We start from the raw sequence: 72,089 nt of genomic DNA on the forward strand, positions 1-72,089 counted from the left end.
CTTGATAAGGGGCTATGTGTCATAGTATAAGGTGAGGTTGCAGGGGTATGTGTACATGTGAATGCACGTGGATGACAAATTTGTGCATATATGATGTGAAGCTATGTGTGGATGTAGAATGTGTGCAATGTGCGTGTGGATATGTGAGTGTGTATCCATAGCATGTGTGGGTAGGTGTGAATGTGTGTGTGATTCTATGTATGTGTTGGCGGGCATGGTGGTGGGTGGGGTACATTAAACAGGTGGAGGTTGGTGGGGGGAGGGGGGGGGGCTCATGAGCAGCGGGAGGGGGGCGACTAATGAGAGAGAGAGAGAGAGAGAGAGAGAGAGAGAGAGAGAGAGAGAGAGAGAGAGAGAGAGAGAGAGAGAGAGAGAGAGAGAACTTGCGATAAGCTTCCCCTGGAAAAAGTGTTTTGAGGCAATAATACATTTTGTTTTCCCTTTAATTTTTGAGTTCATCTTTCCATGAAAAAGAAAAGAGCTTTTATGGTGCTTTTTTTAAACGTGACATGGAACCGTTGGACTGTCTTTTCATCAAATTGTGTCTTGAATATTGACTCGTGGTGCCAAACATTGGCACTTCGAGCTTCAACCTTGAATGTATTATGTGCAATGGGTCTTGAGCATTCAAACTTCCAATCTCAAATGTGGCTTTTGTAAGAGGATTGCCCCATATGCCATGTTAGCTGGATGGCCCTTTTACAAAACGAGGGACCCTCTTGTAATTAAGGAATGTGCACATAGCCTCTACAATAGCAAATTTATAGAGACTCAACACATATGATTTGTGTCAGTTGATAGTTGTAGTGTAGTTTGTGTTGAGACTGTACTTGTAGCAAACCGACAATAGGCAATGAAAATGTGAATCTTCTGTGTGAAAGGTGGTTGTAGCATCTCACAACAAAGCTCTAATAGAAATCATTTGACTCATCATCTCTAAAGTGCATCAACATATAGTGCAACTGTTTTGTTTTCAAGGGCCCTCCATAAATGTATCTAGCAAGCCTAGGAGGGAGCCGCCTAAAGGCGTTTTTGAGGGGCCTTCTATGAGCACACCAGAGTTGTGTACACCCTCTTGCAGCTTATGAAGTGCTTTGGTATGCCTATTCACTGTGGGGCACGTCAACCACCCCCCAAATTGCTTCTAGTGCCTGCTAAACTGGCAAGAACAAGTTTCCCAATCGATCAATGCTTTTTTAAGCTTTAAGACTCTACACTTTTCACGTGTTGGGCACATAGGAATGAGTAGAGTGAAACAAAGACCTGATATAGTGCCGCCATTGTATTATAGAAGAGCCTCGAAAATTTAGAGGCTTCCCAAAAATCTTATAGATTGGGGGTGCTCCCTCATACATGAGCGACGAGCAAGAATCGATCCGGATCCCGTTTATAGTGCATATGAATTTATTTCGAGTTCAAAATGAGTTGAACCGTTGAATGGTTCTCCATGGCGTCTCTCGCTCGAGCTCGTTCACGATTTCGCGCGATCTCTCAACTTTTGGTGAGACAAGAACTCCCTAGCTCCATAGCAAGCATTTTCTGTTCCTGCATTGTCATGTCAGAGATCGCAGACTTTTGCAAGCGCTCAAAGTTTTCATCTGTTGATCGTGCAGCACATTCCCACTAGCTTAGTCAGAACCAAGCTTCGATTCAACTTGATTTATTTCAAACAAAAGCATGAGCATGAGTCGTGTAAACAAATGCAGCTTTCGCCCTGCACTTGGGTTGCAACATCTGAGTACTCATAGGCCCCTTCTCGCCTGATTGTTTTTTGTAGGATCATAACTACTCTGGTCACCCTTACATCTACCTGGAGCATTCTGAAGTCATTGGAGTTCATTCTCTTTTAAGGCAGAGCTCAACTATCTGTCATGCCCACCCATGTCTTTATACATCGCGAAGGGGTTTGCATATGACAGGCGAACAGTTGCATCCTGAGAGTATTGTGTATTCAGAGAAGCAATTACAGACATTCCGATTGCCAAAGGCATCGGCTATTCTGAAAGCAGGAATCTTTGCAAGAGGAGTGCACAAATTGTGGCATAGGCTGATACAAACTGGTTCACAAAGTACATGGGATCATCCTTGGTCACGGGATAAGTTGGCTGAACGCATGGCAAATCTTAGGCAGAAGCGAATTGATACAAAACGCTTGAAAGAGAGGAGGAGGAGGTTAGCTGCTACACAATATTCATCCATGCCAGAGATGCCTCTCCCAAGTCAGCCATTGGAAGGTGTGCTACAACCAAGAACTGAAAATGAGGTAAGTTGATTCAGCAAAACTTATTTTATTGTTATTGGATCTCATATTAGGTTAAGTCTTTTGTGCCCTACTTCTTTGTCCTTATCACATGACATTGGATGAAACACATTAGTTCTTATCCCGTTTGTTTATTAGAAATTGTGAAAATCTTTTCCAATTGCTTCTCAGTAGCTGGAAGAAAAACTTGTTGGCACATAGCAACTCTCAACAATATGTTAGACACTTTGTATTGGTCATCTTTTTAAGAGACTGATGTGTTTCATGCTTTTAGTGCCACAAATTGATTGGTTAATTGGATGTGTGGTTAGTATTTGAGTGAAACAATAGATATACATAGATTATCAGGACAAACCAAGACTGCAATTGCTTAGCCATTTAATAGTTCAGACTTGTCTTTTAACTCTTCAAGAGACTAGATTTTTCATTTGCTTTTTTTTTCACACGTGGTAATTTTGAGCTAGTTTTGACTTAGAAAATTTAAAGTCGTCAATTTGAAAAGGTCTGCCGAAATATAGGCTCATAAAGAGTGTGATCAATGGCACTAATATATGTGTCATTCAATGCAAAACTTGCTCCACAGAGAGATAATTTTATGTTGGATGTTGATCATAAACCTATATGCTTTGAGAATAAGAAATGTGATTTGGTTATTGATCTTAGTCTCACCATGATATTGTGGAAGAAAATTAAGTTGTGTGGAAAAATTCTTCAATAACGCTCTACAAAGAAGAGATGTAAACAATTATCATGAACAAAGTCAATAGACTTAGGTAGACCATGCAGAGGAAATCGAGGAGCTTCTAACATTGGCGCATGAGTACACAATTTTAGTCCATTCATCTGCTAACAAGCACTCAAATGCAGAGAGATCGTGAAAGTTGCAATGAACGTAGGATATTTAACGACTACTTTTTGCCACAAAAATGCAATGAAGTCAACTGGCAGTCATTCTTTTGAGGCCCCCTTGAGCCAGCTCTGGTGATAATGGTCCTTTGGAAATTGTTTTTCAAATTTCAGGCTTTACAAGAGTTCTCAATAAAAAATACACATCCTTTGTGATATTAACTCGCAAGATGATGGTCGGGGACTAGCTTTTTTCTTTTTTTCTTTTTTTTGAATAGTTTGTAAGATATGTTGGAATCACCCTGAAGATTCTTCATTCAACGTGCAGATTTTTATTTATTTCTGATCAAACATTCTTCCGGTCATTACGTGTTCCTAAAGTTGAAATTTATTGAAGGCATTAAGATGCTTAATCAGTTACTTTGTTATGTCATCACATGTACTTGATTTTGATACTCCGTAAGATATTTTTAATAGAAGTGAATGCAGCCTCATTTAAGTTCATTTTTGTATGCAGGAAAGAGTTGCTCCTTTATTTGCACGCAGTGACTTGATTGTTACTCGAAACATCGAGTGGGCCAATGTTTTGGTTGGTTTTGAACAGGTCAGGCATGTTTTTGGTTGGTATTGTGGTTTGATTTTTAAGGCATGTGTGTGACAAGCAATGGAAACAAGTTGCTACAAGGATGAGGTTTTGGCCAAGAAACTTTTAATTGTTTGTTAAGTTTGTTTGCATGAGAACTTAAAAGTTCATGTACATGTGGCAAGTTCCCTTTTTTACTGTTGCTGCAAATCTCTCCCTTATCACCATTGGCGTGATAGTCTTTTTTCTTGAGAACTCATTTTCCTCCTGCTTAGTTGAGACTCCCTCTAAATTAGCTAAAAACATTGGCATGCTCGCCCGCTTACTTGCCATGCTACAAGCAGCGTTGCAAGGAGGCCGTTGCTATAGTGGTCTTTTAACTAACAATTGTTGTACTGTCCTCTAAATGTGAGTGCGTGAGCGAGGAAGCGTGTTTCAGAGTTTCCTACGCTCAAGATGCATGGTCCTACATTCAATGATAGGTCTTCTCCATATTTTTGAGTGAGAGAAGCATGCTTGGGTAAAACTCTAAAACACACAATGCACCCACAAACAAAAGAGAAAAAGAATCTTAACGATTAGATGATTAGTGCGATAACAAAGCTCTGATATTATGTCAGGTGTAGCAGCATAAGAGGAGGTAGAATTGAGCAATCACACCAATCACAATCCCTTGTGGTAACTATGCATTAATGAATGTAACTAACTGTATATCAATGTGGTAAACAGATGGAGGAGAGAGGTGGTATTGATAGACAGACAGATAGATAGATGTGGTATTTGCTTTAGATTAGTGTAAATGGAATCTGCATAGATGCAATACCTCAATGTACCTCAAGGGGTAGATCTGGGGCTTTTTTGCACACCCGATGTGAGAGGAATTGAGTGTTGAACGCTGGCTGCAAAAACACACATCTGGACATGGAGATGAGGCTGGAAAAACAATGGAGAATTCAATGAAAAGATGGCTGAATCATGGAGCCAATGAGCCTTGAGAGCTGCACACGGGCCTGAGAACTATGGGAGCTGCACACAAGCCTGAGAACTATGGTCCTGCATTGTAATTGCGGCAGATGGGGTGCTTACTATGGATTGGAAATGCAGGTGCTATTGGCTGCGGACGAGATAACGAGCAGGCTAATGGAAATGCGAGAGTGAATGACAGGCAATCTCTTCACCAAATAGATGGCCTTGAAAATGTGGGAGAGTGAGAGGAGGAGAGCTCTTTATATAGGGGTAATGTGGCCAAGATCTGCAAGTCATATGCCACCTAGTAAGTAAGCTACCGTCTAGTAAGTGCAATGTGCACATGTGAGTTTCTGGCACTATTTCAGCCACATCTCACTCATTGGTGATGCATTTGCAAGGTTAACTGAGCGGACATGTTCTCCTAGCCCTAAAGTACTTGCTTTGTTTGTTGGATGGCTGTCGAAGTGTAACAACAACCATCAAATGCCTTCATAAACCATTTATACAAGACGGTTTCAAATTGGAGAAACCTATCGAATGGACTTGTTCGGACATGTAGGTTTGCAAACAGGCTCACATAGTTGTCGATACAAAATCCATAGAAACATGGTACGGGGAACATGGTTGGAACGACAAAAGTTAGGGAACGGGGTTGGGGCCTGGAACGACATTTATCAAAGCTATATGTATGTACCATAGTGCTAAGAACACTCTGAGCATTGAATTGCACCAAAAAAGGCAAGAAACATAACTCATAATAGCAAAGTACTCGAATAGTATCAAAGCACCCCAATAAAACACCGATGCCGTTATGGCGAATACAGGTAGATAAGTACATGCCTCAAGGGCTTAAAATGGCAAGTGATAAAGAGGCAAAAAAAGCTAACTACAACGAAACACTCCCCAGACATCTCGTCTGCGTCGTTTTGAGGTTTTCAAGCATACAACGAAACGCTCCCCAAACATCCCGTTTGTGTTGTTTTGAGGTTTAGACAATACCAAAACAATATTTCTCACTACTCCACCCGGGAGTAAAATCACCAAGCATTGAAATTAGTATTAAACCAGAGTCAAAACAATTCAAATGGGCAGCAAGACAGGTTAAAAACAGATACCATTCTTTTCAAACAAATTCCAAACAGGGTCACTAAACAAGTTCTCAAATAGAAGTCAGAAAACTGCCAATTTAAACTGAAAATCCATTCTCGACATTAGTCGAGCTCGAAAGTCGCCGAGGCTTCGGTCCTGAAACTTGCACCAAAATTAGGGTTAGATTTCTTCCATAAGGTTGTAGCAAACCGCAACATGGTCCATAAGCTCTTGCATAGTCGAAACAATCCTCGACAGACAGTGGTGATAGTAGCCCAAAGCTATAGCAATCACACTGGGCCTCCAAGGTTATGAGCTCGAGAAGAGATACCTGTTATGAGATGTCAAAAATTTCAAGTTGTAATCTACTAGGGTTTGGGTGGCAAGCATTTCAGGATACCCCACTCTACTAGAAGCCGCACTCTGAAGGAAGATGTCAGAAACCATATAACTTCGGGCAAGATTTTTCTTGAAAGCTTGCCAAGTCCTTAGAGTGTGCGGCTCGGTAGCTATAGACATCCACCACTGCATGGCATTGCTTCTGAGAAAACAATGGCTCGAAATTGTTTTTGATCCTTCTCGTGCAAGTGATCTTTAATTCCTAATGGCTTATGCCCTATAAGATAGAGCGATCAAGATGGGAGCGCACCCGATGCGCGATGGAGTAAGGGTGGGAGTGCCTAATAAGCTCGGGTTGTTTAATAAAGTTTCATGTAAATCTTGGAAGCGCCATCTTGCTTTGTCTGTTGTTTGGAAGGACTGGTGTGCTTTCAGAAAAGCACACGCCTGAAGCTTTGATACCATGTAAGAGGAACGGGCACCATGTGCCAAAGGAAAAGAATAGACTGAACAACTTTAAGCACTTCAAATAACAACTGATGTCACAAACTGCTGACGTGTCAAAGCCCTAAAGAAGAGAGCCAACTTGCAAATGCCGGCCAAGGGGCCTAAACCCTAAGAAGAACAAGTAACAGAAGAAGAAGTCCTACCAACTTATGGGGACCCCGTTTGCCAAGTGACATAAAGGAAATAAAGCACGACTCACACACACACACAAGAACTTGCAAAGCAGGCTGATGACGTGGCCGATTTTCGAAAATCACGTTGGCTGATGATGTGGCAGAATTGTACGGATTTCCGCTTTTCACGCTGGTGGTGTGGACGTGGCAGGACTGTACGGATTTCCGTAAATTGCGCTGGCAACTTTTTGGCTTTGCTTTTGGACCAGATGCTTTTGAGTTTGAAGGCTTTTCAGTGTAATTGCTTTTTAGGCCAAGGGCCTTTAAATATGAGGTTAGGGCTCAATTCTCTGGCATGCTTCCTGGAGAAGGTGTAGAGTCTGGAGTATCGGCTTCATCACTATGTCCTGGATACCCTTACGGCATAATCTCCTCATCATGAACAAAGATTGGCATCGGATACACGAAGATCCAAATCTTGAGTACAAGAATTTGCTTGCCTCCTATGCGGATATGGAATGAATTGGGGAGTGGATGAGCCACATGGACAAGGTATTGCCATAGGTCAACATCAATTTTAGTCGGCTTAGGATCTAGTGTGGCACCTTGTGAGTGTTTAGAAGGCTGTGCATGATGAGACAGATCATAGTTGCATACCCTCACTTGCACAATACAGTCACTTCAAGCATATAGGGAAATGAATAGTCACTTAAGTCATTTATTAATAATGACTTTGACATAACATTTATAAAAAGTAGGTAGGGCGAATGGCAAGAAGATTCACTTGGCCTTCGGTTGTTAGGACATCAAAACCTAGTAGCCGTAGGGACATCCAGTGCCCACAAGACCTCATCACCTAGCGTTTCCATTGCCAGCACCCCCAGCATCATCGTGGAGACCGTGTCCGTGGTCTCGTGTGCAAGAGCTGTTGGCAGTTGTGTCCACATCGAGTCTATCCAGTTGCCATGTCAGTTCTATGCCGGACCACCCTTGGTCACTTGTATGAGAAAATTGTTATTAGCATGGAGAGCCTTTCCCAGATCTCTCTCTCTCTCTCTCTCATTCTCACATGTCCGGTCTCTCTCTACCTCAGTGATCTCTCTGCTCCACAGGTATGCCTTGTTGATGTTTTTGGCATTGCAGGTATTCTAGATCGGAGTCGAGGTACCCGCCGGATCACAAGCCAGTTCTTGTCTTCATTGCATCTGCCGCCGCTGCCACCTTTGACATGGTATTAGAGTCTTAGGTGTCACAACCACCTTGGAGGTTCAAATTTGGCTGATCCGGTACCATTTTGGACATGATTGAGAGAGAAGAAGCTTGCTGTTTTTTCCTGGTTTTCTCCAAGTTTGGGGCAGATTTGGGTATATGGAGGCTATTGATCCTCGTCTATGACTTCCCTATCTTTACCCTTGTTTACTGCGGCCCCCAACCTCTCTTTACCAAGGGGAACTTGATGGAGGTTTCAGGATGTGTAGCAGTGCTGGATTGCTTTGGTTTTCCCAGATGGAGTCATATTGCCATGCCTTCCCGCAAGGGGAGCAAGCATGCAGTTGCTGGATCCAGAGGGGGAGCTATTCTTTTCCAGCTTCTTCTTCAGAGAGAAGTTTTTGGACAACAATAAGATCTTCTTCAATAGTCGTGGAGCACGTTTCTATGACCATGTTTTCTTTGAGGAGATGGACTGGCAAATTTGTTGTGCCTTTTGCAAATGCACGTCTCTCTTGAATTGTCCACAGAGCCACCTATCTAATGAGTAGCAGGTTGATGATTCGATTGCACTTTTGTACTAGATTGTGGATTATGGATGACCAACGGGGATCTCTTCCCTTCTTGAAGCAAAGGATGTTATTTGATTTCCCATTGTCCATCTAACGATGGAAGTTCCAGTCTCGGTATGCAGCAGTTCAGGTGCATGTTTCAGTGCATGTGTTGGATTTGGCTTTGACAAGCGAGGGGGATACTTCTATCTCCAAAATCACTTCTTGTTTGATCATCCGACTCCCTTGGATGAGGTTTAGAGGTGGAGCATGTCGTGCCAAACCCTTAGCCAACAATGCCAACAGTTGGAGGTGTTTTTTGATGGAGTGTGGACTTCTCCTTTCTCCATGTTCTCTCCTTCCCGGGTGGTAGTTGGCCCTACAGATTTTGTTATTCCTTTGCCCTTTTGTGAGCTTGTCAGTATCAGTTGTAGGACAGTTTAGGATCCTTGTGAGCTAGTCATCACCAGTTTTGGGACAGGTTTGCAACCTATAATGGGCAATTTTACTTGATGTCCGACAAGAGATTTTTCGAGATCCTTTGGGGATGATAGATTTTTACGTAGTGTCGACACTTGGTGGGAACATCTAGTTCCTACTCCCCTAGTCAACAACATTTGGATGCTCCTTCCGTACATCCCTTTGAAGAGCTCCAACCTTGGGGGCAATCCTTCGAGTGTTGATCTGGCCACGGTTGGCTAGTATAGTAGATTCTTCCCTTGCAGTTTTTTGCCCAGCTTTCTGGGCAGAAACCCCAACGTTCTTTACGGGCTTGTTCCCCGAGCCGGTTCCTTTACTCTTTCTTTGAGTATTGGTATCAAGTTGTGTATTGGATATTGATTGCACATCTGAGTTGTGGGTATATTCTTCTCAGCACAAGTACAAAGGACAATTTTGTTGCAGATTTTAAGGAGGCAAGTGACAACAATGGTAGTATAGGTGCTCTTCCAAGTATGTATGTAGTTTGGCATACAGGGTTGTACCTACAGGGTTTATCTTGGCAGATACAGAGAAGTGGCGCACATTTGGTTTGATTTTAGGGAGTTTTTCTTGAGTAGCTAGGTTCTTGTTGGACCCCGATAGCTACTTTGGCAAACATGATTGTAAAAAACCAAACTGCTGACGTGTCAAAGCCCTGAAGAATGGAGTCAACTTGCAGATGCCGGTAGAGGGGCCTAAACCCTAAGAAGAGCAAGTAACAAAAGAAGAATTCCTACCAAGTTATGGGGACCCCGTCCGATGGGGCCCCAAGTGACATAAAAGGAAATAAAGCAGGACCCACACACACACACAAAAGAAATTGCGTAGCTGTTGATGACGTGGCAGGTTGTACGGATTTTCGAAAATTGCGTCGACTGATGATGTGGCAGGCTATACGGATTTCTGTAAATTACGCTGGCAGCTTTTTGGCATTGCTTTTGGACCAAAAGCTTTTGAGTTTGAAGGCTTTCCATGTAAAACTGCTTCTGGGGCCTAGGGCCTTTAAATATGAGGCTAGGGCTCATTCCCTGGCATGCTTCCTGGAGAAGGTGCAGAGTCTGGAGTACCGGCTTGTACTGTGATGATGCAATAAAAAGAAATACCGAAAGGGGCGCCAAGGTTTGGGGCCAATACTCTCTGGGGTGGAATTCCGCCACTCCGTGTCGCGTGTCGTCTCTCTCTCTCTCTCTCTTAGTTTAGTTTCTATTGAAGTGCTAAAAGTTTGTTTAGTCTGTTCTTTTCTATTGGCACGTGGTGCCCGTCTTGTGACAGTGGTATCAGAGCATCAGGCGTGTGCTTTTCTAAAAGCATACCGGTCCTACAAAAGAGCAAACAGAGCTATTGGAATTTTATTCAAGGTATCTTCGGCATTTGACCCCGGACTTATTAGCCACTCCCACCCTTACTTCATCGCGCATCGGGCGTGCTCCCGTCTTCACCGCTCATGTCTTACAGGGTATAAGCCATAAAGATCACTTACAAGAGAAGGATCCAAGATTTGTTTCGAGCTGCTGTTTTTCTCAGAGGCAGTGCCATGCAGATGTTGATAGCTACCAAGCAGCATACTCCAAGTACTTGGCAAGCTTTCAATAAATTTTTTTGCCCGAAGTTATATGGTTTCTGACATCTTCCTTGGGAGTGCAACTTCTCGCAGAGTGGGGTATTCTGAAATGCTTGCCATGGAAACCCTAGCAGATTATAACTTTAAATTTCTTTACATCTCTCAGCAGGTGCCTCTTGTTGATAACCTTGGAGGTCCGGTGTGACTGCTATGACTTGGGACTACCATCGCCGCTAGAGGAACATTGTCTGTTCAAGAGTTGATGGACCATGCTGTGCTCGGCTACGACCTTATGGAATGAACCTAACCCTAATTTTTTTTGGTGCAGGTTTCTGGATGGAAAGTCGGTTGACTTTTCGAGCTCGATTGATGTTGAGATTGCTTTTTAAGTTTGAATTTTGTTTGAGTTCTGTTTGAGAACTTGTTTGGTGATCCTGTTTGAAATTTGTTTGAAATGGATGGTATCTGTTTTGAACCTATCTTGGTACCGATTTGAACTGTTTGACTCTGGTTTTAATACTGGTTTCATTGATTGGTGATTGTACTCCCGGGTGGAGAAGTGAGAAATATTGTTTGAACCACGGAACGACGCAGGCCGATGCCTGGGAAGCGTTCTGTTGTATGCTAGAAAACCTCCGAACGACGCAGGCCGATGCCTGGGGAGGGTTTGGTTGTATGCTTGAACCTCCAAGCGACACAGATTGCGGTCTGGGGAGCGTTTGGTTGTACAATCCTCTAAGCTCATGGCCCGGACCTTTTTAGGGGGAGAGTGACGAGGTAGTCGTTGAGTAGTTTCATACCGCAGACCGTTTGTCTCAGAGGAGTGCTCAGCGGCGCTGTTTGTTGTGTCTTGTAACATGCATATGTAAGCATTTGTGTTGCATTGTGATGTGCGAATTACTGAATATTCCTATTTGGATGAGATTGCTTGGGTATAAAATTTTAGTGCATCAAGACACCTGTGGAAGATCAGCACGGTCTGGGTGTGATGGCTAATTTTACTACGCTGGGATATCAAGAGTTCCGATTTGGACGAAAGGAGAAGCTAACTCCTTGATCAAAAGAGCCGAAAGGAGAAGCTAACTCCTTAACAAAAAGAGCAAATTGATTGTCTCTCCGAATGTCCCTTGGAAATTTTTGAGCTAACTTGAGTTGTTTTGCAGATATGTTGTAATCGCGGACGATTACTCTTTTTCAAGAAGGTGAGATGTAACAAACTGCTGACGTGTCAAAGCCCTGAAGAATGGAGTCAACTTGCAGATGCCGGTCGAGGGGCCTAAACCCTAAGAAGAACAAGTAACAAAAGAAGAAGTCCTACCAACTTATGGGGACCTCGTCCGATGGGGCCCCAAGTGATATAAAAGGAAATAAAGCAGGATCCACACACACACACACACACACACACACACACACACACACACACACACACAAAAGAAATCGCGTAGCTGTTGATGACGTGGCAGGCTCTATAGATTTTCGTAAATTACACTGACAACTTTTTGGCATTGCTTTTGGACCAGAAGCTTTTGAGTTTGAAGGCTTTTTATGTAAAACTGCTTTTGGGGCCTAGGGCCTTTAAATATGAGGCTAGGGCTCATTCTCTGGCATGCTTCCTGGAGAAGGTACAAAGTTTGGAGTATCGGCTTGTATTGTGTTGATGCAATATAAAGAACCTTTAAATATGAGGCTAGGGCTCATTCTCTGGCATGCTTCCTGGAGAAGGCGCAAAGTCTGGAGTATCGGCTTGTACTGTGTTGATGCAATATAAAGAAATACCGAAAGGGGCGCCAAGGTTTGGGGCCAATACTCTCTGGGGTGGAATTCCGCCACACGGAATTCCACTCCGTGTCGCGTGTCGTCTCTCTCTCTTTCTCTCTCTCTCTCTCTCTCTCTCTCTCTCTCTCTCTCTCTCTCTCTCTCTCTGCCCCTGCTCGCTGTTGCCTCTCCTCGCCCTGCTCGCTGCCCTGCGCGCTCCCGCTCCCTACCCCTGCTTGCTGCCCTGCGCGCTCCCGCTCCCTACCCCTGCTAGTTGCTCGCTGCCCTGTCCCTGCCTCGCCCCGCCTGCAGCCCCGCCACGCTTTCCTCCCCTCTCTGCGTTGCTATGCCCGCCCCTCCCTCGCCCTGCTGCTCCCTGCGTAAGGTGTCCCCGGACCTCTTCTACGTGTAGGATGTCCCTCCCCCCTTTCTCTACGCGTAGGTTGTCCCTCCCCCCCTCTTTTTACGCGTAGGGTGTCCCCCCCTTCTTCTACGCATAGGTTGTCCCAAAATTTTAAATTTTAATTAATAATAATAATAATAATAATTATTTTTAACACTCGCTATGGTGTATCAGCTCTCTCGTTTGCACTCTATCGCTCCCCCTCCCTTGCCGTACCGCCCCATGCTCCCCCGCCCGCCCAGCTACCGCGCCCGCTGCTAGTGTGGGTACACACGTACGTTTAGGGACCCCTTGGCGAACGGCGATCAAGCATGAGGAAGCTGAACAATAGAGCCGACCCCCTAGAGGATGCCATTCAAAAGTGCAAAGAGGAAATGACGGAGATCACTACCAAGATGAACCGCAAGCTCTGGGGCACAATAAACATGCTCGAAGAACGCGTGCTGATCCAAGAGAGCAAGATAAGTACGTTGGAAGACCGAGTGACGACTCAAGAGGTAGATTGCGTCGCTCAAGAAAGATCTCGCCGAAGCGCGATCAAGAAGCACACTGGAAGAGGGCGAACTGCAACCCTCAGTAATCGAAGAAATCAACACAATCAAGGAGCAAGTATGGGCCATCAAATTGGGAGAAGAGCAACACAAAGAAATGACGACTTCCTGGGTGGATGTTCTTACCAAGACTCAACAGAAGGCGGACGAAGCCGAGAAATGGATCAAGGTGGCCAAGAAAGGAAAAGGCAAGGAGATAACGCACACGTCCACACCCACTATCATTAATTAGACACTAGAGGAGGAGCAAAGGAGACGGGTGCGCTCTTTGCATGTGAGAATTTGCGGCCTTAAAGACAAAGGCAATGTTGACGAAGACGTAAAAGAACTCACAGCCTTGATGGGCGTTCATGAGCCAACACACACAAGGGCATGGAGAGTGGGCAACATAAAGAAAAATGGAAGCAGTGGAGAAACCTCAAAAGAAAGAACACTCATCCTCCGTTTTCCCTCCATGGAAGCGAAGAAGTCCTTCTTGAAGAAAAGACCAACTCTTAAAGAGACTGGCATCTTTCTCGGGGATGATCTCACCCTCTCGCAGATCGCTCATATGCAGGAAGTAATGCCGAAGATTAGAGCAGCAAGGGGAAAAGGCAAGATTGCCTTCTACTGAGACGGAAAAGTGGTAATACTAGAGCGACGCTCCACATGACGGTGCGAGACTTATGGGACCACACTCAAAGTGGCTGCTTGGAACTGTAATGGATCTATGCGTCTTAATGTAGGTGCTTTTGAGGATAGCTTTACTGGAAGAGACATCATCTTTTACTCTGAGACACACTAGGCCCCTAGGCAATCCATGCCTCACATCAGTGGATACAGGTGGGAGACAACTTACAGATAGGAGACACGCTCAGAACGCAGAGGGCGGGCCTCGGGGAGAGTGGCAGTGTTATTTAGAGAGGATCTGCAGCCACTGATACATATAGCCCGCAGGGATGAGCAGGCTAGGTACATGTGGGTGAGATTGAAAGCAGAGACAGGCAGATATCTCTACCTAGCTATTTGCTACTTTCCCCTGAGTACATCAGTTTATGCATCACCCAGAGGACAGTCCCCTTTCTCTATTCTGGATGATGACATATGGGAGTTCTCTAGGGATGGTGACATTATCATCCTAGGGGACTTCAATGCTAGGACTGCCCATCACCAGGCAGTTTTTTATGATACTTCAGAAGAGATGCTAAGAGAGCTCGATGTTGTGGAGACGGGCCTGTCCAGACTATCACACGATGTGGAATATACCGAGTATGGGCGACACCTGATAGACATGGGCACTGCACATGGTTTGGCCATCTTGAACGGCCTACAGAGATTTCCTGCTGCGGGAGGTTTTACATGTTTCCCTCACAGGCATGGAGCCAGCACAGTGGACTATGTCATGGCACAACCGAATCTCATCTCTAGTATCGAGGATCTCACAGTTGGGCCCAGACCGGTCGGGGTAGCAGTAGATCATGCTCTGGTGTTGATGACCATCTCTTTCCAGTTCAGTGTAGCACACAGGCCACGGGTAGCAGCCCCTACTCGCTACACATTCACACGGGAGACGGATTCTGTATACATGGACGGGATCTACAGACGCCTATGCACTGAGGACCCGGGGCGACCTCTGGAGGAGCTAACTACTATACTGACATAGACATTACATGAGGCAGCAGGAGAAGCATACCCACACACCCAGCCTGAGTAGAGCCGCCGATCAGGGATCATGCCTCAAAACAGCTCGTATGATGAGGAGTGCCGCCAGACTAGAGCCAGACTTCAGAGGGAGGTGCTTTTGGGGGACGTCACTCATAGGCAGTCACAGATTGACTTCCGATGCCTGGTACGGCGGAAGAAGAGGGCTTTTTTGGCTCGACTCGAACGGGATCTATATTAGCTATTCTTGAGTCAGGACTCGCGTGAAGCGTGGTGGCTCTTTCATGAGCCGTTCCCCCCCCCCCCCCGCTATTTCCTCCACAGACCCCTGGGGTCAGTACGCATCATCTTTGTACACAATACCTAGACAGCCGCCCCTCCCCAACCCCCCCGACCCATGTCCACACACATGTACTTTTTTCACCGTTGAGATGGTGAAGGAAGCTATTGATAGGATGAGGACTGAGAGAGCATATGATCATGATGGCTTAGTCGCTGAGCATTTCATGCATGCCAAAGATCTACTGGCAGAGCTTCTAGCAGTTATGTTTAACCGTGCTATGTGTGAGGGCCTACCGGACACTTGGAGCCTATCTACGATAGTACCTATCTTCAAGTCAGGAGACCCCATGGAGCCTGGGAATTATCGCACTATTATGATTGGGCGCACACTGGCACGATTGTATGCATCCATTCTTGAGCAATAGTTGAGTAGATGGGCAGAGAGGGAAGGAATGCGTGCAACTGGGCAGGCAGGGTTCAGGAGAGGCTTCTCTACTCTTGACCACATCTTGACACTCAGGGCCATCATTGAGGAAGGCAGATCTCATAGGAGACGGATCTATTGTAGCTTTGTGGACTTCCGCAAAGTTTTTGACACAGTACCCAGAGCTAGATTGATGCGCAGATTACAGGAAATGGGAGAACCCACAGAGCTCATTTGGGGGATCATGGCATTATACAGATCAGTAGTAGGGCATGTACGCATCCCGGAGGGACTCTCAATACCGCTTCACTCCACTATTGGGGTGAAGCAAGGATGCCCGCTCTCTCCTACTCTTTTCGGTATGTATGTGGATGAGGTTTCTGACTACATTGACAGGGATGGGGATAAAGGTGCACAGTTGGCAGGGACATGGATTCCACTTTCGTTATATGCGGACGATATTGTGTTGATCTCCGAATCCCCAGAGGGAATGCAACGCCAATTGGCTGCTTTGCATACGTTTGCCCACGAAAGTGGTTTGTTTGTCAACCTTGGTAAAACCAAGGTTATGGTGTTTAATACCACCCCACAGTGGATCAAGAGATCAACACCTACATTCACATACGGCCAGGAGATTGTGGAGTACACAGACGCTTACACTTACCTTGGACTAGTTTTTACTGGACCCACATTCTCACTCAGAAGAGCAGCAGAGACCAGACTGACTAGAGCCCACGCAGCATTGGGTAGATTGGAGAGGATGTGTTCACCTTGGTGGCCTCAGCATTGCTCTATGGGGCTGAGATATGGGGACCTTCATTGGATCACCACGAGAGGTCGGGTCGCACGGACGGATGGGGGAACATGGAGAAACCTCTCGTCTCTATGATCTCGCGGCTCATTAGAGCCAAGACATCAGTACCACGGGCCATTATCCGAGCAGAGCTAGCGGCCCCCCCACTAGTGGTAGAGGCGCTCACCAGATTAGTCTCCTTCATAAACCGCACATGGGAACTTCCCAGAGACAGATATACTCGCATAGCACTTGAGTCCTCTCGACAGTTAGCCATACAAGGAGATACAACATGCTGGTATGGGGAGATGACATCATGGTTCCAGGCGCATGGGTTCAGCATAGACAGGCTGCCACCATTCCAGTACTCATTGGATGCACCATATCTCATTCTTACACAGTCGGAGATCACCAAGCTCATCTGCCAAGACCTGACCCAGCTAGACACCAGGAGGACATGGATACAACCAGCACAAGAACTGGGCACGAAGATGGCTTTCTACAGAGACCACCTTCTCCAGCTTACGGAAGATGGTTTTGTGACGAGACCCAGATACATGGATACCCACTTGTCTCATGGGATACGATGTGCTATTGGCCAGTTACGCACATCGTCTCACCAGCTGCGGATTGAAACTGGGAGATACAACGGAGTACCAGCAGAGGCCAGGACATGCCCCTTGTGTGGCATGGAACCTGCGACAGAGGTGCATTATACATGCCAGTGCCCCGTCTACTACGAGATACGAGGCCGCTTCCATTGCTTGTTCAGAGAGGGTTTTGGACCACTCTCAAGAGTAATGGGATACGAAGATCAAAGATGCCTGGGTTTGTTCTTGCTCGAGCTACGCAGACACAAAGAGAGCCTGATGAATGGCGAGGCTAACCAGTCTCAAAGACGGATTACAGACTTCTTCAGAGCAGACACGGGACAGCCGCAAGAGCCACTCCCACAGCAGAGCTCCCCCTCGTCTCACGCCAGAGGCACACTGATCGACCGAGCGATTGAACTGGGGAAATCCAGGCGCCCACGACTGCAAAGGACTACACGGCATCGACAGAGGCTACGTCAAAAGATTCAGAGCACGCTGGCCAGGCATGCACGACGCCCGGTCAAACTACTAACCATGGAGGAAATTGATGAGATTCGCCAACGATCGATGCTAGATCTTTTGTGATTCAGCTATCCCAACTAGCCGCCCATTTTTGCTTAGTTTTCGGCTTAGCTCACATCGACCAATCTAGAATCCCATTATATATATATCTTTGTTTTGTACTGTTGTTAGGTTATTTTGTTACTCTGACTTTGTATCAGATCCACCACCTTGTAACTTTCTGGTCTCATAGGTCACTATGGCCTTTTGAAGACGTTAATATAACATTTCATTTCATTTTCATTTCTCTCTCTCTCTCTCTCTCTCTCTCTCTCTCTCTCTCTCTCTCTCTCTCTCTCTCTCAGTTCTGTTTCTATTGAAGTGCTAAAACTCTGTTCAGTTTGTTCTTTTCTATTGGCACGTGGTGCCCGTCTTGTGACAATGATCCTCAGGTGATGACCTTTCATGTCCTGCTATTCTTAACAGTCCGAGTTTACTGGTGGTGTGATTCTCTTTGAGTCTCGAGTTCCATGAGATTCAGGTTTTGCTATTCAGTTACAGAGGAAGCAATTTTACTCCAGGTTGTCTCAAATTTCTTTCTGGTGGTACTTATTCTCTTTTCCTAGGATTGAGCGGGAAGGGGGAGCTTCGACCTTGGGAGGTGTCCTCGGCCTCAGCTCTCGAGCTTTCAGTGACAGTATTTGCTCTATTCCGATGTGTGGTTGAGTGAGTTGTTACCACATAGCGTATTCTTTAGGATACTTCTCCTTCAGAGGGCGCTTCCAGGTTATTATCTTCAGTCGACTACCGGTGCCCCATTCAGCGGAGTACCATGCAGGTGTCTTCTAGTCCTTGGTTTCCTTGCCCGTTTCTCGCGGCTTTGGATGGTGTGTTTTTAACCCACAATGCATTTGTATCTTGGCGGATGTTCTTTTGTAGCGAATTTGGTGGTTGCCTCGTCTATTGGATTCGTGGTGTGAGAGTTGCTCTTCCGAGTGCATCCATGCAGTAGTTCCTATGCCTTGTCTTCTAGATTGATCCGTGGAGACTGTACCATTTAGGACACACTTACTTCCCTTATCCCTCGTATTCGTGAGGCCAGAGGCTGGAGCACTCTTACTGTTAATTGTTGAGTTTAAATTTGTTAAAACTTAAGACTAATGCTGTCAACTTGCTGAGTTTTGTTCCTTTCAACGAATGGCCTGCCCTATCCAGTCCCTATTTGCCCTCAAGGTATAGAAATTTGAACTGCACTAATTAGGATATTTTGCTTCCCCTTAGATTTTACATTAATTTTCAAATTTTGTCAAAGTAGTTTCTTTATGACATAACTTTGCTCATGAGGTTTTAAAACTGACATTCTGTTATCATCTGTTACAGGAAAACAAATATGTTATCATGGATCCTCGACAGTCATTAACTGTAAATTAGTTCTAGAGATATTACATTATAATCTGCTTTAGTTAAAATGCATGTAGTGTTTGAGGACCTACTCTGCAATGTGGTGTTGCAGGTTGTTGGCTACATAGCTGAATCTAGCAACTTTTTATCTCGTCAGGCAAAGATACCTCTCAGACCCATTTCGCTTAAATTTGTGGGTCTGTGGAGTTGTTCCAAGCTAATGCTTGAGAATGCTGTTGCTTTCTAAACAGTTTCTCCGGTCCCGACGGCCATTTGAAGCTGCCATCATGGATGCAGCTGGCTCTCTGTTGTTTAAGGTTTATGAGCTTTTCTAAAATATAAAGCATAGTCAGGAGCATTGACATCTACTCCTATGAAGCATCCTTGTAATGTCTTTCTTCATTCTGTCTTTACAGGTGAGGAGGCCAATCTGGTTTATTAACAGCACCATTTATGCTGAAGTGGGTGACGAGGTACATTTCAGTCGTTTTGAACATACACATCAAAGTTTCAGGATTTTGCCTGGACTTTGGGCGTATCTTATGAGAGATTAATTTTTGAACAATTGTATTGGTGTAGACACTACGTCCAGGCATTTAGACATAGTAATAAAGATCACTTACACATGATAGCAGTTAGTCAATATGGAATTGTGTGTCTATTTCTATGGCTCTGTGGGCAAGTGTGTGCGTGTATTCCTTTTCGCTCTCTGTGGACTAGGTGTTTCCCATATTCAGTGCATCTCATGGTCTTGCAGCATAACTTTTGAGTTTTATTTTCCACACGATGGGACTGAAAGGAGTTTTTTATTCTAGGTTGTGGGTTTTGCAAAAAGGAGATGGCATTTGTGGAGGCGGATTTATGATGTTTATTTAGGGTAAACGTTCAACCCTTATTTCTTTACGAGGAATGTTTTGTACTAAAATATTTCTTCCGCTGGGGCTCTTTCATGCTATGCTTTTTGTTACTTAGTTGACAAGTGCTGTTTTGGTTGGCAGAAAGAGACAATTTGCTGTTGTTGAGAACCCTGGGCTTTGGAATTGGACTTTCACCCTCAAAGATGAGGATGGAAATCCATTGGCTGAGATCGATCGGCATTTCCGTGGATTTGGTTATGAGGTGCTCTCTCTTCATGGGATTGTGCTGGTTGTTGGATTGCCTGTATTATGTTCTTTCTTCTAACTGAAAAACAAACAACGTCCGCTTGGTACAATCAAATGAAAGCAACTCAAGTGCATGTGCTTGGTACAATTAAATGAAGCAACTCAAGTCCATTGGCTGTTGCTGGGAGAAAGACCTCATATGACTGTTTTTTTCCTACTCTCTTGCAATGGCAATCTTTTACTTCTGTGATCTATATGTGTCTCATGTATGGAGTTGTGTATTGTGCACTCTTTGACCAAGAACGAATGGTGCTTCTTGTGTAGATGCTTACGGATGCTGGCCAGTATGCAATACGATTTGGGGAGGTTGCTTCAAACTATCATCCTGCAACGAAGCAACACACTTTGACTGCACACTCATCTGAACTGCAGGGGATCAGTGTTAATCCTGGAGTCGAGGCATTGCTTTTGTACTAATTTTTTTTTGGCAATTCAATGAGACCCTCAGGCAAGTAACAGATGTCAATGGTGGATTGTCATGCAGGGTGAAACATTTATACCTGCACGCCCCCTAAATCTTATGGAACGCACAGTAACACTGGCTTTAGCAATCTCTCTTGATAACGATTATTTCTCGAGGAGTCGTGGGTAAGTCTCAGATCTATTTGTTCCATTCATTTGCACAGAAGCATTCTAAGCATGGGCCCAAGAGAATTTTGTTAAAGTAAAAAGGGTGATGGTCCCCTCATTTGATGATAAAGATATCCTGCACTGATGCCCTTTCTTGTAATGCTAACAGTGGGTGTCATGGCCGCAGGTTTTTCATGTTCCCGTTCTTCTCTGAGGAGCCGTAGCTCTGCAGACTTTTGTTGTATGACTTAGCCTGAAATAGCACGTTTTATCCCGAGGAAGTGAAGAGGCTTCATTAGTTCTTCCATCATAGAGATTGTGGTTTAGTGTTGTTTCTTCGTGTGTACAGATTTGGCTTTGGACGCTATGCCAGAAGATAAGAACAAGGGCATGATATGAATGGTTACATAACCTTTTGCAAATACCAGTATAGTCGATGTGTGGACACCACCCGAGCAGTTACTTTGTCTCAAATTGTTTTAAGCAAGGAATAGCCTGGCTTCTGGAGACTCTTGTCAATTACATCTCACAAAGCGTTTTGGGGTGGCACTGTCCATGAGATGAGATCCATAGTTGGTGTACTTAGAATCCAAATTGATGTGCTTGGACTTTCTTGTCTAAAGAATTTCGACAGGGAACTGCGTGATTCTCCTCTCTCCTTGTTCCAAAAGTGGTTTTTTGCTGCGTAATGTTGACTATTTTGAGATTTTGAAAGCATTTTACACCCTAAATATATTCAAAGATCTGTCTGTCAGTGTTCGCAAAAAAACCAGGGATTAGTGTATTCATAACTCTCCAACAGTAAGGCTTTGGCCTCTCACCCTACGGGTCGTGGGTTCGAATCCCCCGTTGTGTCATCTCTAGAGGGACACCTTGTGCTCACCTGGCGTTCACGTTGCTAGGGCTCTTGCCCTTGGACACTCGAGTGCATCCTCCTCCTGGGGTGGGTCACCCGAGGAGGAGGTTCCTAGCTGGTTGCTACGATTTCTCTCCGTTGTTCCGAGCACGTGGTGCATCAATTAGGTGGCCATGGTGATGCCTATGCGTGGCTCTTGCCCGATGGTACGCGGCCCTTGCATGACCATGTTTTTGGAAAGGATAAGCGCCTCCTCGTGTGGGCCCTCTGGTGCTGTGAAAGATTTTTTTATTTTTATTTTTGCAAAATTCCGACTAGGTTCCCAGCTTGCCTTAAAGAAAGTGAGCAAAATTTGTGTAAATACTGGCAAATGCTTCAAATTTTGACCTAAAAGCTAGAAGAGTTTTTAAAGGAGCCCTTATTTTCTTCTGTTAGGCAAAATGTTTTTAGCATGACCTTCTTTAAATCATATTGAGTGGTTGTTCACATATGTTGAGAACTTAATGAAGTATCGGGGTGGCATGGTGGTGCTGGGATTTACTGTTTTCCATCGAAGATAATTGGTTGGGAAAGCCTTGTTTATATGGAGGTGTTAAAGAGTAAATATGGTGCTGAATGTCCATACATGATTGTAATGTGTGCTTGTGCGACAAACACAACAAGGTTTTGTATATTTTCCAAGCGAAGGAAGGATTAATAGACTCTGTGTTTTCTTAAAGGGTTGTATCAACAAGAACCGATGTAGATGTCATATACGGTGCTTAGAGTGTGCCCACCAAATGTACAATGTGTAGGAGAGTCATCAAGAATGTGGTTTTGTTGGTGAATTAAAATGACCTTCAATCTTTTTGCTTCAACATTTTCATTGCATGTGATGGGTGTGGGTGCATGCCAGTGAGGAGGGGGTGGAGGGGGAAGAGAGTGGAGGATGGGGTGGAGAGAGAGAGAGAGGGGGGGTGGAGGTGCAAGAGAAACATAGGAAAGGGGGGGTGGAGGAGAAGGACAAAGGAGTGGGGTTAGAGAGAGAGAGAGAGAGAGAGAGAGAGAGAGAGAGAGAGGGTCAAGGGAGAGAAAAAAGGAGCAAAAGTGATGGTGATGACAATGTGGGATCGAGATGTGTTTATCAAGGAAAAAAATCAAGAGAACACGCAAGAGAGAGAACAAAGTTGACAAAGAAGGGAGAAAATTTTTTTTTGAAATCTGCTCGTCAGATTCCAAAATAACGCTCGTCAAAAGATGCTCTCCAAAAAATATTCCCCGCACTCAAGCACTATTAGGTTTTGAGCATTATTTGTCCGCAAATCTCTCTTCGGGCAATCAATATGTGAGACATTCTTATTCTATTAGCTTTGCCTTATTCATCAAAGTTCATTTATGCAACTACTCTAGATGTGTATTTTGTCTTCGGAATGTAGTCTATAATGATGTGATGATATTCTTCCATTCTCAGCCAACTAAGTGAGTCTAAGCAATTGTATCTTCTCCTAAACTTGAAGTATGTGTCCCACTAAACCTGATGTGCTCCTTTGAACATGATAGCCTTGCTCCATAGTTTGCGAATTCTTGACACATTTAGGATCTCACTTACTTTCCTTATTGTGTATACTACTACCCCCCCTGCGGCTTGCCAGCTGGAATAGAACGACCACGGATTGCTAATGATCTTGGGTTGTTGACCCCTCTAGAATGGGGTTGTTATATAGTGACGGGAACAAACATGGGCATGGTCTTATTCATCGAGTAATATGTGTTATTGGTGGCTTCCTTCCATTTATATCAAGCCCATATAATGGAGTAAATCCTAGGCAGCCAACGGAGAATTTAAGACACATCGATTTAACTTTTTTGCACGCAAGCATAGTGGTAGTGGAGAAATGTTAAGAAAGCACATTTTGGCAGATTGAAAAGTTGGGTTATTTTATAAAAAAGTTATCAAATCCTTTTGAATTTATGATTAAACAATGATTTTTTAAGAGCTTTTCCAAACTGAAAATTTGTAGTTCACAAGTAAAAGTAGGTGCATTGTAAATGTTTATAGGTTTTCTCTGAACAATGTTGAGCAAGAGCGAATATTGGATGCTTCTAAAAGCCACATAAAAAACAATCATCAATTACATGCAAATAGATAATTTTTCTAACAATCACATTTAACAATGAATTTTTTATGGTCAAGAAGTGTAAGATAGTGTGGAGAAATAGCCCTAAGCCCTAAGGGTTTAGTTTGTGATGATTTAGTAAGAGGTTAAGACAAATTGTTGCAACCTTTGCAATCATGTAGACCGTACACCGTATAACGTATAATACGATACCTATATTTATTTAGCTGTATTAAACGGTGCTGTTACCATATACATGTGGTAGTGATGTGTCTGAACACACTAGGACCGCCGTGGCATTTTTCCCTCTCTAGAAGGTTTTTTCCCCCGTGCATTGTATATACGCCCATCACTCTAGGGCTATCTATCTTTCCATTGCACACTAAGTAATACACTCTCAGTTGTGTGCCTTGAGCTTCCTTCGTCTTCTCCAAGCTGTGTGCTTTCTCTGCAACCCTAATTCCAACAATTGGTATCAGAGCAGGTTGCGTCCTCCCGGGCTTAGTCGTCAGCAACTCCAACACACACCTACTCATTTTCTCCGATTTACGTGAGCATTGGCGAGCATTCGCAAGTCGACAAAGATTTCAGGCTGGCTCAAAGAGCTTAGTCTGCTCAAATTTCTGATTCAGGCTCTTTTCAGGCTCCGTTTCCACTACAGGAAGTACTGCACACGCTATTTCGGCATTTTGTGCAGAATTTCTGTCAGTGTCATTTTTTGCATAACATGTGCCTTACAGTCTTGTATGGTTTGTGCTATATAGCACATGTGGTTCTTGCTTCGTTTCTCCTCTTTTTGGACAGTTTTCACATCAGGTGCAACATTTACCATGATTGACAACAACACAGATGTGTTCAAGATGTTTGCTGCTGAGGACAGATTGGATGGGGACAATTACCCTATGTGGGTTTACATGATGCAACATGTTCTTGTGTCAAAGGGCTTCTGGAATATTGTGCAGGGCATTGATGTACATCCTGGTTTTGAGGATGTAGGCAATGTTGAGGATGTGGCAGGTCTTGCTGCAAGGATTGCTGCTATTAGAGTTGTTTTGCCTACGATAGAACAATCTTGTTAGGATGTGAAGGCTCATGGATTGATTGCGTTGTTTGTGAAGCACACCATTGTTCCTCACATTCGTTCGACAAAATTTGCAAAACAGGCTTGGGATATTTTGGCTAGTCTTGCAAGTCGCAATGAGGGTAAAATTGCTTTGCTCCGTAAAGAGCTGGGGTCGAAGATTATGCATGAGAAAGATGATATGGACACTTTCCTTGCTGGTGTCAAGGATATCAATGAGCAACTTATTCTGCAGGTGAAGTCATTTCAGGGAAATTCTCTTGTGCAGACTGCTCTTATGCCTTACTAGATTCTTACCAGACTTTTCCTAGTACTTGGAGACTTATGACCCAAGAAAATCCTGAAGTTGTCAAGTTTGATGCATTATGCACATTGCTATTACAAGAGTCACTTTCCAAAAAAAAAGGACTAGACAGCGTGCAGTTGAACAGGATTTTATTGCTTCTCAAAGAAAGGGTGGTAACAACAATGCAACCACTTCTTATAGTTCTGCTCGAGTGGCAAAAATTTTGCTCCCAATGCTTTTGCTAGCAGCACTTCATCTGGCAATTCTGGTGATAAGGGAAAAAAGAAGATGCGTTGCCATTATTGTAAAGCTAATGATCACTTGATCAAGCAGTGTCCTAAGTTGAAGGCCAAAGAGGCTAAGAAGAAAGAGGGTGGTTCCATTGCAAATGCTGGTTCCACTGCAAATGCAGCCATTGTTGAGTCTTCTGTGAAAGGAGACTGTGATGCTGATGTTGATGCAGAATGGGCTTTTAGTGCAGAGTGCACTTACTATCCCGCCGTCCATGATGCATGCATGGCGGTTGCTGCAGATTCACATGTGTGGTATTGCAATAGTGGTGCTACAAACCACATTACCTCACATCGTGAATTGTTCACCTCTCTCAAGTCTGTCCCTCATGGGAGTTCAGTCACTTGTGCCAATAATGCCTCTTATCCTATTCACGGAGTTGGAAAGATTGTGCCGACTGCTGCAAATGGTAGTTTTTTCACACTTGTTGATGCACTTTTTATGTACCTAGCATCAAGAAGAATCTTTTGTCTGTATCTGCGCTTGCTAGACTTGGACTTGTAGTCAAATTTGTGGATGACAGATATACAGTTCATGATCTCAATTTTGGTGATGAATTGTTGCATCTGGGCTTTTGTGCCGTGGGCTGTATAAGCTCACTTTGTATGACAAGTGTGGACAAAATTTTACAAATGCAGTTGCAGATTCAAGCGCTATTTTAGATGCAAAACTTTGGAATGCACGTTTTGGTCATCTGGATTTTGCTAGTTTGCTGCGTTTGCAGAAATCTGATATGGTTGCTTCTTTGCCGCCTCTTGAAGCACCTGTCAAACATGTTTGTGAAGGCTGTATTTTGGGTAAGATGCAGCGTTCAAAGTTTCCAAAGGAAGGTTTAGTTAGGGCCACATGCAGGTCGCAGCTTATGCATAATGACATTTGTGGGCCCATGCAAACTCCGTCCTTGGGCAATTACCTTTACTTCGAGACTTTCATTGATGATTACTCCAGGCGTGCATGGGTATTTTCGCTTAAAGCGAAGTCTGAAGTTTTTATGTGCTTCAAACAATTTCTGGCTATGGTTGAAAATGTCTCGTAATGTACTATGGGCACCCTCCGTTTCGACCGAGGGGGAGAGTATATGTCTCATGAATTTAATGCATTTCTGGCTAGTCGTGGGATAAAACACCAATGCACAGTGCCTTATACACTTACAAAAATAGCATGATGTATGGTCAAAAGTCAAGCTTTGCTGCATTCTTTTTGGCTTGAGGGCATCATGGTTGCCACTTATGTACTAAACAGGTATCCTACGAAAGCTTTGCAGTCTATCACTTCATATGAAGCATGGCATGATAGAAAGGCTTCTATTGAGCACATGCGTGTTTTTGGTTGTTTGGCATATGCTTTGGTGCCACAACAGATTTATGCATAGCCCAGGGTCTAAGCATTGGGAGGCTGTCAAGAGGATTTTTCGCTACCTTAGTGGCACTTTACATCTTGTCTTGTTTATCCCAAGGGGGGATCATTGCTGCCAGACTTACATGCTTTTCCAGACTCAGATTGGGCTGGTTGTTTTGACACGCAAGTGTCCACAAGTGGTTTTTGTTTCATGCTTGACAGTGTCATGTATATCATGGTTAAGCAAGAAGCAACCTACTGTGGCCACTTCGAGTTGCGAGGTTGAGTACATGGCAGTCTTCATAGCTACGGTTGAGTGTGTATGGCTTAGACGCCTTATGGCTTATTTGGGTGTTGGACAGGACACTGCCAACACTATCTACACTGATAGTCAGAGTGCATTGGTAGTTGCAAGGAACCCTGTTTTTCATGCTTGCACAAAGCACATTGAGGTGCATTACCACTATGTCAGGGAGAGGCTCTCAGCAGGAGAGATCAACTTTGTTTATGTGCCAACACAGGAAAACCTTACAGATTTTTTCACAGAGGCATTGTCTCGTGAGAAGCTCGAAGCTTTCCGCAAAGCTTTGGGCTTACTCTCCTTTGTGGACTGATCATGTCCTCAGGGCATGGCAGTTCCCTTTACTCATGTGCCAGCTCTCGTTCACCGCATCACTCCAGGGCAAATTTGTTGCCATATACATGTGGTAATGATGTGTGTGAACACACTAGGACCGTCGTGGCATTTTTGCCCTCTTTAGGAGGTTTTTCCCTCCGTGCATTGTATATACGTCCATCACTCGATGGCTATCTATCTTTCCCTTGCACACTAAGTAATACACTCTCAGTAGTGTGTCTTGAGCTTCCTTCGTCTTCTCCAAGCTGTGTGGTTTCTTTGCAACCATAATTCCAATAGGTGCCATATCAGCAAAAACACCGTATTGTATAATTTCTTAGAATTTCGATCGAAATATGTATTTTGATCAAAATATAATCATTTATATACCGTGAAAACGGATTGTTTTTCTCATTCTATTTGATCTCTCTTCCCCCTTATCTCATCTTTAGGTGAGTTTTACAACATTAAAAAAATTATCCAAAAAAGTCATTTATAAATTTAGTTATTAATTCTTTTTAGTAAAAAGTTAGAGCTTAGGATAAAGAGTTAAATTAGTTAAATGTAGTTTTTTAAAAGCTATGGAGTTTGAGTTTAAAATTTATATGCTTTGCTTAAAGTATATCTTACACCGGAGGTAATTTAAGTAAAATGGTTAGTGATTGCTTGCCTTGTGTAGAGAAAACTCACACTTGGAAGTGATTTCAGATAGTTAAAGTTAACAGTTTTTTGCTTTGTGTTGAACTATGTTCACACTTATAAGTAACTTAGGCTAGATACTTAAAGTTAGTAGTTTTGTATTGAACTATGTTCACACCTGAAACTAACTTAGGTTAGATTTATCTAATGATTGTCTGTCATGTGTAGAGTAATACTCACACTGCAGGCAGTTTAGGTAGATTAAATAATAATCTCTTTCTTTTTGTAGAGGTATTCTCACACTGAAAAGAGATTTAGATAAGTAGTGAATTATGATTGCTTGCCATGTGTAGAGTTACACTCACACTTGGAGGTAATTTAGGTAGGATTATTTATGGATATCTTGCTTTGTGTAGAGTTTACTCACATTTGGAAGTTATCGAGATGGATTAAGCGGCTTTTTTATCATGATTCAGATATAGAATGGAAGCTCACACTTGAAAAAATAAATAATTTTTGGTATTTAGAATTTAAAGAGGTTGAAAATTTATGTTTTTTTGAAAACGATAATGAATAAAGTAATGTAAATGGTATGAGAGTCCGATTTTAGATGTGTATTTAGTAAGTAGTGTTGTTTTAGTTTGCAAACCTTAAGAAGATGGTAAAAGGATATGAGTGGACATAAATTGCATGTTACAAAATACAGACACCAAGTATGCACCTCGTTTAGGACTTAATCGATTTATTTTTTTAGTATGCACGTAAGAAAATGAAAACCAATTTCTTTCACAGCTACCACTTGAGGCGGCAATAGACTATACTCTCACAACCACATGTTGAAGTTCCACTTTTTCTCCACCATATTCTTTCCACCAAATTAATGCGCTCACCGTCTTGATAACATCTATATGACAAGGATCCCTAGACATTCCTTCTCTGCTAGTATAGGCCGTATTCTGTGTGTATGCCACCTGCCCATCCACATTGCCTAATTGTTGGGAACACACTTTCTTGAAATCACTGATCACTTCATCGTTTGAAGATTGATCGTGCATTTCGAACTTGGGATCTAAGACTGTACATCTATGGAGGAAAAGAGAAAGCCATGATGATGTTGTTTGTCAAAAGATAATGGGAGCAGCTGCATGCTCCTTTACATGGAGCAAGGTGACGCAAAACGGGTCACACAAAGAATCTGTATTTTTTTTGTTGGGGACTTTGTTTTAAATAGAGCGTAAGAAAATGAATGCTCTCTTATTAACTTCACCAAGTGGTTTGCATCTAGAAGAGTTTGCTTAATAGAAGGAACTTTTCAAAAGTCCTTCAAGAGCACATTCAAAGTGTGGGTCACTTTATCTAAATATTTTGTACGCACCTTATTATAATCAGGTACAACAAAACCCTTCTTCACTGTGCTCATTAAAGCATCTTTGAAGATAGGATTTTGAATGACATTAAAAGGAATTCCACATGCAACAAATGCTTGCGTCCACTTAAGATGGAGTTCAAGCAGCCATTGTTTATCAATGCCTGATGCAAAGTAGAGCCACTTGGTGCAAGTTCTCCGCCAATCCATGCTTCACTTCGGATTATGTTAGCAGAGCTTACGGTGGGATTAGAGCTACAAACCCCAACAAAGGATGAATGACACCCTCCTTGATTATAAGCAAGGGTCGAGGGAGGGTTTTGATAATTCTTGAGTGTTATCTCCATGTCCCTAGCCATAGATGGAGCCATCGTTTTGGGACCACGTTTTTTTTCCCCCTGGAGATATACTCTCTTTGCCTTGAGCGCCCACTCAAGAAATTTTTCGTCAGTACCTCTTGGCGGGTTTTTGCAAGCTGCCACGTTCCCATGAATTTTCAACACATGTTCTTTTATCCTGTGAGCATTTTTGCTAAAATTATGGCCACAGGTCCTTATACTTAAAATTTGATGTAGTCTTTCCACAATTCATCTATGTAGTCATAAGCCAACAAAGTTGGCGACACGTGCCACTGAAGAAAGCTTCAGATGCTTTCAAACACACGAAGCAATTGCAAATGAGCTCAACTCCGATAATGAAATGGAATGGAACACGGAAGATATTGATCCGAAATGTTCAAATGTTGAGAAATTGATGACATGGTGCCTGTGTTTGAGGGGACGGATGAGCTATAAAGTTTGTACTATATTTGTAGTTAATTTTTTAATGCAAAAGTTGTGTGGAGTTTAGCTTTACAATCTCTCTCTCTCTCTCTCTCTCTCTCTCTCTCTCTCTCTCTCTCATTGTCTCCTTTCTCTCCATCTTCTTTCTATCATTGTGGAGAGAGGGAGGGAGACATAATAAAACTTACAAAATTGCAATAATATCTGACATGTTCATTTATTCCAACAAATAGAGATTTACTTCTTAAAAGGAGGTTTTAGTTAAAAAACTTGAGATTTAAGATGCAAAAAGAGCTCATTATTGTTTGGAAGATTTAATTTAGATCATGGGTTGGCTCTCCTAAAAGATCAGATACGCAAAATTATGAATTGCTGACTGAATCGCTTGGACCAGCATTGACTATCTCTTCTTCGATTACAAGCCCATATCTTGCCTTGTACCATGCCAGCTTTCCTTCTAGCTCTGCTATACGAGCGTGCACCATGGCTGGTCTCTCCTTGACTTGCCAAATCCATGCCTTGGGTTGCGAACTGCTTAATGACCGTTGTTTCTTTGGGCAGATATGTGTAACCTCTTTTGCAAGGATGGTCTTCTGGATTGGCTTCCCGGGCATGAATCTTCTCGACCGGGCGTCCTTTGCCGATGCCTCTTGTAGTGGGATGATCATTCCAATCTACTCTGAGCTGCAATACATAATAACAATTGCCACTTGATTATTATTTGGTGGCAATTTGTATACTTGGATAACTCTTGGAAGTATAATTCTTGAGAGTACAATGTGTTGCAAATCTGAAACTTTTAAGGGAGAAGATGCCTTGGCATTTCCACTAACTCGAAACAATGTATTACGTACAAAATGATTTGGGCACATTTGCCTGCATTGCCTGTAATTCAATGGCTCCCCTTGAAGTTTTGATTTGTCCTCTTGGGATGCAGCCAAAGCGCTAAGGTCTCCTTGAGCCACGTGGATCTCTTCCTCTTTGTAAATTTATTGTGCCAATGCGTGATTAAGCAACGGATCATCAGGCTGCTGTGCATTCTGGTCGAGAGCAATATCTTCCATATCTGAAATACAAAACAATAAACTTTAATAAGTAAAGTCTAAATGCACTTAGAAAAGAGAGATGGTTTAAAGGATTTTGGCAATCCAACTTGAAATACTTTAAAACCCTAACTTAAAGAACTTTAAAGACTTAGCTGAAAATACGATTGAAGATCTAGTCTGAAATAACACCACACATTGCACACCATCACAATTGCAACAAATTTTGTTATTAGTTTAATTATCAACAGGCCTCAAGCTAGATTTGGTTACAACATGATAGCCAACATTATGGGCTCCGTTCAAACAAAGGCTTAAATCCTATATTTTAGGCCTATCTAAGGGTTTGGGAAATTTTCCACTAGCAAGATGTTTGTTTACATTTCACAAAAAAAGTGCACTTGGGAACCTTAGAGGGCACTATGCAACCAAGCTTTTAAGAATATATGATGGACTATATATATCAAATGCTTTGGTGCAAGGAGGAGGATTGGTGCTGATATTTTCAAGGGCAGTCCATGGAAAATCTTGCTTGAATTGAGCTCCAGTTTGAGGGTTGAGATTCAAGAGCTTGGAATGTTGCCAAAGTGTTCGATGGTGTACTTTGTCCCAAGTCCGCAATCCCAACATACACTCCTCGCTCTCCAAAATGTAGTAGAATATTTCTAGTGTGTAGGTTGTTGTGAATGAAATCGTGACCATGCACGAATTCCATCGTTTGCAAAAGAGCGTTGCAGATAGGCAAAGTGTTGTCTATAAGCAGTTGTACAGTTCCACATGTGTGCTGAAACTCTCTAATTGTAGGCTTGCTTCCATCATGATGACAGACCTCAATCCATTGCTCAAGGTGACCTCCATTCCAAAGCTTGAAGATCAACATGGGCTTTTTGCCATAACAAACAAGAGCATGGGGCAATATCATGCCACGGTGCTGGACAGTAGTAGCTGTTGCTTCCTCTAGCACTATTTGAAAATTCAGCTTGCTTCCTAGCTGGTCCTTATAGATGTTTTTCGCATAGATAGGATCATTGAAGAGGGGATGGGCCAGCAAAACTTTTTTCACATCCTTCACTTAATTGGGGTGCTTGCAAGTGAAAGATGTTTGGTCCTCAAATAAGTGTAGGGCAGGAGGACATGTAGTATCATCCACGTGTACAACTAAGTTCTCGACAAGTGAAGGAGGAGGGACATTCTCTTCCATCCTAGGACGTTTAGAAGAGCCTATGAACTTATCCTTGCTCTTCAACTCTGAATGTAGCTATGACACAAGCTGCATTCGCTCTGTGATTCCATGTTTGGCTTTGATTTTTGGATGAACCATACTCTCAAAGCTTCTAGTGACTTGGCCCAATAATTGCTTTACTATGTTGGCATTGTCATCCATTAGTGCACAAAGCTATGTCAAATGAAACAGGGAATGCACTGCACAGTTTCAACCAACACTGCTCCACAAGTTCAATCACAAAATCATCAAACTTTGCATGAAGTGGATCAAATTCCCGACGCAAATGATCGTCTCAAGCTCCATAAGAGATAAAATTAGAGCATCACAAATGATTTGGCGATGCTGACACGTTAACTTTGTCTCTACCATGTCTCTACCATGTCTCTACTACCATAACTTTGTCTCTACCATGTCTCTACTAGCATAAAGTTACATCTAGAATAGATGTAGCTTTGACTTATATTATTGTCAATAGAAAAAAATAAAATCATTTTATGAACATTAGCAACAACCGGCAACAATGAAAGATCTAAAAATACATAACCCCTCCCTGTCGTGCGACATGTTGGCCAGCAATAGTTAGAGACAAGAGATTTATTTAATCCAATCAATCTACAGTGCGACGTGATGGTCAGCAACAACAACCAGAAGCGAAGGATGTAAGATACCTAACCCCTCCCTGCAGTGTGACGTGGTGGTCAGCAATAACCAGAGATGGGGAATCATTTAAATCCAATCTTATTGCAGTGCGACGTGATGGTCAACAACATCCAAGAATGAAGGATTTAAAATACCTAACCCCTCTCTGTAGTGCACTGCGGTGGTCAGCAACAACCAGAGACGGGAAATCTATTTAATCCAATCCTCCTGTAGTGCGACACGATGGTCAGCAACAACCAAGAACGAAGGACTTAAAAACCCTAGACCACTCCATGCAGTGCGACACGGTGGTCAACAAAAACTAGAGATGAGGAATCTATCAAATCCAATCTTTGTGTAGTGTGACGTGATGATCAACAACCAAGAACGAAGGATTTAAAAACCCTTAACCCCTCCCTGCAATGTGACATGGTGGCCAGCAACAAACAGAGATGAGGAATCTATTAAATCCAATCTTCTTGCAGTGCGATGTGATGGTCAGCAATAGCCAAGAATGAAGGATTGAAAAACCCTAAACCCCTCCCTGCAGTGAGACACGATGGTCAGCAACAGATAGAGACGAAGAATGTATTAAACCCAATCTTCTTGTAGTGCGACACAATGGTCAGCAACAACCAAGAAGAAAGGATGTAAGATAGCTAACCTCGCCCTACAGTGAAACTCGGTGGTCAGCAACAACCTAAGATAGGAAATCTAATTGCACATCCTAAGCTACTCCCTGCAGTGCGGCACCACGGAGGTCAACAGCAGTCAAGGACGAAGGGTCTAAAGTCTAAAACCCCCTTGTAGTGTGTCACCAAGATCAACACAACCAAGGATGGGTGTGTAAAATCTCTCTCTCTCTTTGACGGGGTCAACACAACAAAAGAGAGCGCACTAACCTGCAAACTAACACTGAGGTGTGAGCAATGCTCCATAACAACAACACTAGCAAATACAAAGTTAGAGAAAAAAAAGAAGGAGAAGTGATTACCTGACTACTTGCTCTCTCTCTCTCTCTCTGTCCTAGATGTCACTGTCCCGGCAGTTCAAATGAACTGTTGCGGTGCTTTTTTTTATAAAGTAAAATATATTTTGATTGAAATATGTTTTATTTGAATATACGCATATAATACAGGTATACAACATATAATACCAAATTATACATATAATTTTTGTTATAAGGACATATAAATGTAACTTAGGTATCAACCCTTTGATACCGGATATAGATTTTTTAAACTACTTTGATTGTATCAATTATCATCAATAGTTTGATTGTATCAACTCTTATACTCGATATAGATTTTTTTACTGCTTTGATTGTATCAATTATCATCAATAGTTGATGGCCAAGTGCAATCTTTTTTAGTCAGTCATTTCATTTTTTTCAACTCAACCAACAAGATTATCACCAATAAATGATCATTAATTTCAATCTTTTTTTAGTATGTCAATTCATTTTTTCAACTCAACCAACAAGATTATCTCCCACACACATGCATGTTTCCTTTCTGAATACGAGAGTATTTGGACCTAGAGTACTCCTTATTATGACTTGTAATAATTGAAGTTGCCTTTTTTTTTGAACTCTATATGGTTAACCGATTTATGAAAGTATGGATACAAATATCTTCTACTTGTTACTTCTAGCTTTGTGCAATCTATTCTCACTTGTTTCACTTCCCCTAGATTTCATATTGTTGGCATTGGCTTGGATCTTGTAGCCCTCTAGAAGCGTTCTCTTTGCCTTGCTTAGTACTGCATCATGCAATGTTTTGATATCGCTTCTTCAGAAGTTTCAAGGTGATCAAGAGGAGGGCTTAAGCAAGCTCAAGACCTTTCTTAATGATCTCAAATGCCTTGGAAATATGGATGTTTCACACCTAAAGGAGTATAATGAGCTCCTTGAAAAAGTATTTTGCAAGTTGTAGGATGCTCTCCTTGAAAATAGCGACCTCTTACGAGTACTCATTCTCCTCCTCCTCCTATTGGATCGGGACTTAATCGTGCCTTATTTTCCTCTTTCTCTATTTTTTTTGCTCAATCTAGTTTTGTTGCTTCTTCTCAAGCTCCAAAATGCGAAGTAGATGCCACACTAGTTGTCCCTCTACTACCCAAAAGGCAGCTTGAGCTGGATTCCAAGGTGCAAAACCATGCGTTGTGGCATCCAAATATACTCAACTAGCCCGCTTACTATTGATTCTCTTGCTGCGCTTTTTGATCTTGATTTTGTTGAAATTGAAATAGCTTGTGGTGCTCTTTATCAATGACATTGTTCTTCTTTTTCCAAAGATATTCCGTTTGACTTGAGTTTCTTCTCATTATCTATGGCTGATTCAACAAAATGTAATGATTCCCTTGGCTTATTGACATTATTTTTTAGGTTAATGATGGTAAGCATGTTGTTCATTTTGTTGATATTAAAGAACCAACATGAAAGGCTTGAAAGTACAAAGGAAGGTTATAGATTTGTGCTTGTGCTTTATTCTTTTAATTTAATTAATAAAAACTTTATCCAAAAGAGTCTACCATAAGACTGTTCAATATTTGAAACACAAAATACATGACTATTATCAATAATATATGTACAGAAGGTACTTACTCATATCCTCGCTTACCAATGAGATCCTAAGTTGCTGACTAGACATTTTAATTTTACTTAAAAAGTGATAAAATTCCCTTGTGAAAATACTTCTTACTACATCTTTGGAAAAATAGTAGACCTAAAATCCACTACTACAATGAAATCATCTTTGAGATTTTGCATATATTTTTACATGGCTTAGTTTGTGTATGTAGTTGAGAGGACTAGGGTAGAATAGCCTTCGCATTCCTCCCATCCAAACCCATATTTATAAAAATAGGGTCCCCTCTGTCACCGCCCTAGTGGTTTTCTCCGCAAAGCCATGCTCCGTAGGACCCTTATCCTCACATTACTCCCCCCTTCTTGGATAGAAGTTTTCCTCCTCAAAAACAAAGGTGAGAATTTTTGTCTTAAGACCACCAATGTTTTCCCAAGTGACACCTTCCTTAGTTCTATCTTTCCACTTGATTAGTATGTGATGACTGTCATGTTTGTAACTCATAAGAATCCGTGATTTATATAGGTTCATGTAGTAAACTAGGAGGTTCAATGAAATCAACCAAGACACCTTAATAAAAACATTTTTGTCTTGTTATGGAAGTGTTTTTGTAAACAACTCACATGAAATATAGGATGGATGCAAGAGTTTGACAAAAGAGCTAATTTGTGGACGGTTTCTCCTATTCGCTTGAGTATTTTAAATTGTCCACAATATCTTGGAGATACCTTAGGTGTAGGTCCAATTATCAAAATTTTTTAATGTTATGGAACCTTCATCAAGAAGAACTCATCACCTTCCTTGAAAGTAGCATTTTTCTATTTGGGTGAGTCATAGGAAACATATTTGTATGGTTTTGACGCGAGTGCTTAACATATTGAGTTTTTATGTGGCTAACCTCATTGACAATGATGATCTAGGTTGAAAACCATACATAAGCAATTTCAAGGATAGGGAGATAGTCTACCAATCTATTTGCTTCTTGATAGCATACATTCATAGTATATCCTCCATCACTTGATTGACCCTTTTTGTCGGACTGTCTATGTCTAGATGATCGCACGCAATTACATTGAGTTGTGTGTCTGATCTCTTAAAAATAGCCCCCCAAAAATGACTACTAAACTTTGAATCACGATCAGTTTTACTAACTTATTAGACAAACCATGAATCTTTGAAACATGCTCCACAAATATCTATGTTAATTTGTGTGTCTTTATAGTAGATTTGGTGGGAATAAACTTACATATCTTGGTCAACTTGTCAACAATAACACAACTTTTTCATGCCCTCTGATCGTAGTAGGAAGGCATACTATAAAGTCCATAAAAGCACTTTCCCACTTACCATTGGGATTCTCTAGGGGATGCAAGAGTCCATTTTCTTTAAGATGCTTTGCTTTATTAACTTGAGATTTTTGACAATGCAACACATATTTTTGAACGTGTCTATCTAAACTTGGCTAATAAATTTATTGTTTTATGAGTGTATAGGTCTTCCTCGGCTTGGATGCTTTACACTTGGATCATCATGAAATTCATAAAAAGATTGGCACCAAATGTCTGCATCTCTCGGTACATACACTCTCCCCTTGTGGGGTAGGTACCTATCATTGATGGAAAAATTCTTCTATCTTCTCAGTTCAACACTCAATATAGGAGAATTTATGTTGGGGAACTAGAAGCACTACCACCATTGAGGAAAGAAAAGATCCCTCATTTTAACATGGCTCCACACCTTGGAGTATGCTCATATACCTAAAAGAAAGATGTGAGCACATGTTCCTTTTAGGGAGTCTAAAAGCTTACTTTTTATTTCCATGAACAAAGGAGATTTAATCTTTGACATTCTATTGCTACCACACTATATCGAGCTTTGCGTTACCATAGTTGGGCATCACATTAATGAAGAATTTCCATTTATGTGGCCTTTTGAACCTTCACATCTATTTGATTTGTAAACCATTTTATGTTGTCAGGGCCAAACACAATCTCAAATTGAGCTCCATATAAATAATATGTCCGCTTTTGCAAACCATATACTATAGCATAGATTTTTCTTCCTTAGATATAGAAATTCTGACGTGTATTATTGAGTTTTCTAATTTTGAAAGCCCCTCTTGGAGTAAAGCTGCAACAGTAGCTCTAGAACTAGCATTTATTTCTACAACAAATGGTATAAGTGGGTCAAATATAGCAAGTATAGTGGTGATTCTAAAGCAACCTTGCGCTTGTCAAAACTATGCCGTTGATCTTCTCCCCAAAAAAATTCTTCCCTTTGCATTTCAATTTGTGAGTCATAGGAACAACTTTGGCATAATACTTAACAAACTTACGATAAAATTGTTTTAATTTGAGAAACAATCAAAGTTTTTCTTTTTTTGGCAACACTCACAATTCGTGAGTGGATTGTATTAAACACATCATAATATTACAGAACCAACCTCAAGCTCGTATCAAGCCTTGAGGTGCAAAAGTTTACAACAATTAAAGTTCTCCTAAATTAGTAGGATGAGGCCATTGCAAAATAGCATCCAATTTGAAGCATTGGTATTTTGAAAGTATTTTACACTCTCAATATATACAAGATATGTTTGACCAAGTTTATGTACCTTACTTCAAATCATGTTAAGTGGTTGCTCACATAAGTTGAGAACTAAATGAAGTAGGGGTTGGTACTATAGCTTTGAGATTTCCTCTTGATCTATTACACTTCATTACAAATATTTATCAAATCATGTTGATTTCTCACATATGTTGAGAACTAAATGAAGTGTAACGAATTTAGATGTGAAGTTTGTTTTTAGAAAGTAGTCTGTATTGATTTGATGTTATTCTTCCATTCTGAGCCTCCTCAATGATTTAAAGCAATTATAGCTCCCTTTAAACTTGAAGTATGCGCCCCAGATTCAATGAAAGGAAATGCCACCATACTAGCACGCCATGCATGCATGTCAAAAAAATATAGTGATAAGCCCTTGGCTTTTATGACGGTCTTGATAATTTGAGCTATGCCATAGGAGCCTTGCACGATATGTAATGGCATGGATACATCACAGTTTGTTGTTGCCAAATGTAACTGTGAGCTTATATCGTTTATTGCGGTGCCAAACAAGTGTGCCATTATCCTTGACCCTAAGTCAATGGATGGTACTTTGGCACAAAATAGAAGCCTTACTGTTGGGGGATAGGCGTTTGTGCCTTGCCCGGCCGCCCAAGCTATGGACGCTCACCCATTGACCACCTTATTCTTGTACATATACCAAGAATAAGGAGTAGCTCATTTGAGTCCTGCTCCACCTACACATGGTCTACTCTGGTCTACTCGCTCCTTCTCCCCTTCTCGCACGCACACCGCACCGCACATGCACATATCCACACACTCGTACTCATCCGCGTGCGCGCGCGCGCACACACACACACACACACACACACACACACACACACACACACACACACACACACACACACACACACACACACACACACACACACACACACACACACCCATGGATATGCACTCTTTGATTGGTATTAGAGATTTGGTGGCGGCAATGACGAAGGCAATTGACGCACGTGACAGTTTTTGTAAAGAGCGCAAGCATAGAGCTCACCTATGGCAGCTTGAGCTTGGTGGCAGAAGATCCAGAACGGTGGAACCATATCAAAAGCGGTTCGGGGTAGAATCGACAAGGATTGGCTGCATCCAGAGGAGATCGGGTGGATCTTGGAGCCCCGGCATGCACAACCCCTCTTCGGTCTTTGGGGATCTTGAGGATTCTCAGAGAATCGAGCAGGAAAGGGATCTCTGTAGATCTTGGAGAGAACAATTGATTGAGGAAGTGAAAATTTCGGTAGCTAAAAAGCAAGAAAAAGCTTGGTAGCAATAAGGAATCGACAGCCAGTAGCACTGTGGAAAGCAAAGCCATGACATGGATTTTTCTTTCAGAGATTGGGAAGGCCTTAGTGCAATCAACCTTGGAGAAGCCTTACAGAGCATGATCAAGCATGAGAGGGGGAAATTCAACATAGTGTACATGGCAAAGAAGCCGAGCAGATAGAGCATGGGAGTAAAATCGAGAAAATTGTGCAGAGACATCGAGATCAATGGGTAGCTAGTAGCTCAAAAAACATGTAGCAGAGCTGGAAGCAAGGGATCGAGTTTGTAGCAAGCACTTCAAAATCAAAGGAAGTGGTGCGGTAAACACACACATTGCAATCAAGCATCAAATGCAGCAAATTGAGCAGATAGAGCATGGGAGTATAATCGAGAAAATTGTGTAGAGAAATTGAGATCAACGGGCAGCCAGTAGCTCGAAAAACATGTAGCAGAGCTGGAAGCAAGGGATTGAGTCTGTAGCAAGCACTTCCAAAGCAAAGGAAGTGGTGTGGTAACACACACATTGCAATCAAGCATCAAATTGAGCAAAGTTTGAGGAAATTTTGATAGAGAGCGCACAAATAATTGATCTCTTTTAATTTATCTTAATGATGTGTGTGTGTAAGAGTGTGTTCCCACATACACATACACAAGATCATCGACAATAGTTAGAGAGCTGCCATTAGTACAAAAGCAACAAGGAAGACAAAAAGAGTCTTGACTCTCTTGGTCGCAAAAAAGAGAGCAAATGCGTACGCTCTCGGCGCGAGCGCACACACACATACATATATTATTTGCGAGGCTCGAGAAGTAAGCCAGGGAATCCCCAGGATTGATATGACATAGGTGGTTCTTTGGCTTTGGCTTTTGTTTTTTTCTTTTTGCAACTCGGTATCGGCTCGGTAGCAGTACAACTTTGGCATTTTTCCTCAACATTGACGACTACGGCATCGGTGATCGCTTCCGTTCGGCGTTGAAAGGTGGCATTGATGGTTGTTTTCTTGGCTTAGACAGAAAGTGAGAGAGAGCATTTGGGCTCTCCTCCGGTGTAGCTTCGCCAACAACTTCCCTCCCATGAACATTCCTCGACATCTAAGCTTAGATTTGGCCATTTTGACTTCGACGGTTCTCGAGTTTCTAGCTTTGGCAGCACACACCATTTTTGTCTCACCAATCAAAGGGGCACAATTACTAATTTTGTGTCTTTGGGCTCGTCAAAGGTCAAAAGGCAAAAAAATTGACAATTGCTCTCCCCTTGACTAATGAGATGGGCACATAGCAGCTTCGGCTGTCCATTTTGGAGTGGTTTTTCTCGTGAGTGCGGCTCTTGGACGGCAATTTCAACCACAATCAGTTGTTCGTGCTTTGCGCTTGGTTTTTGATCGACGTGTTTTTTGATCGATGAGGTAGTGTGCCAACTTCTAGACGTTTTGCTCACATGCTGCACTTTCTTACATTGTAGACTATGCATGATTGTGTGGGCATTTTAGAGAGCATTTTCTAGCACAGTTTTGTGCAGTTTCATGCTATGTATGCATGTGTGGATATAGCTTGAGCTAGCTATAGCTTACAGGTACTAGGTTCACAGGTTTGTAGCATTTTTGGACAAACGAAAACGAACTGTTTTCCTCATTCTATTTGAGCTCTCTTCCCTCTTGTCTCATCTTTAGGTGAGCTTTAAAACATGAAAAAAAAATTCAAAAATTTATTTATAAGTTTAGTAATCAATTATCTTTTTAAGTAAAAAGTTAGAGCTTAGGATAAAAAATTAAATTAGTTAAATGTAGTTCTTTTTAAGTTATGGAGTTTTGATTTTAAAAATTACCTTTTTTGTGTGAAGTATATCTCACACTTGGAGGTAAATCAAGTAGAGAGGTAAGTGATTGCTGGAAGAAACTCACACTTGGGAGTGATTGAGGATAGTTAAAGTTAGTAACTACTTGCTTTGTGTTGAACTATGTTCACACCTAGAAGTAACTTAAGTTAGATAGTTAAAATTAGTAGTTACTTGCTTTGTGTTGAACTATGTTCACACCTAGAACTAACTTAGGTTAGATTTATCTAATGATTGTCTGTCATGTGTAGAGTAATACTCACATTAGATGCAATTTAGGTAGATTAAACAATAATCTCTTGCTTTGTGTAGATGTATTCTCACACCTAGAAGAGATTTAGATAATTAGTAAATTATGATTGCTTGCCATGTGTAGAGTTACACTCACACTTGGAGGTAATTTATGTAGGATTTTAAAAGATAAAGTGATTTTTTCATCATGATTTAGGTATAGAGTGAAAGCTCACACTTGACAAAAAAATTATTTTTGGTGTTTAGAATGTAAAGAGGTGGAAAATTTATGTTTTTTTTGAAAACGATAGTGGATATAGTAATGTAAATGGCATGAGAGTTTGATTTTTAGATGTGTATTTAGTAAATAGTGTTGTTTGAGTTTGCAGATCTTAAGAAGATGGTGAAAGGATATGATCGAGTAGAGAGTGGAAAGACTACATCAAAGTTGAGGTGTAAGACCTGCGGCCATAATTTTTGCAGAAATGCACACAGGATAAAAGAACACATGCTCAAAATTCCTGGAAACGTGGCAGCTTGCAAAACCTCCCCTAGAGGTATTGAAGCAAAATTTCTTGAGTGGGTGCTCATGGCAAAGAGAGTACATCTTGAGGGCAGAAAAAAGGGTGGTCCCAAAATGATGGCTCCATCTATGGCTAGGGACATGGAGATGACACTCGAGAATGATCAAAGCCCTCCGTCGACCCTTGCTTATATTGAAGGAGGGTGTCATTCATTCTTTGATGGGGATTGTAGCTCTAATCCCATCGCAAGCTCTGCTAACATAAGCCAAAGTGAAGCATGGATTGGAGGATATCCTGCACCAAGTGGTTCTACTTAGCATCAGGCATTTGATAAACAATGGTTGCTTGAACTCCATCTTAAGTAGACGCAAGAATTTGTTGCATGTGAAATTCCTTTTAATGTCATTTAATCCTATCTTCAAATATGCTTTAATGAGAACAACGAAGAAGGGTTTTCTAGTACCCGATTATAATAAGATGCATACAAAATATTTAGATAAAGTGAGAGCTACGTCAGACAATATTTTAAAGCGCACAACACTTGATTATGTGCCACAGTATGGATGCACACTCGCTCTAGATGGCTGGACAAATCTTTAGAAGAAACCATTTATTATTGTGATGTTGATTTGTCCAAGAGGATCCATCTTTCTTGAAGCAATTGACACATACCCGAAAGAAGAAACTAGTGGATATCTTGCTGGTGTATATGAGCGTTTGATTAGAAGAGTAGGGGGGCCTAAAAATGTGACATCCATTGCCACAAATAATACATCTAACTACAAAGCACTTGAAAAAGCAATTGAAGCAAAGTATCTAGAGATTACATGGGTTCCATGTGCTGCCCAAATTTTGAACCTGCTCTTGAAGGACTTTGGAAAAGTTTCTTCAATCAAGCAAACTCTTCTGGATGCAAACCACTTGGTGAAGTTTATAAGAGAGAATTCATTTTCTTACGCTTTGTTTAGAAAAAAATCCCCAACCCGTTTTGTGACAGCGTATTACGTTCTCTCTAAACTACAACAGGTTAAAGCAGCCCTTGTTGAAACAGTGGCAGATACAAGATGGGACATTTGGCTTGATAAATATCCCAAGTACGAACCTACTACTTCCAAACGCTACCAGCTTGTAAAATCTCTTGCTTTTCTTGGATAAATGTAGACAAAATTATTAGTGTCACAGAGCCTTTCACTCCTCTGATACGATTAGTGGACAAAGAAGCCTCTATATTTGGACATGTGTACTAGTACATGCATGGATCCTCTTGCAATTTAATACAATATAATACTTATGCACAAAAATAGAAATCCATGATGATGTCGTTTGCCAAAAGACGATGGGAGCAACTACATACTCCTTTACATGGAGCAGGGTTCGTCTTAGATCCCAAGTTCCAAATGCACATCAATCTACAAACAATGAAGTGATCAATTATTTCAAGAAAATGTGTGCCCAACTAAGATTCAAACACATGAAGAAATTGCAAATGAGCTCAACACCAATGATGAAATGGAATGGAATCCGAAAGATAATGATCTAGAATGTTCAGATGCTGAAGAAATTGATGACATGGTGCCTGTGATTGAGGGGACGGATGAGCTATAAAGTTTGTACTATATTCACAATTAATTTTGTAATGCAAAAGATGTGTGGAGTTTAGCTTCACAATCTCTCTCTCTCTCTCTCTCTCTCTCTCTCTCTCTCTCTCTCTCTCTCTCTCATTGTCTCTCTTTCTCTCCATCTTCTTTCTATCATTTTCTGAGAGAGCGAGGGGGATGAGACTTACACAATTGCAAAAATTTCCGAATGTTCATTTTTTCCAACAAATAGACATTTATGTATCAAGAAGAGTTTTTAGTTACATATCTTGAGCTTTAAGATACAAAAAGAGCTCATTATTGTTTGGGAGATTTAATTCAAATAACGGGCTGGATCCCCTAGAAGATTAGATATGAAAAATTTTGATTTGCCAAATGAATCACTTGGACCAGCATTAACTATCTCTTCTTTGATTAGAGGCCCATATCTTGCCTTGTACCATGCCAGCTTTCTTTCCAGCTCTGAGCCTGCAACATGGTTGGGGTCTCTCCTTGACTTGCTAGATCCACACATTGGGTTGCAAGCTACTCAATGCCGCTCTTTTCTTGGGCAAATATGTGTAGCTCCTTTTGCAAGGAGGGACTTCTTGATTGGCTTCCCGAGCATGAATCTTCTCGATCGGGCGTCCTTTGTCAATGCCTCCATTAGTGGGACAATCATTCCAATCTACTTTAGCTGCAATTCATAATAGCAATAGCATTATTACACAAAGTAAATTTCTACTTGACTATTATTTGGTTGCGATCTGTATACTTGGATAAATCTTGAAAGCATATTTCTCGCGAGTACAGTGTGTTGCAAATCTAAAACTTTTAACGGAGAAGATGCCTTAGTATTTCCACTAGCTCAAAAAAATGTATTGCGTATGAAATGATTTGGGCACAACTGCCTACATTGCTTGTAATTCACTAGCTCCCCTTGAAGTTTTGATTCGTCCTCTTGGGACACAACCAAAGCCCTTAGATCTTCTTGAGCCACCCGGATTTCTTCCGCTTTGTAAATTTATTGTACCAATGCGTGATTAAGTAAAGGACCATCAAGCTGCTGTGCATTCTGGTCAGGAGCAATATCTTCCATATATGAAATTCAAAACAATAAACTTGAATGAGAGAAGTCTATATGTACTTAAAAAAGAGAGATAGTTTAAAGGATTTATAGATCAAACTTGTAATACATCCAAACCCTAACTTGAAGAACTTTAAAGACTTAACTTAAAATATGTTTAAAGATCTAGTCTAAAATAACATCACACATTGCACACCATCAATGGCAAAAAATATTGTTACTGGTTTAATCATCAATAGGCCTTAAGCCAGAATCAATCACAACATGGTAGCCAACATTATGGCTCCATTCAAACAAAGGTTTAAATCCCATGTTTTAGGCCTATCTAAGGGTTTAGGTAATTTTCCACTAGCAAGATGTTTGTTTACATTTTGCAAAAATTCGCGCTTGGGAATCTCAAGGGGCTCTGGAATACACGCAACCAAGTGCTTAAGAATATATGATAGACTATATGTATCAGATGCTTTGGTGAAAGGAGGAGGGTTGATGTTGGTCTTTTTAGGAGCAGTCCATGGATAATCTCACTAGAATTGAGCTTTAGATTGAGGATTGAGATTTGGGAGCATGGAAAATGTTGCCAAAGTGTTTGATGGTGTACTTCGTCTCCAGTCCACATCCTAAAATACACTCCTCGCTCACCAAAATATAGTAGAATATTTCTATTGTGTAGGTCGTTGTGAATGGAATGTGGCTATGCACAAATCTACAAAAGAGCATTATAGATCGGCAAAATATTGTCTATGAACTATTGTAAAGTCCAGATGTGTGCTGAAACTCTTTGATTGCAGGCTTGCTTCCATCATGATGACATGCCTGAATCCACTGCTCAAGGTGACCTCCATTCCAAAGCTTGAAGATCAACATGCGTGTTTTGCTATATAATGAACAAGAGCACGGGGCAATATCATGCCATGGTGTTGGACAATAGTAGTTCTTGATTCCTCTAGCATTGTTTGTATGGTTTTCTTGCTTCCTATCTTGTCCTTGTAGATCTTTGCCGCACATACAAGATCTTTGAAGAGGGGATGTGCCACTGAAACTTGTTTCACATTTGCAAAATGTCCTTCACCTAATGGGGGTGCTTGCAGATGAAAGATAGAATGGTTCCCAAGTTAGTGTAGGCAAGGAGGACATGTGGGTGAAAGCATGTATAGATAGACCACTTTTGCCACCATATAGCATATGGTTTTTGGGGTTGAGAAAATGGGTGGTTTAGGCGTTTGAAAGAGTGGGATTAAATTAAAAATTTATCGGAAAAAAAGGGTTAAAATTTGACGTGTACTAAGTGAAAGCGCTTATTGGTTAATGATCACCTCAAGGTACTTTCAAGCACTTAATGAAAATATTCTCTCGAGTCTCGTCCCTCCCACTCTGTCTCGCTCGTTCCTCCCCCCTCTCTCTGTCTCGCCCGTGCCATTCAGGTTTCTGATTCCCTCTTTCCTCCCTCCTTTGCGTTTCTCTGCTAGACGAAGCAACAAGCAACAACATCACAACAACGGTAAGCAAATTCCGGAGGAGTACTTTTTGCTGGGCTGGTCATCAACTTCAGTAAAAATCCCCTGCAGCAGCAGCAACAAGTATGTGGCATCATGTAGCTTGATGCATTCTATCTCGAATGTTGGTTGAATTTGAATGTGGCTGGTTTTCCTAGGTAGCATTGATCCATGTTTTAACATGCTTCATGCAGATGTAGAAGCGCTGTATGCTTGTCTTTGAATGTGTGGCAAGATAATCAAAGGGGGCTTGGCCTAGTGGTTAAAGTGAATGGGTAGGTGCGTAAGGACCTAGGTTCAACCCTTGGCGATATGGTTTGCCGTCTGTTGGGGAGGGTATTGCAAGAAAAAGAAAAAAAAGAATGTGTGGCAAGATAATCATGGATTGTAACTATTAATGATGCATGTGTGAGTTTAGATTTTATTTCTGGAATGTATATGCATTGTGCACATCTAATTGATCACCCTTGTGAATGCTTTATAAAAATGCATCATGTAGCTTGAAGCATGAATGCAGATTTTATAACCTATGTGTGCATGCTTATACGAATGCATCATGCAGGTTCAAGCATGAATGAATTTAAATATTGATGTTGTATCTATGTGGCATTTGTGATTTTTTTCAGGATGAAGAACCACGCTACAAAAGGACCTTCAGACGTTGACAAGGGTACACCTAGGAAGGGAAAGAGCTCTACGCAGGAGTCGCCTATCAAAACAGGTTAGATGCATCATGCATGCATTTCTAAAATTGGTTTTATGTCTTGTAAAATTTTTGAATTTTTTGCACATGCATGCCACAAAAAGAACTTCCGAGTCCCCCAAGGGTACACCTAAGAAGCAAAATGTTCAGCAGGTTAGATGCAGGTATTTCCCCCATGGATTCAATTAAAGTGTTGCTTTATTAGGAAAAAGTAGTGTGCACACCACTAGAAAATATCAAGTGGGTGAACTGAAGGGGATTGGGGAGCACCACAGACGAAGAGTGAGAGAGAGAGAGAAGGAGACACACAACACGATGTGGGTGGGGAGACTCCAAAGAGTGAGCAGCCCCCTATACACTTATGCTATGTATAAGGTATACAATTCAGTGGGCGCCCAGACTCTGGGCGGTCGGGCAAGGCACAGACGCCTATACCCCAACAAACTCCCACTTAAAGGTGACTGTGCCTTTAAGCAAGAGAACCTAGTCTAAAGACTACAAAAGGCGAGAGAAAACCGCTCTCAACCGATGCCCACTGGTTGGCTGTGATCATGTGCATCCGGCTGTCCTGCTCCCGTTAAGTCCATACACCACCAGATGTACTGCACACGTACTGCAAGTATGTACGCAATACCTGCATATCTCCCTCGTGCACTATGCCATCATCAGTCAACAAACGACTGACAACCCCAACTGCAAATGCTCCCACTGCAGCTGCGATATCCGGTCTCAAGATCAACATCTCATACATGAGACCACCGAATGCCGATGCAATGCTAGTGGGCCCTGCTAGCTCTACGCAGCATGCATCAACATATATATCCCTGGCAATAGGAATCTCTGACTGACAAGGCGTGTCAGCCACATGCATCTCCCGACTGTCCACAAAAGACGCATCAACCTGTCGTGCAACCTCAGAGCAAACCAGCTGCTCTAGGTGTCTGCTGGAAGACATATCCTGCACAACTATATCCCCATGCTCACTGTCGAGCATAGAAAGGAATGACTGCATAATCGCTGACATCTCAGCCTCCTCTGCAATCATCCACTGCAAACATGACCACTCAATCTGCTGTGACTCACTAGAGCTCTCATGCTCTAACTCCGTATGCATAGACTCTTGCACAACGTCCTCCTGTTGTGACTCACTAGAGCAAGACCGCTCTACCTGTCTATCCTGCATAGAAGTATCTCGCACAACTGACTCTCTACTTTGCTCAGTCACTAGCAAAGCATGCATGTCTGACTTTGTCACCTCTCTGTGTGACTGCTCAAGTCGTGCCCCAACTGTGTGCACAACGAGCTCACTACTCTACACTCCATGCAAAGTACCCTGTAACCCATGAGCAAAAGAGACTCACCTGCTCTCTCGCTCTCTACCTGGTTGCGTGATCACAGAGACAACACCGTCTCTCCCGTGATCCTCATGCAATGGGTAACCTGTACCACTCCTGGCACCTCTCGCAATCACTAGCAAACCCAAATGCAACGCAAAAGATCACTCAAGCAGCGATACCCGACATCCACTATCCCGTAACTATCTGACTGAGATCAAATTCCGTCTCAGATCTGGCACATAACGCACATGACGCAGGGTAAATCTCATACCACTGGGCAAGGACAAACATACGTCTCCTGCACCCTTAATGTCATACACAACACCATCAGCCATGTGCACACCACCAAGTCTCCCACTAGAAAACGTGCTAAACCACTCACGATGCGACGTGACATGGAATGTAGCATCTGAATCTAGTAACCACTGTGAAGACAATGTGCAATCCGATATGCAATCCGTAGACATAAGATCGTCTGAAGACAAGCTAGATGTAAACGTGACATCGCCATCACAAGCATACTCAGTAACCACCGTACTGATCTCACTAGCATCTGTCATGCCCAAATCTGCATCACGCATCTGTCGCCTCATGTTGTCTCAAACGCCTGAAACATCGACGCCTAATGTGCCCTCTATGTCCACAATGCCAACATGTCAAGTCTCTATGCCGTCGAGACTTGCGTGTGGGACCAATCTCTCCCATGGACATAGAAGTGGGACTAGACTCCCCTGTAGACATGGATGTCGCGTACATAGCATGTAAACTCTGCCATAAAGCATGAGTTGTAGTCTCCCTCGAGACCTGCCAGTCAACAGACTCAACCAGATGCAAATGAATCGTAGGCATTGTCAACTCATCAAGATCCTGCCAATCATCATCACGCATAGACTTGGGCTTCGCCGAAAAACCACGCAAGGGTTTATCCTGCCCCAAATCCATCAATGCAACAAGCATATGTTCCTTCCAAGAAACAAAATCTACACCATCAAACTGTGTCAGACCATAACGCTGGAAGTCAAATGAAAAATCAGCCATAATGCTCACAAAAGAGCAACCAACAATGAGTAGCAAATGTCAACCAAATTAGCCCTAAACTGGCTCGAATCGCATCAACAAAAGTCTGCAAATATGGCTGTAAGATATGGCTGCAAATCAGCCCCAAAATTCAGCTCTTAAACAGCTGCATAAACAAGTCACAAATGTGTCCCAAATCAGCCCACAACTGAGCCATACATGGACACCTGCAAAGAGGAAACAATGGCTAAAAATTCATCACCCAAATAAGCCCTCAAACCTGCCTGTAAACTTGTAAACCTGTAGCTGAAACCTGCTGAAAAACCTCAAGCCATTAGTGCTCGAATTCGGCTACCTAGCTTGTAGCCACACAAGCATACATCACAATACTCACTCTTGTGAGCGTGCCAAGATAACTGTACGCCTGTCAAACCCGTGAGCTAATCACCAAGCCCACAATGTGCGGTATCGATGCATACACACGCACAAATCTCCCACCTGCAGAGAACATTGCACGCAAATGCTGAGTGCAACCTGCAATCTCTACCTAGATCGCATAAATGATACGCATAAAACTCCTGGGAAAATTTCGCCAGAGTTTTGTCAGTAAAATGGCTACAAAACCAGTAACCAAACTGACTACACGCTCAAAACCATGAGCAACCAAAGCACATCAAACCGCACTCCAAATGCATGCACCAATCTCCACACTTTGCATACATCATTGCAAACACCTACAAATCTAGTACACAAATATCTGCTCTACCTGTGACTGCCAAAAAACATGCTCGAGGCATACATTGCCGAGCTCAAAATGCAATCCCATTAGTCTCCCTGAGCATCAAACCACATAAGGCATACATCGTATCCTCCCACCTGTGAGGAAACTTGCAGCAAATATCACTCTCACATCTGAGAGCAAACCATGTGTGGAATCCTCGACACACAATTAACAACTGCTGCTACAGAAAATTCAGCGTTCAGAATTTTAAAATTTTGATATGACGAGCGCGTCCGGAGCGTGCCAAAACCCCAAGGTAGACTCCTGGATCACATGTATCCGAGTCCGGGTGTGAAAGCTATGCCAAAAACCTCCGTTTCGACCCAAAAACGCAACATAAACTGCCAAAAGAGGGTTGAAAAATGCAGCTCCTCAACCGTAGCTCGAATGAAGTTTTTGATGGCTCGAATGGCTTCGAAAGGGGGGTAAAACGCCACAACACCTGGTGAAAACGCTCTCAGAAAGCTGAATTTGCCGATGCCGAAGTCGAAACCCTGTTTGCACTCTTGAAAGTGCGCGCGCGCGGACGCGATTTCGGGAATGAAACTGGCTCTCCGCTGTCGTCGTGACTGTGCACACACGCGCTCCCTCCGCACCTACGCTCTGATACCAATTGAAGGGGATCGGGGAGCACCATAGACGAAGAGTGAGAGAGAGAGAGAAGGAGACACACAACACGATGTGGGTGGGGAGACTCCAAAGAGTGAGCAGCCCCCTATACACTTATGCTATGTATAAGGTATACAAGTCAGTGGGCGCCCAGACTCTGGGCGGCCGAGCAAGGCACAGACGCAAGTGGTGCACCTGCAGCACCCTTTAAAGTTGGGCAGAAACCATGGTTGCATCACTACATAGTTATGCTGATATGGTGCACCATCTCTTAAAAGTGATACTGGACCACTTTAAAGTGCTGGGAACACTAAAAAGAGGTAAGGCTCTAGTAAAAACTGGTGATACAATGGGTGCATCACTTTCCAGTGAAAAGCCCTAACTATTTTGTGGTGAAGCATCACTTTTAAGCGAAGCATCACGATGGTGCACCACTTTTTAGTGGTTCTACGCACTTTTAAGGTACCGAATAACGTTCTAGTTAAGAAGCACCACTTTCTAGTGGTGAAGACCACTATAAAGTGGTCAACATCACTATAAAGTGTTCAACATCACTATAAAGTGGTGAACACAACTATAAAGTGGTGCTTCTTAACTAGAACGTTATTCGGTACCTTAAAAGTGTGTAGAACCACTGAAAAGTGGCGCTTCTTGACCTGAACGTTATTTGGTATAAAGTGGTAAGCACCAATAAAGTGGTGTTCACCACGTTTTGTGGTTCAAATCACATTTAAGTGGTGTTTATAGTGGTGAAGACCACTATAAAGTGGTCAACATCACTATAAAGTGGTGAACACAACTATAAAGTGGTGCATCTTAACTAAAATGTTATTCAGTACCTTAAAAGTGTGTAGAACCACTGAAAAGTGGTGCTTCTTAACCTGAACGTTATTTGGTATAAAGTGGTAAACACCAATAAAGTGGTGGTCACCACTTTTTGTGGTTCAAATCACATTTAAGTGGTGGTGCGTGATGGTCAACCACTTTCAGTGCTGTAGAACCACTTTTTAGTGATGCTTTACAAAAGTGCAATAATCTTTAGTTCTGCATCTTTGCTAAAAGTGGTGGTTAAGTGCTTTTAAGTGATGAAGCTTTACAAGGAGATACCACATTCTATTGGTGTAGCACCACTTTTTAGGAGTGTAGCACCAGTTTTAAGTTGTGTACAACAATTCACATCGGTGTAGCACAACTGAACAGTGGTTCAGCCCACTTTTATGTGCTGGAGCACCACTTTAAAGTGGTGAAGAAACACCAAAAGGTTATGTATCACCAGCAAATAGTGGTGTAGCAGGACTTTTTAGTGTTACCTAACCAATTTTAAGTGGTTGAGAATTATTTAGTGGTACACCACCACTTAAAAATTTTGCAGTACCACTGAGAATGGTGCAGGAATCATTTCAACCACTTCTTATTGTTGATAAAACAAGTTTAATTATGGCTCATACATACTAACATGCATTCATATATGTTTTTACAGGGAGGTGGACAGTACCACCAGTGACCTTACCCACTCAAACAAAATTTTGCCTTACCAAGGAAGATTTTCATACCGAATATGGGCTATGCTTGGTTGGCCAGGATCCAAAGCTCCTATGTGATGATGATTTCTCAGATGAGGAGTGGCTTAGGGTATGGCTTTACAAGTGCCACCAAAAGGAGAAGATGCATTTAAAGGGGTTGAGGCCTGAAATGTATGAAGAATGTCTCCTGCTGTAGCACAAAGTATATCAGGGAGCTCCCCCAAACAACGAGGTAGGCGTGCATTTTGCACATGGATTTATGTGGCAGAAGTGCAAGGGCGCTGAAGATTCTGAAGGTTTAGTTGCATGGGCTATGCATGTTGAAGGTGTTATCAAAATTTTACGCCAACAGAAAACTTTAAATAGGAAATTGCAGAAATGGAGGTCCACAAACGGTCCATGTCTTGGAAGCGAGTGGAAATTTAATGCAGAAAATATGCCTAATTACACTGACAGTACTGGCACATGCTTTGACTGGCAGACATACTCAGGTGGACATCAATTTTCAGGGCAAGCTAAGGAGGAATTTCTAAAGAAGCGGGCCTTTGGCTCGATGGGAACATTTGGAATGTCACATGTTTCCTTGACTACATTTTTTGCGTCAACGGCAGATGTAGCAGCTATTTCTAACATGAAGGCTAATGATGCTAAAAAGTTAAAAGAGAAACAGCAATGTCTCAAAGCAATAAAAATTGCTTTAGATCAATCAAAGACAAAGAGAGATGAGCAGGTTGGTTTGATGCGAGGTGCCGCCAAGATCGTAGAGAGACTAAACAAGGATATGGAGGAACTCAAGTTGCATAAGGCTGGGCCTGTACAAAACGAGGAAGCAATGGCAAAGCTTGAGACCTTGATTCAAATCAGAAAGGAGGCTCTCAAAGACATGGGAATTGATATTGAAGTGCATAATCTCGATAACCTAGGTGAAGAGGCAGCACAGTTACAGGTATGTAAGCTTGATTGATTCACCTAGTATGAGTTGATATTACTTAAAAGTGGTTAATCTCTAATTAGAAAAAAATGGTTAGAGACCATTTTATATGGTAAAAGACCACTTAAATGTGTTTATATAACACTCTTAAGTGGTACCACATATAGTGATGAAGACTCTTGAAAGTAATGCACAAACACTTATACTATTTTATAAAGTACGCAGTGCTATTTTTTTACAGGGTCAGCATGACACTTTGTTATGGGAAGTAGAAGTGGTGACAGGGCATCTTCGATTTGTGGAAACGATTATTAATTTTTTCAAGTCAGGAATGCCTATCCTTCCTTTCAGGCCGCCTGTTCATTTGGGATCGGACAATAGCTGTGTCCAGTTATGTGATTGTGTTGCTTGTGGGATGTCTATCATGCAGACTGTTGTTACCGGTGTCTACATGCTTCGGTGTCAACATCCGTATCACCCACTTTGTTTTGTAACTGTCTGTAAGTCTTTCGGCCAGTGTCTATTTCATGGATGTGAGGAACCTTTAAAAGATGCTTTGAAGCTGCTGGCACCAGGAGAGGCAAACATGTATGAGCATGTTGGTACAGGTAATTGATGTTTTTATACCTTATGATATGAAGCTGATTGTAGATTCATTTCTTGACCATTTTGTTTCTTTTCTCCATGTAATTGCAGAGAAAGATCCAATGGAAGGTATCTTTGGATCTCCTGTTGATGGAATTGGTAATATTCTGTGGAACATTCTTCTCTTTGAATGTTCACATAACTTAATATTGAGTATTATTACATTGTCTTTTATGTAGCACACTCCCAAGCTGGGTCATCACGCAAGCCCAATATTGATAGCATGTGTGGTGGGTGCGGGGATAAGAATGCATCCCAGAAACAAGTAGGTGAAGACACTCCGGACCAACAAAAGGCAGAAAAAAGAGCTGAAAAAAGAGCAGATGTAGTGGGAGCTCAAGGTGACGCATCCAAGGAGTTAGCCGAGGTGCCTCTGAAGCCAGAACCTGCAATGAACAAGGACGTAGAGGATGCTGAAAAATCATCTGAGAAGCCAATTGAAAAGGATACAACAGTGAACTTGTCTGATGAGGACTCAGATCTTCTTATTTCAGATGTTTGTGCACAAATTTTGGGGCGTAGGAAAAAGAGGAGCAACACTGAAGAGCACGCCACACCAAAGAAAAAAGCTAAGGTTGCATCCGAGCCTCCATAGCCTACTCAAGGAGGTAAAAAATCCAAGGAGCCTTCATCTGCTCGGAAAAAGACTAACCTCCAAGCACCCAACCTTAAACCTCCCAAACCAAAGTCCCGCAAGAAACTTCTGTAGCCCCTATTAACCTTTTGTGCTTTGTAGCCTCTTTGTAATTTTGTCTTTGCACCCTCATTTTGATGATAATGAAACGACGGCTTTATTTTTCGTTCACTAGTTGTTTATTGCTCATTGATTGTCTATTTATTGTACTCATATTGTTCGTTGACTGTCTATTTATTGTACTCGTATTGTTCTTTCCGACATCATCATGAGAATCTTCAAGTAGAGATTATTTTTTCTCCAGTATCTCCTGCCAAGTGGACTGTTTCCATAGAAGTTCAGGAAATTAATGAAATGCATGGTACTTGTCTATGGCAGAACTTAGCTGGATTGGAGATGTTCAAGAACCAGATGAAAAGGTTGAAGACATAGCGGCTAAGCAGGATGCAGAGCAGGATGCATATGTAACACCAGATAAAGTAGAGGAGGACCAGAAACCAATAGTTTGCCCCGAAATTGAGGAGATTTCGCCAAATTTCCCTAGATGGGGATATCTTGTTTCGAATTTCTGCAAGATCAAAAAGCTCATCATCCTTCATTCGATGGACTATTCATGAAACGAGATGTAACCAAACGTGATCCAATGACTGGACAACGTGACGTCGAGCTTTCGACAGAGTTAAACTAAAAAGAGTGGACGAGAAGTTGTGGATCTACTACCGTAGAGATGTTGAGCAATTTGTTGGGATTTGAGGCAAATAGCAGATGCAATGATTTGGAGCACTTGTACTGCTGCTAACATTGAGCTAATCCTCAGTTTATGTTGGCCAGACATATGGGAACATAGGACTTATTACTTTAGGAATCTCTTCTCAAATTGGAAATGTGAGAAGTGGTCGTATTTTGAAGAGATTGTTGGAGCTCCAAGAGACCTTGCAGGTGAACCTGTGTCTTTCAAGCCCCTTTACCATGTCTGGAACAAGTTTCCAGAATATGAATCCTCTCGGACATTGCTGGTAGATGACTCCAGATATAAAAATCTGCGCAATGTCTAGGACAATTGTATATGTCCACCCACCTTTGATCCTCTTGATGAAGACCAAGACCCTGATTACCTCACGTGCAGACTGTTGCCATGGCTGTGCAGATGGGCACTAACCCCCAATACCCTGGAGAATACAAAGGCAAACCCCATCAGCAATCCCAAAGATGAACTTTCGAGTCTAGTCTTTGAGCACTTTGTTATAAATGGAGATGAATGAGATTGTACATCTGTAATTTAAGAAATGTTATATATTGTACATACTTGGTGGATATGTAGACGTTTCTGGATAATTGTTGTAATATACTTTTTGTAATATACAGAAGTTCTGGCACTTTACATGGCTCCACACTTATGAATGTCTCAGAACCACTTTTTAGTGGTGCTAAACCCCTAAAACGTGGTTAAATTTTTATTGTGTTATTGCAATAGTTTTTCTGGAACTGCAACACCATTTAATGGTGATGTTCGGGGGGAGTGGTGAAGCATTCTTAACCACTTTTTAGTGGTGCTGAACCACTTTAGCACCACTAAAAAGTGGTAAATTTTTATTGAGTTTTTCTGGAACTGCAACACTTTTTAGTGGTGATGTTTGCGGGGGGAGGGGGGAGTGGTGAAGCATTCTCAAAAACCAACATGTCAATTCCATCGTACGTTTACACCAATTCCATCTTGTTCAATCTTTCACTAGATGATATAAAATCAGATTTGATTTACAATTCAAAGGGCATGCTATTGTATATTGCCTCATGGTTTTCATTGGAAAGTTCGAACACTTCTCCTATGCCATCGAGCACTACAGGCTCCATAGGGAACTTTATTGCCCTTATCAAGTGGGAATATATGAAAACTACTAGCTTGTTATCCCACAGCTCATACAAGTTTGCTTGTAGGGATTTATACCAATGGCCCGTGACCATATAAGTTTGCTTCTCTATCTTGTTGCCCCATGCATCAATTTGCTCGTTAGTTGTTAGGTCCTTAGCTACTACACACTTCAAAATGTAGAAGTCAACAGCCTCCTCATTATTCTCTTCAGAAGTGACAACAAAATTGTCTCCAGGTGTGAGAGCATTGCTTAAGGAGTCATAATGACCTGCATAAGTGGCACCATGGAACTCCTCATCGTCTGAGTCTCCATATGAATGGGAATCATTAGCAAGTGGCTCCAAAGTGTGATATTGCCACGTCTCCACATGTGATCTGTTCATACACTTTCTCCAATGGCCAAGCCTGCAAGGAAAATAAAAGCATGACAATCGTTTTGATCGCAATGCACAAGTGTTGTTCTCAGAATACCCATTCACACAGTGCATTGCTCTTGAGCCCTTCAATGGTTTGCAGTCCCATTGATGGGATCGCTGAACATCGCCTAGCTTGACCTCCCAGAACACCCTACTGACCTCCCTCTTTTGCTTGTCATACATAGTAGTTGCTCCAGTACTGAGATGCATTCTCAAAAAAGAGACAACTTCAACTGCACAAGTCAACCGCATGCTATTTTGCTTCAATTTCTCATGAGTTAGAGCCCTTTTAATGACAGCCCCAGCCCCATCATGTTCCCTCATTCCATGTCCTGAGCAAAAAAAATTCCAATTCATTTCCATGCCAGTAAGGCTCCAAAATCTAGCAACAAAGTAAAACGGTCGCTTTGCTTTAAATTGTGAAGCTGCGCCATCTGACCAAACCCAATGTTTTTTAAAGCTTAGCCCTTGATCTCTCAACCATTGAGCATGTAAGAGAAAAGCATGCTGCACAAATAAGGTGTCATGTTGTTTATCATCTGAGACAAAAAAGTGCATGGTCTTCTTTATCGCACCTGATGCGATGCGAAAATAAGTAATCAGGACAAAGATAGTGACCTGCTTAGTGTACCAATGCATTGACTGGATCTCATTTTGCTCCTTGAAGGAGTAGTTCTCTGCAAAGTCAACGACGGAGACAACCACATCATCTAGAAACAAAGAAATGTAGCCCTTGAACTATTGTGCTTGCCACCTAAATATAAAATTGTGAGTGACATACTTCTTCAAGTGGTCTTGGTACACTCACAAAAGTTCTCTAGGTAGCATTTTCTTGTGGACAATGTCTTTCATAGTGCTCTTTCTAGCTTCTTTGTTTAATCCAGTAGCACCCACTATATTTTCAAAAAACTTCACAAATACTTGCTTACTCTGCTCAACTTCTTCTCTTGGATAGATCTGAATATTACCTACACCGCATGCATTGCATGTTCCCATTAAGCATTGATAGCTATGGAAACTATGTTCTGCAAGTATAGGGTAGAGTATAGACTCCAACAGTGAAGTGGTACTCATACTTGCATTTTTGTATGCAAGACATCCATGGTTGACAACTTCATCATGATGAAGGCATATAGGGCAGTTGCACATGCAGCAAGAACCATGAAGATCAAAACTTCGAGTCCGCATGTGATTTACTGCCTCTTTAAGGAAAATCATTTGTACATGCACAAAACAACAACAGGTGTAGAGATCCCTCAATTTTCGGACAAAGAATGGTTTCATAGACTCGAACCAACGTTGCAAAATCTGAATATCTGCGTACTTTGTCTTGAATCTTAAATAAATCTCCACCTGCAATATACATATATACAAATGTTAAAAATAAACTTAGCATTCAAAACTGGTTAAATTGTTTTAAAACATTAAAAAGTGATTCTATATCACTGAAAACTGGTGTGCACCACTAAAAACTAGTAATGATACATTCAGTAGTATTGTTTTACCTGTGAAAATAATGCACCACAAATACAAATTAGTGTAGAAACTAGTAACCATACAAAAAGGTAGAATATTAAGAAGTTGTGTGAGGACAACTTTATAGTGGTGAGAAATCGCATTCAGCGTAACTAAAAAGTGGTTTGGCACGACTTAAAAGTGAATTCAAACCACTTGACGGTGATGAACCGCCAATAAAAAATGGTGTGCACTGCTTGAATATGGTGGGCAACAATTAAAAAGTGGTGAGCAAGGACATGAAAGTTCTGGGGAAGTTCAGAACTAGCACTTAAAAAGTAGCTGGGAAGGACAAAGTACTAGGCGACAGACCAACATTAGCACTAGATAGTAGTCCAACACAACTTGAAAGTGGAGGAGCTCTTGTGAAAAGTGTTTGATGACCACTTTAGAGTGGTGAGCAACTAGTTCAAAGTGGCCATTCACCAATTAAAATCTAGCACTTAAAAAGTACCTGGGAGGGACAAAATACTAGGCGATAGACTAGCATCAGAACTAGATAGTGGTCCAACACAGCTTGGAAGTGGAGGAGCTCTTGTGAAAAGTGCTTGATGACCACTTGAGAGTGATGAGCAACTAGCTCAAAGTGGGCAGTCACCACTTGAACGCGGATTCTGGTCACTTGAATGTGGTTTCTGGCCACTTGAAAGCGGGAACTTGCCGCTTGATTGCAGGTGACAAGGTTTTCGCTACCACTTGAAAGTGGTGTCTTGCCACTTGGGAGTGGTGCCTCATCACTTGCATGGAGTGATGACTGACGTAGTGACTTAGCACATGAAAATGGTGTCTCACCACTTGACGACCACTTGAAATTAGTGAGCAACTACTTCAAAGTGGGCAGTCACCACTTGAACGCTGATTCTGGTCACTTGAATGCGGTGTCTGGCCACTTGAAAGCGGGAGCTTGCCGCTTGATTGCACTGACAAGGTTTAAGCTATCACTTGAAAGTGGTATCTCACCACTTGATGACCACTTGAGAATGGTGAGCAACTAGTTCAAAGTGGGCAGTCACCACTTGAACACGGATTCAAGTCATTGGAATGCGGTGTTTGGCCACTTGAAAGTGGTGTCTCACCACTTGGGAGTGGTGTCTCACCACTTGCATGGAGTGATGACTAACGTAGTACTTTGCACATGAAAGTGGTGTCTCACCACTTGGGAGTGGTGTCTCACCACTTGCATGGAGTGATGAATAACGTAGTACTTTGCACATGAAAGTGGTGTCTCACCACTTGATGACCACTTGAGAGTGGTGAGAAACTAGTTCAAAGTGGGCAGTCACCACTTTAACACGTTTCCTTGTCACTTGAATGCAGTGTATGGCCACTTGAAAGCGGGAACTTTCCGCTTGATTGCAGTGACAAGGTTTTAGTTACTACTTGAAAGTGGTGTCACACCACTTGGGAGTGGTGCCTCACCACTTGCATGGAGTGATGGACTGACGTAGTGACTTAGCACATGAAAGTGACTTCTCACCACTTGAATGCGGTCAGACACCACGTGAAAGTGGTTTTTATACGTGTAAGTGTTGTGTGCACCACTTCATTGTGGTGTGACAGCACTTGTAAGTGTTTACTAACAAAATGTGTTCAAACTCCACTAATATGGTTTTGGTTACCATCATAAGGTGGTGGGCACCATTCGTGCAGCAGCAGTAAAAAGTCTATGGCACTACTATAACTGTTGTACCATGACTAAAAGTTGCTACATCACTTGGAAAAAGTGAGCTGCACCACCAAAAACGTTTGCACCTGTAACACCCCTACGAGTTTGTCAAACACATCTGTTAGTATTGGGTAAACAAGACTTTTTAGTGGGTGAACACCACTTTGTAGGGTTTACGGTGAAGCGTTGGTGCATTTCTAGTAAAAACTGTTTCTTAAATATTAAAACCTGCTACAAAACATTAAAAACTGGTTCAAACACACTAAAAAGTGGTGTGGAAACACAAGTAAAAGTGCTTCAAAAACATTTAGAACTATTGATCAAATTTTAGAAGTGATTCAGATACAATTAGAGACCAGTATAGTAATGTTTCACCACTTTTTAATGTTGCAGCACCACTAGAAAGTGGTGCAAAACACCAAAACAAGCTGTAGCACTAATAAAAAGAAGTATAGAAACATAATGTTGTGGCAACTAATGAGTTGTAGCACCGATTAAAAGTGGTATAGAAACATAATGTTGTAGCAGGAATATGAGTTGTAGCACCAATAAAAGTGCTAAAAAAATACATCAATTACTTGAGTCTCCTCAAGAAGGTGGATTGGATGAACATCTAGCTAGTCTCTTACTGCAAACATCTTTCTTGTTGGGGGACACCCTCGTCTCATCTGTCCAAAATTGAAAGACTATGTCTTTAACAGTTTGAGTGATGTGAGTTCTCCGTGCATCATCTCTATGACACGCAGATGTAGGGAACGAACCATCGGATTCACTTGACACTATTAAGTGATGCTTGACAGAATATAAGTTTCTTTTGTGGATCCCCATAAGCTTGGCAGCTTACGGTATGCTCATGTCAGTGTTTTGCTCCTTGCTTCCACCACTCACCAACATCATCATTGCTTATTTCTTCACAAAAAACTCGTCTGAAGATCTTGGGACCTTCACATGATTCAAAGTGTTGCGGATTTTTCTCAGCATAATTGCTTCCAACTCTTTGGATTTACTCTGCATAGTAAGGAAGCAAGGATGTTGAAGAAGTTCATCAAAGATTTCCTTCCTACCACTTGCATCCATTCCCATGGTTAATGTATCAAAGTGTTGTACCATAGATTGACATATCCTTCGTTTCTTTCTGTAACATTTAATGGCCTAAAATCTTATTTGTAGCGGAAATTAGCATGAACATAGTGGGCATTTCATTAGAATAGATTCCTAATGAGAATTACAAGAGTGCTTGGGTGGAGAGAGCAACAAAAAGCATAACACCTAGTTAGATAGCATCGACAATACTTTCAAAAGAGAGAGCAATTAAGCTATTGACAACAGTTGAGGACCGGATTTGCATGGAGCCGGTCCCCCCTCCAAAAGGCTTTGTATTATGGTTTCTCCCATCAAGAGAGACATTGTACAATACAATTCTTTGTGTTCCTTCAAGACTAGCTAGTGCAATGAAGATGGAAGCTTCATACACCAAGCAAAACACTTAATCAAACACAACTTGAATTATCCCCGTTCTCAGACCCAAGACCTCACACACCTTCGAAGATGGTGAGAGCTAGCAGGGTATGAGAGTAGATTGAGAGGAAAAAGAAGTATCTTACGAGAAAGAAGTACATCTCCTCACATAATCACTCATATTAGCATAGCTTAGCTTAGTAATTAGCTTGGTAGAGAAGATGAGCATGCATTGAAGCTTGGCTCTTGGTTGGATTTGCATCCACATGCCAAGAGAGTGTTGATGTAGGCTTCTATCTCACAAGCTTGGAGTAGGTGATGAGCTCTCCATTAAAGCTTGGGAGGAGATAGAGTATTTTCCCTTCACACATGGTCAAGTGTGAGAGTGTGAGTGTCAATGCCAAGCAAAAATCAGCCCCCTCTCTCTCTTGGGCGAGCCCTAGCTGCTAAGTTAGTCTGGCTTTTGCCTCATTGGACCTCCCCAGGTCAAGCCAATAGGGATTAAGCAGCATAAGTGATAGCCTTCTGACATGTGTCCCCCTTTCCCCTTTTGTGAGAGCTTTAGATAATTAAATAATTAAACTAAACTCTCATTGGACCCCTTTGCCTCCTGGCCAATAGGAATCAGGCAAGCCATGGGGCTCCTGAATGCTCATTGGACCCCTTGGGAGACTGCCCAATAGTCTTCTAGGACACTTAATTCTTATTGGTTTCTTTTATTAAATGTTTTTAAATTAATTAAACTAGATTTACTCTAGCCTAATTCTCATTGGTCCACTTCAAGGGTCTTCCAATAGGAATTGGGCATACCTTGTGGGCATCTGGCCTAGGGAGCTGACATGTGTCCCTCATTCCCTTTGTGTAAAGGGAGCCTGTGTGTGTGTGTGTGGCTTTCTCTCTCATCCCCTAGCTTTGGGGCTCGCCCCCTCCCATGTAGGGATGTAGAAAGACTTTTTGGGCACACACTAAGCATCCAATTTTCCCTAAGGTTGACCTTTGGACACAACCATTGAATTTTGGAACCTTAGCATTTTGGAAGTCTTAATGGGCTGAACCTTAGGGTCTTTTTAGCCCGTTGTTTCACATGGCTCTTTTGCAGATGGCCCCCCCTTTGGATCCCTATTTTCCCTCCTTTGGATCCCTACTGTGGCGGGTCTGCTAACTTAACCAATATTCTAGCTTTTTCTCCCTTCGCACTTCCCCACATTAAATGATCAGTTTAATATGAGAAAATCATTTAGGAGAATTAGATATTGATTATTATGACATTACCTCTCTCTTGAAATCATAGTCGTCCTCGACTATGGTGTAGAGAAGATAAAGCATATGCATGAGTCCTTTTCTTAGCGGGTAGAGGATCCCTATGTTACCCTACGACATCATTCCATAATGGATGACTAGTCCATTTGGCGCTTGAGAGCCTGAGGCTGCCGCAAGCATGTCTGCACATTAGTCCTATCAGTCTTCCATAGTAGAGTGACAAGCTCTACTTGGTGTTCGGGAGACGTCGTCTCCGCAAACTTGATCTAAGCATGCATACTACTTCATTTTTGTGCACAAATAAAGAAAAAGAGAGTCTTATAAGACAAAAATTTTTGTTCATTTTTAACATTTTGTACATTTGCTTACTCTTGGGAAGCATTGTAAGCATTGACAAGGTTTAGGTTATCCTTTAATTGTATGCCTTGCATCCATCTAGCATCTTCAAAAGGATAATTCTTAAACTTAATAAGATATCGTCAGATAGTCTTACCGCCTCTTAATACCTTGTCTTCATGTCGGAGAATGGACTCGGGCTGCAGCACCTCCTCGTGGTCCACGATCTCCGGTGGGTCTTCAATAGTTGGTTCTTGAGGTGGCTCTCCTTTGTAAGGCTTCAAGAGGCTCACATGAAAAGCATTGTGTATGAGCCAATGATTGGGCAACTTAAGTTGATAGGCCATCTCATTGATTGGCCTAAGAATCTGGAAGGGACCATAGTACCTTTTTGCTAGTTTAGCATAGTACTTTTGGTGGCCCGTAGGATTCTTGCCCGTCGTGTGCCTTAATCGAGCCTTGGGAAATTTTAACAAGACCCAATCGTTTTCTTTAAAGGCTTGGGCTCTTCTGTGCTTGTCAGCAGCAGCCTTTTGCCTTTGCTGTGAGATAGAGATAGCATCCTTAATCTTTTGGAAAGATTCTTGTAGGTCTCGGCTATACTCATCTGCAGCGAAGATCTTCCCATGTACCTTAAGTAGCAAGGGACTTTTTGATCTTCCCTCAATTACCTCGAAAGGTGCTTTTCCTGTAGAAGTATGTACAGTGTTATTGTAAGCATACTCTACTAAGGGTAAGTACTTCTCCCATTGGGATCTTTGATCTACTTCCGTTACATAGGCTTTTAGTAGATCAAGAATAGTTAGGTTAGCTATTTCACTTTGGCCATCAGTTTGTGGATGATAGGCCGAAGAGAAGTTTAGCCTTGTTCCTAAATTCTCAAAGAGACCCTTCCAGAAATTACTGGTCATTCTAGGATCTCTATCTGACACTATGGACATTGGCAAGCCATGGTACTTGAAAATTTGTGAAATGAAGAGGGTTGCCATTTGATGGGCTTTGATAGTCTTTTTGACAGGTATAAAATGAGCTTGTTTACTGAACCTGTCTACTATCGTCCATATTCCCGTATTCCCATGGATAGACTTAGGCAATCCAAAGATAAAATCCATGGATATGCTCTCCCACGGTGAATTAGGGATTGGCAAGGGTTGAAGCAATCCAAGTTGCTTCCCTCTATCAAATTTTGTCTTTTGACGTACCACACATTTGGAAACATACTCATGTATGTTCACTTTCATGGTAGGCCAATAGAAATATGTTTCAATTCCCTTTAGGGTAGACTGAATCCCTCTATGCCCTGCATATGGGGGAGCATGAGATTCATACATTACTTTCTCACGTAGTGAGTTAGTAACGCATAGTCTATTGCCATAGAGAAGATAACCATCTTGTAAAGTAAATGGTTCTTCTTTCTTCCCTAATGCAAGGGCTGAAATCACATCTCTAAAATCGGGATCAATAGCATACTCATCTATCATTGAAGATAGATCATTGTGAGTTGCTATGGAAACCGCATTCACTCTCGGTCGTCTTGAGAGTGCATCGGCTACTTGATTATGCTTGCCAGCAATGTGAGCAATATGAAAATGAAATTGCGAAAGGAAATTTGCCCACCTCATTTGTTTGTCGGAGAGCTTGGTCTGCGTCATGAAGTACTTAAGACTTTGGTGATCCGTTCGCAGAATGAAAGGAGTCCCCAATAAATAGTGCTTCCATGAGTCTAAGGCATGTAGAACTGCAAGGAGTTCTTTTTCGTATATGCCTAGAGCTTGCTCAACAGGGTCGAGCCTTCGACTCTCATAGCCTATGGCGTGCCCTTCTTGGAGCAAAACAGCCCCAAGGCAATCACCACAAGCATCACATTGGACCTCAAATGGTTTTGAGAGATCCGGTAGTGTAAGCACAGGTTGAGAGATAAGCTTTTCTTTAAGCTTTTCGAAAGCATTGTTCTCCTTAGCAGACCACGTATACCTAACATTTTTCTTTGTTAGGTCATGTAATGGTCCCGCAATTTGTGAGAACTTTTCTATGAAGCGTCTATAGTATGCACACATACCTATAAAGCTTCTTAGTTCATGAAGATTCCTTGGTTTAGGCCATCCTTTTATTACCTCTAACTTGGATGGATCCATTTGGATTCCATCTTGAGAGATAATGTGACCTAAATATTGAATCTCTTGCAAGAAAAATTCACTTTTCTTTCGATTAACATAAAGTTTATTCTCTCTTAAAACTTGAAATATTACCTGGAGGTGTTGCTTGTGTTCCTCTAATGAATTAGAGTAGATGATAATATCATCAAAGAACACTCCAGTGAAGGTTCGATGAGGTCTGAACAGCTTCTCCATCAAGCGGTTAAATGTGGCTGGTGCATTAGTCAAGCCAAAAGGCATGACAATGTATTCGTAAAGACCAAATGTAGTACGAAATGCGGTCTTTACAATGTCTTGATCAACTATCCTTATTTGATGATAGCCACTTTTTAGGTCAATCCTACTGAAGTAGGTCGATCCTTGTAGCTTATCAAATAGGTCTTCTACCCGTGGAACGGGAAACCTATTCTTGATAGTGATCCTATTTAGTGCTCTATAGTCGACACACATACGATATGTGCCGTCTTTCTTTTGCACTAATAGCACAGGTGAGCAAAATGGAGATGAGCTAGGCCTAACCATGCCCTTCTCAATTAACTCATGCACTTGCCGCATAATCTCCTCTTGTTGAGCTTGAGAAACTCTATAAGGAGGTTTGTTAGGCGGTGAACTTCCTGGAAGAAGTTCAATTGCATGGTCGTCATTACCTCGTTTAGGAGGTAGCTCAGAAGGGATGTCGTCAATAAAGACATCTTGAAACCCCTTGAGAAAATTGGATAACTCTAATTCCTTTTGGTTGCTTTTATTTTCTTTTGCTAAAGCATTAGGTTCATTTTGAGAATCTTTAACAAAAATCATGTACACGGAAATAGAGCTCTTTATTGACTTGTTGAAAGCTGGTGTATGTACAATGGGGATGGTGTTACCCATCTCCCTAGCATCTATATACATGTCCTTTTCCCTGAACTTAAAGGAGATTCTCCTTTCAGGAAATTTAACATGGGCAGCCAGACGGTCAAACCATGGTGCCCCTAGGATTACATCCTCATGCTTGAGAGGAGAGATAAAGAAATCCTCTTTGTCCACATAGCCTTGGACATGAAGCCTCAATTTCCCGATTAAGGGAGTGACTGAAGCTTCTTGCCCCTTGAAGGCACTGTCTGCGGGTAGGATATCTCCCATCTCGTAGGATTGTATGCCTAGCTTGGTGGCTAACTCCATAGATATGAAATTGTGAGTAGAACCAGGGTCAAAGAGAATAAAAGCATCATGTTCTCTTACCTTTCCCCAAGCATGGCATAGAGGAGATCCTTTGTGGTGAGTTTGGTGAATCTCCTCCTCTTGGATTTCAACCAAAGAAGCTCTAGGAGGATCTTGGCGGTTGTTCTTTTGGGGACAAGCGCGGTACGCATGCCCTTGTTCGCCGCACTTGAAACACCGGTTATCTTTACGATAACGCTCAAGCTCTTCAGGAGAGAGTTTATTCTTTCCTTTGTAAACTCCCTTCTCTTTAGCTTTGTTGGAATTGCCCTTAGGAGACTTTTGGACATTGTCCTTCCCCTTAGGCTCATTGGTACCTTTGTTTTCCGGGGGCTTATTATTTCTTTTACCCCCCGTTTGGAAATTGATTCGCGAGGCCACCATAGTATGGTGTATTACCGCCGATATGGTACGTGGCCTTTGGGAGTTGACATACTCCGCCATTTCTTCGGTTAAGCCCGCACAAAATTGTTGCTTTTGCTCTCCAAAATCCAACTTTTTGAAGACAGTGGCTTTGAGTTGTAGGTCCCAAAACTTGTCTACATATTTGTGGATGGATTCATTGGGAGAGAGCTTTAAGCTTCGCCATTCGGTGAGTACTTTGTCTTTGGCATCGGTGGCCAAAAACTGCTTCATAATGGAAGCTCTTAAAGCCTTCCATGTTCGTGGAGCTTCACCGTTGGCTCGTAGGCTAGACCACCATTGTCTGGCGGACTTTTGAAAGTGCATAGCTACATGGCGTAGCTTAGAGGACTCCGTGAAGCCCTCATCTCCAAACGCCGCATCGAATTGCTGGATAAAGGCCAAAACTTTGTCTGTAGCACCGAAGGTGCCATCATAGGTAAGGAAAGAGATGCTCTTCCCTCCCTCTTTGAATTTCTTCAGCTTGGACGACCTCTTCCATGCGGCATAGGATTTCCTATGGCCTCTTCTTTTTGATGGTTCAAAAGTTGCACCATCACTTTCTTCAGAAGATGAAGAATTTGAAGAAGGTGGAGAAGAGGGTGACCTCTTTCTCGCCTTTTTCTTGTCTTGATCTTTGTCGTCTTCACCATAGCTTTCATAAGAGGAAGAGGATGAAGAAGATGGAGAAGAGGGTGTCCTCTTTCTCGCCTTTTTCTTCTCTTGCTTTTTATCATCCCTCTTTGAATTATGGCGTGGAGAAGAGTGTGAGGGTCTTCTCCGCTTTGGTGGTGATGGAGAGCGTTTAGCCCGCCGTCTTCGTGGAGCCATCTCCGCCGAGGTGGCGGGAGACTCGCTTCTTTCTCGTTCCTTCGGTGGAGGCTCTTGAGTTCTCCTTTGGGAAGGAGATGCATCATCAAGAAGTAAGTTCTTGAGCCCTTCATATGGATTCTCTTCTTCTTCCCGAATCGGAGAGAGACCTCTTTTGGTAGTCTCACAAGGAGGCTTCCTAGGTGTTCTCTCGTCATGGTGATGAACTTGGAGAATCCCGTGAGCACGGAGCTGCCGTTGCACTTCACTTTGGAGAGATGGATTGCCCATGGCTTGTTGAAGCCTAGAAACAAGATAATTAACAAGCATTGAAGCATCATTAGTAGCTTGCTCATGAGCAAAATCAAAGTTATCAACATTAATTTCACTCTCTTTAATATTGTCAGCCATTCTAACAACTTTTAGGTGTAAACTTTTTAGGTGTACTTTGGCACTTCAAGCCCTAGTTGCTACTCCTCTTTACCCCTTTAGAAAAAGCACTCAAGCTACTGTACCCGCGGCTCGAATACCATTAATTGCAAGGAATAGAAGAGAGGGTCTTTCGACACCAAAACAGCACCGGCTCCTGTCAAGCTTCTAATAGCTCAATAGTGGTTAAGCCGTAGGCAAGCCCCGTAGGACTCCACTATTAAGACCATAGCTCTCGACGGTGATGCCCCGTTAACTGCACAAAGGCAGGCGCACTGAAAGGCTGAAAAATCCCTATTCTACTTACTCACACGCAATTAATAATACCAACCATTTGTAGCTAGCTTGAGGACCTCCCTTCTTGAGCAAGAAAAGAGAAACCTTGAGCTCTGATACCAATGTAACATTTAATGGCCTAAAATCTTATTTGTAGCGGAAATTAGCATGAACATAGTGGGCATTTCATTAGAATAGATTCCTAATGAGAATTACAAGAGTGCTTGGGTGGAGAGAGCAACAAAAAGCATAACACCTAGTTAGATAGCATCGACAATACTTTCAAAAGAGAGAGCAATTAAGCTATTGACAACAGTTGAGGACCGGATTTGCATGGAGCCGGTCCCCCCTCCAAAAGGCTTTGTATTATGGTTTCTCCCATCAAGAGAGACATTGTAAAATACAATTCTTTGTGTTCCTTCAAGACTAGCTAGTGCAATGAAGATGGAAGCTTCATACACCAAGCAAAACACTTAATCAAACACAACTTGAATTATCCCCGTTCTCAGACCCAAGACCTCACACACCTTCGAAGATGGTGAGAGCTAGCAGGGTATGAGAGTAGATTGAGAGGAAAAAGAAGTATCTTACGAGAAAGAAGTACATCTCCTCACATAATCACTCATATTAGCATAGCTTAGCTTAGTAATTAGCTTGGTAGAGAAGATGAGCATGCATTGAAGCTTGGCTCTTGGTTGGATTTGCATCCACATGCCAAGAGAGTGTTGATGTAGGCTTCTATCTCACAAGCTTGGAGTAGGTGATGAGCTCTCCATTAAAGCTTGGGAGGAGATAGAGTATTTTCCCTTCACACATGGTCAAGTGTGAGAGTGTGAGTGTCAATGCCAAGCAAAAATCAGCCCCCTCTCTCTCTTGGGCGAGCCCTAGCTGCTAAGTTAGTCTGGCTTTTGCCTCATTGGACCTCCCCAGGTCAAGCCAATAGGGATTAAGCAGCATAAGTGATAGCCTTCTGACATGTGTCCCCCTTTCCCCTTTTGTGAGAGCTTTAGATAATTAAATAATTAAACTAAACTCTCATTGGACCCCTTTGCCTCCTGGCCAATAGGAATCAGGCAAGCCATGGGGCTCCTGAATGCTCATTGGACCCCTTGGGAGACTGCCCAATAGTCTTCTAGGACACTTAATTCTTATTGGTTTCTTTTATTAAATGTTTTTAAATTAATTAAACTAGATTTACTCTAGCCTAATTCTCATTGGTCCACTTCAAGGGTCTTCCAATAGGAATTGGGCATACCTTGTGGGCATCTGGCCTAGGGAGCTGACATGTGTCCCTCATTCCCTTTGTGTAAAGGGAGCCTGTGTGTGTGTGTGTGGCTTTCTCTCTCATCCCCTAGCTTTGGGGCTCGCCCCCTCCCATGTAGGGATGTAGAAAGACTTTTTGGGCACACACTAAGCATCCAATTTTCCCTAAGGTTGACCTTTGGACACAACCTTTGAATTTTGGAACCTTAGCATTTTGGAAGTCTTAATGGGCTGAACCTTAGGGTCTTTTTAGCCCGTTGTTTCACATGGCTCTTTTGCAGATGGCCCCCCCTTTGGATCCCTATTTTCCCTCCTTTGGATCCCTACTGTGGCGGGTCTGCTAACTTAACCAATATTCTAGCTTTTTCTCCCTTCGCACTTCCCCACATTAAATGATCAGTTTAATATGAGAAAATCATTTAGGAGAATTAGATATTGATTATTATGACACTTTCTTTCATCCATCTCCCCCGTATTGCTTTCCGTCACAAAGTTGACCGTTGCCTTACGTTGCTTTCATTTCTGAGCAGCCCAATATTCCCTCATTAATTTTTTGCGCTGAAGTTGAGATTCTCTACTCAATGACGATGAGCTGATAGACAGTTCTTCACTGTGCTCCATTGTTGCAGTACTTTCAAAGGATTGCTCTACAAGAAATACAATACAAATCATAACTACATGCTATACTTTTAATTAATACATGGCACTTCTTGCGCTAATTAGCAAGATACTAACAAAGCATAATAAGTGTTTACATACCTCAAGAATCATCAAGTAGAAGAGGAACCTATAGAGATAGAGTTCGTGAGAGAGAGAGAGAAAGAGTACAGAGAGAGAGAGAGAGATGAGCGCGAGCTCAGACACAAGAGGACCCATGCTTAGAGAGAGAAAGAGAGAGAGAGAGAGGGGGGGGGGGTTGAGCGATACAGAAATCTCAGCAAGAGCTCTGTGAGCGAGAGACAGAGAGGAGTTAGATAGAGCTCCAAGAGAGATCTCAGAGACAAAGAAAACTCAAAGCAGAGAGAAAGCTCAGATAGGTTGTAGCGGGAAAGAAGAGGCGGACAATTATCCAGCATTCAACAGTAAATTACATTTAGTCTCATTAATTGTGGTACGTTAGGAGACTTAATTGACGTACCTTAGGAGATTGATATTCTTTTTGAGATTTGAAGCACTTTTAAAACACCCACTTTTAAGCGCAAAAAAGCAATGTCCTTAACATTACTTTCCAGGCCACCTATACATGCTTTCACCCATGTAGTATCAACCAGGTGTATAGATGACAGCTCGACACCTGAAGGAGGAGGCACATCCTCTTTTGCCCTAGGACGTTTAGAAAAGCCTTCGGCCCTATCCGTGCTCTTCAATTCTGAAGTGACACAAGCTGCATTCACTGTTTAATTCCATGTTTAGCTTTGATTTCTAGATGAACCATACTCTAAAAGCTTCTAGTGACTTGGCCCAATAATTGCTTTATTGTGTTGTGCATAACTCCATTAGTGCACAGAGTTGGGTCAAATGAAACAGGGAATGCAGTGTGTTAACCCTCGTGGTTCACAGACACCCTATCGCCTACGACGGATGCCGCATTATTTATTTTGTAGAGTCAGGCACCGGGCTTGTCGGTCCAATAGGAAAAGGGTAGAGTGATCACCGATGAGAGGCGCACTCTAACTGGAACACGCAAGGGTTAGTTGGCTAAGCATGGGCTCCAAAATGTGAATGGGGTGAGCTCATATAAAAGTCACCTAAACCTAAAATTGACCTATTCTCTCAGTGTGCAATAGAAGAAGTGCTCTTGCCCTTTCTCCATCCCCATCTCCATTGTGTGCTCACAGGTGTGTGTGTGTGTGTCTGTGTGTGCGCGCTTGAGGGAGAGTGTGTGTGTGTGATCGAGCATTGCAACGGCACCTGCGGCGGTGAGGCTGTTGAGCGCAATATGGCGGAGGCTCCCTCTTCTTAGCGGCGAGGAATCCTTCACAACAAGCGCAGGGAGGTGAGTGACACATCCCTGCTCTCTGTGAGCTTGCTAGGCCTGCTAGTTTTGTGCTTGCAGCCTTCGTGGCTCGCACACAGTGCTCGGCAAGTCCCTAGCTCCGACACGTGTGGCAGACGCGCACATTTTTTGCACCGTTGCCGGGGAGTTGCCCTGTACCAAGCTCCGGGAAGCACTCTGTGCTGCCCTGTGGAGACACCAAGCTTAAGTAGGAAGGTTGTGCTGTGTCGTGGGTTAGCTCATTTCGTTTTCTGCACAGTTAGCTCATTTCGGTTTCTGCACAAAAACAAAGAATATTTGTTCATTCCGTTTTCTGCACAGCTAGTTCATTTCGTTCTCTGCATAACTAGTCCATTTCGTTTTCTGCACAAAAACAGAGAATATTTCCTCATTACGTTTTCTGCACAGCTAGACCATTTCGATTTCTGCAAAAAACAATTTCGTTTTCTGCACAGAAAAACAAAAAATAAAAAACAAAAATGACAGAAAACATAAAAAATGCAATGGCTAAAAAATAAATTGATTTATTGGCGGGGGGGAATATTTTAAGTTTGTCCAAAAAGGTAGATCGGGATCGGTTGATGAGCTTGGGCTTGGGCTTGGGCTTGGGCTTGGTCTTGGTCTTATGATGTAAGGTAAATGCTATTCACTATATATAGGCTAGTGCTCAAGTGAAAGAAGAAAGCATGTGGGGCAAAGCCTTCACCTTTCCCTCTACAAGTCACCCTTCAACGTTCTATTTTAAGCCATGTGCCCAAGTAGAAACTAGGAGAAATTGTCTGTTTTAGGGACTTTGGGAGCTTC

General features: G+C 42.2%; 1 protein-coding gene across 1 annotated transcript; it reads left to right on the plus strand.

Annotated features, from left to right (window-relative positions):
• The first annotated feature begins 1,354 nt into the window (after nt 1-1,354).
• LOC147446020 (scramblase-like protein) lies at nt 1,355-21,234 on the plus strand. Its single transcript, XM_086525334.1, has 12 exons — nt 1,355-1,501; nt 1,778-2,263; nt 3,624-3,710; nt 18,831-18,872; nt 18,964-19,008; nt 19,103-19,168; nt 19,268-19,324; nt 19,667-19,728; nt 19,850-19,970; nt 20,279-20,413; nt 20,499-20,602; nt 20,772-21,234. The coding sequence occupies exons 1-12, from the start codon at nt 1,448-1,450 to the stop codon at nt 20,806-20,808; spliced, it is 1,296 nt and encodes a 431-aa protein (XP_086381460.1). The 5' UTR covers nt 1,355-1,447; the 3' UTR covers nt 20,809-21,234.
• The last annotated feature ends 50,855 nt before the right edge of the window (nt 21,235-72,089 follow it).

This window comes from Adiantum capillus-veneris, chromosome 12 (assembly GCF_014529385.1).
Source record: "Adiantum capillus-veneris isolate H3 chromosome 12, ASM1452938v2, whole genome shotgun sequence".
NCBI lineage: Eukaryota > Viridiplantae > Streptophyta > Polypodiopsida > Polypodiales > Pteridaceae > Adiantum > Adiantum capillus-veneris.

Excerpts from the sequence above, each read along its gene's own strand:
- LOC147446020 (XM_086525334.1), top strand. The coding sequence starts at position 1,448 with ATGGCGTCTCTCGCTCGAGCTCGTTCACGATTTCGCGCGATCTCTCAA. Across the intron at positions 19,325-19,666 it reads ATGCTGAAGTGGGTGACGAG|GTTGTGGGTTTTGCAAAAAG; the intron begins GTACATTTCAGT and ends TTTTTATTCTAG. Across the intron at positions 19,729-19,849 it reads ATTTATGATGTTTATTTAGG|AAAGAGACAATTTGCTGTTG; the intron begins GTAAACGTTCAA and ends TTTGGTTGGCAG.